Here is a 72,089-nt window from a genome sequence, read left to right on the forward strand (position 1 = left end):
AAAAGGCGATTCGCTCGCCCCCAACTCTCCCACCAACCTGTCTCTAGGCCAACACGGAGGAGGTAAATCACGGGTGGCTACTAGCCATTAGTGCAAATGGCCAAGACATGGGGGAGGTTATGCTCGGTCACGCCGAGTTTCGACCCCAAGACCTCATGTGACAACACCTCATGTCTTAACCATCGCACCGCCCCGAAGAGACGCTAAATATACCGGCATGCCTGTTATGATGGTTGGTGCTCTTCTTTCTCCAATCTGCAATTTCATCATTGTCTACCACCAATGATCCTCAGAGTGGTGCATCCCTCCACCCAGCGTCTTCAACCTATGAAGGATATCAGATAGTTCCTTTTTCAATGAGCCCAACGAATCTGAACTTATTGATGCAATTCGTTCTTCGAACAAACCAACTTCGACCTTGACATCCTGAACTTGTGCATAACTGCATGATAAGGATTCCCTCTAGCATCCTTGCCTATAATGCTAGTTAACCAGTAGGGGTCTGTGTCCTTCCTAATATCATAAACATCTGAATTAAATTCATAAGAACCCTTGTTCCCAACTACTCGATGGATGATCCGAGCATTTCCATCAAGTGGACCAGGTTCATGTCTAGTACGAATTGGATATAGCAGTGCCTTCCTCCTGGTACACAAAAGTTTTGTCTTTATCATTGCAGTTCATGATGGGATATCCGGAATCCACAGCCACATCACTTTGACTGGTATGGTTCCCTTTTCAAACCCCTAGCTTTCTTAGCGGAAGCAGTTGTTGATGATGGTTCTCCTGCTCGACGGCAGGCATAGTCTTCACCTCTACCGTGAATGACTTGCACCTTATATATTTCTAGTGGATGCAAAGAACTACCTCGTACTTAGCTTCAAGCTTTTGGAGACATTACTGTACATCCTTTTCAAGCACTTGAAATGATTTAGTGTATTCAAAACATCGCCTTTTGGACCGTGTCAAGCTGCTGCCTCCAGGAGATGTCAGTGAAGAAGATGAAGATGAAGATCACCGGACAGGAGGATACACAAACTCGGATGCATGATTGATTCTGGGATTCCATAGAACCTAGCACCAACAGTCCAAGACTGTTTTATCCTCTCTACAATCGATCCTTCAGAACCAGGTGCCACAAATAGGTCAGGGTCAGCATGTGCAGTAGTGACGATGGACGGCAAGGGATACGAAGAAGTGACTTTTCTTCTTCTCCCCGTTAATGATGTTGGCTTTTTCTTATTTGTTTGTGAGCGTTGTAATTACCCCCGTCATGTCGACGGTCGGCAATCAATTTTACTTTTACACGAGAATCTTCACCACTTGCTTAAATCATTTAACGAATTCCTCACTCTCTAATGTATTAGAAAATTCAGAAAAATCAATTTAAAATCTGATATTTTTATACCGGTCCTGTCAACCACGACCTTCACGGTTAATGAGTTTTTAGAAGTGAAGAATAATTACGATAAGGAAACTTTTAAGTGTCGCCCCACTAGCAAAAGGGCCCTGCGCAAGCAGACATAATTGCAAAGTTACGAAGGAGAGAGCGAGAGGAGAGAGAGAGGGAGGAGGAGTAAAAAAAGCGAGACACTGTCATCCAAACCTTAGAGAGTTGGTAAGCTCATGTAAACAATGGATTAATCGATTTCCAAAAAAGCAGAAGATCTATGCCCGCCGGCTCCTTCATAAACTATGTATTCATAGAAATGGATGTACGACACTGTAGCATGGAAGTAGCTCTTCAAGCATAAATGAAATCGGAGAAGCATCATGGTACAAAATCTCTCAAGTTCATTGAATGACTTGAATTAAATCAATCAAACACATATTAACTTCTCCTAATAAAGACGTCGCTACGTGTTCACACAGTGACACATACCAGCCTTATGTGGCTTATATGGAGAACTGAGCCCCGGTCAACCACGAGCCTTTTTAACGGATAAGATCGGAGATATTTAGATTCACGCCACCTCATCAGTTATGCATGTACTGACTTCATTGGCCGACGCGTAATCTTCACGTTCTCCGAAGAGAAACAATTCACAAAAACTGCGACAAGCTGATGTGAATTCTAAGAAACATTGTCGTAGATTTGTCTGATTTTGGATACGATCCACGTTAAATACTTGTTTAAAGTCTAAACATGTGTTTGCCCATTCTCCAGCGGTCGCCCCTCACGAAGAAGGTCACGTTCCACTTCCCAACGCAGCCTCTAATTTAAAAAAAAATAGTTTTTTTTTTAAAGAAAGGAGGAGTTGCGATCTGATACATCCAAGCTTTATATATTAGAGTTTCACTGATACTGTTTGCTCCCAGCTCCTTTTTTGTTCCCCAGTCCTGGTCCCTGTCTCTTTCTCGCCATGGCTAATACAAACATGGTTTGCTCCATGTGCGGCGATGTCGGCTTCGCCGATAAGCTCTTCCTCTGCATACGCTGCAACTACCGGTTCCAGCACTCGTACTGCACCAACTACTACGAGGAGGCGGCTCTGGCCTCCCCCGCCGTCTGCGACTGGTGCATATGCGAAAGCAGGAGCGCAAGTGAAGCCAAGCGCGTCTCCTCCCTTCTCTACTCGAAGAAGCCAACGGCGGCCGGCAGAGATCACTCTACTGGTAGCAGCGGCTCCGGCGCCGGCGACAGCAAGCTCAAGCAAAGCAGTGAGCAGGAACAAATCCGCGGCCGCAGCAAGTCCGGCGCCACCGCTGCTTCTTCCAAACCTACTGCCCGCCGGTACAAACTACTCAAGGATGTTTTGTGCTGATCATACAAGTAATAGGGCTTTGCTTAATTATGATATATGTATATATAAATGTAGTCTCTGTCTGTAATTAATGATATAGACGATGTGCTAATTTGCTACATCTTTCAAGTGATCGCACAACATGATCGTTGATTTTTTTTAAAAAAATTAATGATGAGGAAAAGGGAAGAAATAAATGGTTTGCCAATTTTGGTGGGCATAGATTTGGGAGTTGAAATCAGGATGGAGAGAGTTATGAGAAGGGAACAAGGGAGTATAGTGGCAGTGTCCTTGGTGTTTGACCTATGCGAAGGGCAGGTGTGGTCTTCTATGTGTCATGTAGCAAAAAGACTGTGATCCTATATACGGATACATATCTAATTAATAACTAGGATACTAGATTCTATCATTCATTATTAGTGGATGAGGGTCCTTCAATGCTAGCTGACGCAAACACAAACTAAGTTTTATTAATTAATAACTAAGATACTTCCTTCCTTGCTTGCTTACTATTATTGAAGCTATCGATTATAATAATCAAATCAGTGAAGATGCAAGAGCATTAATATAAAGAACTATATAGCTTGGCTTGATGCATGCTCTAGGGTGATGAGGAGACATGAGAATGGAGTGGGAAACACGTGCAAGAATTGTGGTTGATCTCGTGCATTCAGCTCATTTGGTCCTCTCATGTAGGACATTGTACGTGGCTGTGCTTGTAGGGTACGTTGCACAGAAGGGTGGACAGATGGAACCACAAAACACTGCACCATCTGCTTCTGAATCTGCCTCTTGATGATCTTTATATAAAGTGGCTGGATCGGTCTGCATTCTCCAAAAAGCTTGTCCCAACAGGCTGCCTCTGCGACACTACCTTTGTATATTTTTCTCATAAGAATTAACTGCTAGTTAATTTGGCTATCTTGTACTGTATTACCATACAATATTCAACTTCGATCGAGGAGATTAGTGTCGACTTCTTCCTCTGATCATATGGAAATGCCGAAATGGATTAAGAATTTAAGTATATTTCAACTTTCTTCCTCCAATTTAATTAGATGGACGCAAAGTAACCATATGGAAATATTTAATCAGCAAACACAATGAATAATTAATAATAACTATACGTACGACCGCCAGAAGAAAAATCATATATTTTAATTATGTTTTTTTTTTAAAAATAAAGTCTACCATTTTTATAAAAAGATTGGATAGAATTTCAAAATTAATAAATATTGAATTTTAGTTTTAGGATTTAATTATCAACAATGTAATTATAAAGTTAAGGGTTTAAAGCTAAAACTGACAGTATTCAAAGAGATTGCGAATTGAGGAGGTGCTTGATAGGTGGATTTAGAAGGCTTAATAGGAATGAAATTTATTTTATTTTCATTCTTGGTGCTTGGTAGATGAGAATCATAATCAAAATAAAATTTTGATATCCCTAATTTTATAGTCCCCTCCTCCTAGATTATCACTAAATATATTCTTCTCAATTCCTTCCTTTCTTTTTTTCGGATAGCCCAACCCCCAGCTGTCCAAGCCTCTTCTCCACTTGAGCCTCATCTTCGCACGAGTCTCTTCTCCACACGAGCGTCTTCTCCGCTCCTCTTCTTCCCCACCCGCCTAAGCCTCCTCCATTCTTCTCCTCCTCTCGGTCGCGCCCCTTTCTTCTCGCCCCTTTTTCTCGATGCCTATTTCTCCTCATCCTCCCTTCTCAGTCATCCAAGCTGTTGCCATCGAAATTGTTCTCCCCTTCCTCCTCCCTTTCTTCTCCCCCCTTCCCCTTCTCTTCCTCCTTCCAATCGAAGCTGCTCCCAACCAAAGCTACTGTCATCGAAGCTTCCTCCTCCCAACTGAAGCTGCTGCCATCGAAGTTGCTTCTCCCGCTTCCTCCTCCTCCTCCTCCTCCTGCCTTTCTTCTTCTCCCTTGTCTTCCTCTCTCTATCGAAGCTTCCTCCTCCTAACCAAAGTTGCTGCCATCAAAAGAAACTACAATCTGTAAGTAAATCATTTATCTGCCTTCTAATTATGGAATTGTGTTTAATTTTTCATCAGTTGTTATGTGATGTAGATAAATATGACATGATTACCGTTTAACCAAAGAAGATGTAGATTAATTAATGTGCACTTTGTGGAATATGTATGGAATGATCATGGTTTATTTGTTATACTTTATCAAATTGTAATACTTACATATCGTCGAAGTAGGATTCATCAAATAAAAAGTAGGGAGGACAAACGGATTGCGCGTGTGGAATGAATGTTCAACCTTACAAAAGAGAGCGATGAAATAAGTATTAGTGAACTTCAAATGGATAGGAGAACATTCCAGATATTGTGTAATATGGTACAAGACGTTGGGGGGCTAAAAGCCACAAAAATACCACAATTGATGAAATTATGACCTTATTTGTCTACATATTGACACATCATCAAAAAATCGAACGATGAGTCTCGTTTTTAAACAAAGTCATGAGACAGTGAGTCGTCATTTCAATCTATGTCTTCAAGCATTTTACAACTACACAACATATTGCTCAAAAAACCTGAACTCGTACGTGATGACTGCGAAAAAGATAGATGGAAACCGTTTAAGGTAAAATGAAAATTTTGGTTGATTCTCATTTCATAATTTAAGACAAGCCAATAACAGTAATGGGAATAATATCAATTCTAAAAAAAATTAATTAACCATGCTAGATAACGTCGAGCCTGAAGTGACCGATCCGACCCCACAGAAGTTTTCCATCGGGGCTCGAACCATGGACGCCTGAATGACAACTTGAATGCCCTACCGCTGCATCATAACCTCGAGAGCAGAATAATACCAATTCTAATGTCTATATCAAACACCATCAATCTAACATTCATTCCTATTATCATTAATCCCTCAATCAAAATTCATTACAATTTCTATTGCCCAATGTATACCCAGCGCCTCCTGAGCATGCTCCTCTCACTTAATAGTTTGGTGATTATATTTTATATATATATAACACTTTAACAAAGTAAATTAGGGCTCAAGTCTACCAATCTACGAATATTTATTTTTTCAACTTTTTTCCATTAAATACTATTATATGCATATCTAATAAGATTAATTATCTATGATTTTTAATTTATAATTGATAAGAATAATTTGTATTAATGATGATATTATATATAATAGATTTAATTAAATAAAAATTATAATTTTTTTAATAATTTATAGTTTATCAGAATATGTTATACATGCAAGTTTTAATCTATTTTCAAGATAGAATATTTACATAATTTATCAATAATTAAAATGTTTTATATCTACTAATATTTATTTTCCTTACACGTTTTATTTTTATATAAAAAGGAATAATATATATTTACAACAAGATTAATCATGTAAGGAATTTTAATAATTTAAAGTAAAGATTTTTTTTAATCATGGCTATCTCTAGAAAGGTTATCATTGAGGGCATCCACAATGCATCACTATTATAACATCCATCACTTTATCAAAAAACATGGGTCAACTATCACATACTCATTATAACAACATATTTCTTTCACACACACTTCTTTTAATATTAGCACTCATTATTTATGGGTCTCATAATCTACTCAATAATCTTAAAATTATACTATATTAAATAAATACATTTTAAATATATTTTAAAATATTTAAATTATTATTATTTTTTAATAATAATTTTACTTTTAAAAAAATAATATTAAAATTTAAAAAATATATTTATTAAATAAAATAGATGTTTGTGAGAAAATGAAATTACAAAGTTGAAAAAAATGAAATTATACTAAGCGTAAGCGGCTAAACTTACAAAGTTGGGAAAACGAAATTTATTTAAAATTACCATGTAATTATGAAATTCAAATGCAACAATAACTTAAATAAATTATACTCTTATGAAATTAAAAATAAATATGAAATATTAATTCACTAACTATTAGAATGAAGATATATATACACATTGGTGGGTATTTATAGATAGAATTTTGAACTACCCATTAACTAGCCGTTAAAAATAGTCGTTAAAAAACTAACCATTTTATTCAATTATTAATTTTAAAATTTTATTTTTTTAATAAATAAAATTAAAAAAAACACCCACGTGGGGTGGGCCAACTCATTGCTTGAACGCATTCAAGTGGAGGGGTGTTATAACACCCCTTCACAATGGGTGTTAACACCAAGAGGTGTCATAATACCCCTATTAATGGAGCATTGCAGATGCTCTGATAACTCTGTTTAATTTAGGTAATGATTGATTCCAAGTAATAAAGGATGCCACATCAGCGAAAAAAAAGGAGAATTCGATTACCTTAGAAATAGATGGTTTTTGACAATTTCAGGGTTAACAAAAATATGCTCCAAAAATTATCCTCAAGGAATCTGTCGCTCCTTTGATCACAAACTCGATAACCATGCTTCGCCATTGTGAGAAGCTCCTTCCGGCGGCCGAAGAGGTCGATCTCATCGACAAAATCATAGCGAAGATAGTGAACAATGCTTGCCAAGAGCAAGTCATCGCTGGCCTTTTGGATCTCGAGCATAGTTTGGCTCTAGATCTGACGAACTAGTGGGGAAACGCTTTGGCAGCGCTGAACTCGGATCTCTTCTAGAGAGTCATTAGGCGATGAAAGCCAAGGGTTTGAGGACGGAGACGATCATTAGGATCTTGATGAACTACTCACATATCTCAGTTCAAGGCGGCCTATCGTCGGAGGAACACATTCTCACGAATCAGAAGATTGTCATTGAAATGATTACTGATTTACTTATGACATAGAGGAGGAAGTGCGATGTGCCAATGAAGGATGTTTATGACGCCATTTTGTAGGAGCTTATTCAGCGATCTTCTCTCTCAAAGAGCTATTTTGTAGGAGGTGATGCCCAAGGATCTTCTCTTTGGCAATCATTGGTAGAAGAGGGCATATGCTTCGGGTGAAAATCAGAATAAGAGGAGGAAGCAAGAGTAAATTAGTAAAATATCAAATTATGTTTTTGCATTACTTAAGTTGAATCAAACAATATTATGTTATATTCTATTCCCCATAACCTTAGTTATAAAATTATCATGTAATCACATAATCAAGATTATGTATAATAACTTGAATCAAACACACCCTTATATTATACTTTTAATGACTAAGTTTTAGTGACATCATCAATAACCATCTTATAAACTGATGTTGTTTTAGACCTTCTTGACAATCTTAACATTTTGTAATGTTGTTATAAAATATCAATGTCAACTTTTGAGGCGTCTCAATTAAAAATACAACGACAATCTAAAATATATAAAAATAATAATGTTTCAGGAAAATTATATATTGCTCATTATTATTATAATAACAAAAAATTTTGTTAGTGCAATCAACCTGAGGTCAAGGTTGACCAGGTTAACCAAGTTTGAGTTTCGATAATATGTTAGTAAGATGTCAAGTAGGTTAAGGTTTACTGGGCACTCGGTTATCGAAATTCTAATGGAAAGTTGACAAGAGAAAAGTCCAAATGGGTCAAAGTTGATTGGATACTTGGTGATCGAAACTCCAAGGGCAATTAGTACGAGCAAAGTCCAAGTGGTTCATTATTGACCAAACACTTGGTAGTCGGAAGTCCAATGGAAAGTTGGCAAGAGGAAAGTTCAAGTGAGTCAAGGTTGCTCGGACACTTGGTGATCAGAAGTCCAACGAGAAGTTGGCACGAGAAAAGTCCAAGTGGGTTAAGGTTGATTAGACACTTGGTGATTGAAAGTCTAATGGAAAATTGTTAAGATGAAAGTTCAAGTAGATCAAGGTTGACTGCATAATTAGTATTTGGATGCCCAATAGGTAGTTGACAAGAGAAAAGTCCAAGTGAGGCACAATTTACTAGACGCTTGGTGGTTGAAAGTCCAATAGGGAGTTGGTATGAGGCATGAAGTCCCGACAGGTCAAAATTAATCTGATGTAGTCAGTGAAGAAATTCGGATAGAGCAAACTGTTGGTCTAGGTAGGCCAACTAAAGGGAGAGTGAATAGCCCTGAAAAGAAAGTTAGAAAAATCTTTTGCTTTTCAAACTTCGCAAGGACACAATATTAATTAAACACAATTAAACACATAAACAAATAAGTAAGAGACTCAGAGTTTACTTGCTTATAACCTAGGTGGTTATTAATCCAAGGCAATTGAAAAGCTCCACTAAAATGACTCCTTCATGAAGGCGGAGTAGCCTTTTACAATCTTTGAAAGTTTATAAATTACTATATATACAATTGTCGTTATATAATTCCTAACTTTAGGGGGCCTTTTATAGCTTCCTGAGATAAGTTACCATTACTTGGAGGTGTCTCCAATGCCATCCAGAGCGCTTCTAAGTGGGTAAAGTTTTATCCACTTTTCAACGGTCAACCAACGACTCTGATTGGTTGATGGCGCCTTTGTGCCTTGTCTTAAGGCACCTTCGCCTAATGTTCCTTCGCGCTTGCTCTAGGCGCCTTTGTGCTTGCTCGAGGCGTGTTCACGCCTGGTGTTTGAGGTGCCTCCGCGCCTGGTCTTGGTCAACTTCAGAGTTGACTTCCTTGCATGGGTGATACTCTGGTCATCCGCCCGGAGTTGAGCTCACCCGAATCTAACTCTGATCTTCTCCACGAGCAAGCTTTCTCTCGACTTCTCATCCCTCTAACGCTTCACGCGCATTCTTCTTGTCCACCGATGTGTACTCTTCCATAGCTTCTCATCCCTCAGATATATCGAGTCCGTCGACTCATTTCCCATGTCATCCTTCTCGCTCGTCACATCTTTCACTCAACTTCCTATTTTCCTAAGTTCCTGCACACTTAGACACAAGGCATCAAAAGACACATGACCTAACTTAACTCGGTGGATCACATCAAAATCAACCTAAGGTACTTACACAAACTTCCTAAGGCTATAACTTTTAACTTGGATATCAGAATGAGACAATTTTTAGTGAGAAACGAAACCTGTTCAGAGATCTATATTTTTACCTGGCCAATCTATTACACCAATTGATTGAGAGCTTCTAATTGATTGGATTAATTGATTGATAGCTTATTTTTAGTAAATAGAATATGTTGGTCCCCGGTTGGCCGGCTAGAAGGAGGGTTGAATAACCCTACACAAATTACAAAATAAACCATTCTCGGACAATTAACTTAAATAATGAACACTTGCAAAAAATAACTAAATAAACAGAAAAGATAGAGACTCAGAAATTTTTACTTGGTTACAACCGGAGAGGTTGTTAATCCAAAGAAATGAATCGCACTACTTTCTCCTTCAGGCGGAGAAGCCTCTTTACAGCAATTTACGCACAAAAATGAAGAAGCTAAACAAAGTGGAAAGCATATACAAGTGTTGCTCAGTAATTCTTGTTCTTGTTTAGCTTCTGGACCAAGGCTGTATTTATAGCCTTGGTCGGGGAGCTTGGCAGGAGATAAAACTTTATCTCATTCACAACGGTTAACATCCACGTCTATCGTGGATAAAAAGAGGTTCCGGGCGCCCGGACCCTTAAAGTCAACAAGGTTGTGTAGGTGCAGCGGAGGCCGGCAAGAGGGGGTTGAATTGCTTCTGGTTACAATCAAGAGGGTTGTTAATGCAGGGCAGTAAGAAAAGCGCAGTAAGAAAACTCCTTTGCTGAAGGCGGAGAAGCCTTTTACACACTTAAAATGCTCACTAGTTGCTAGAAAGGACTACAGAATTGATTGCTTGAGTTGTTATCTCTTTCCTAGCTCCAGAGACCTTTATATAGCTCCTGGAAAGTCTATCCCGAGGGTTGAAGGCGCCTCTATAAGCCTTGAAGGCGCCTCCATGACTTTTGACCGGATAGAACTCTATCCGTCCTCGAACGACTCTTTTGACCAGGCTTGAGGGGCCTTAAACAAACTTGGAGGCGCCTCAAATGTTTGAGGCACCTCCAAGCTTGATTGAGGCACCTCAAAGGTTTAAGGCGCCTCAAATACTGCTTGAGGCGCCTTGAGCTGTATTTCCAGCACATCTTCTCCTTTGCTTTGACTTTAGAAGCTTCACTTGATTGGGTGATTGCGACCAACCGAAATAGGGCTCACCCGAATCCAATTTCCGACCTTCTCCTTGAGCAGTCTTCCGTCTGGCTTCTCGTCCCTCGAACGCTGTGCACGTTCTTCTCGTCCACCGGAGTACTCTTCCACAGCTCTCTCGTCCTTCGGGCGCACCGAGCCCGTCGGCTCCCTTCCCGTGCCGCCCTTCTCACTAGCTGCGTCTTCCGCTCGACTTACTGCGCTCCTAAGCTCCTGCACACTCAAACACAGGGATCAAACATAAAGCAGGACCTAACCAACTTGGTTGATCACATCAAAACACCCACGGGGACCAACAATCTTCCCCTTTTTGATGTGCATCAACCCAAGTTCAAGTAAGGGTAAAAATAGATACAAAATAGTAATTTTAAAGGAAATTACTAAACTAGCATGTTAAGCATTAGTTTGCAATAAATAAAATTGCAACTACTAAATTAAGAGTTAACCAAAAAAATTTTAATTTAAAAAAAAATCTCTCATCTCTAAACTTGTACCTATCTCTCCCCCTTTGATCACAACAAAAAGCGGGATAACAGAAAAAAAAAATTTAGCAAATTTTTAAGTTAGAAAAATTTGTGTAAAAGACGAATTTTCCAAAAAAAATTTCTAAGTAAACATAATTTTTAGAATTTTTCAAAAATAATTTCTAAGTCAAAAATTAATTTTTAATTTTTAAAAATGGAAAAAAAAACTTTCAAAACATTATTTAATTCTAGTTTAATGCTTTTTTAGAAAGTTTAATTAAATATTTTATTTCAATATTTCAGCTTCCAGGTTGTGGCGAGGTATTAGGCCTTCTTGGTTATTGGAGCAACAACCACTTCCTTAGACAAAGCTTCATAAAGAAATTTTAACATTTAATTTTGCTTCTGAAAGCCTTAATTAAATAGATTAATTTAGTACAGAATTCGGAACCCAATAGAGGTTCCTTCCTACAGGGTTATTCAAAAATTTAGGGGGTACATAGTTCTTGGGTACTTTTTTAAGTTGACCCTGATGGTTTCTAATGTACCAATTCAATTTTCCATAAATTTTTAATTTTGAGTTTGGAAATTTATTTATTTTTAAATATGCATCATATTTCAAATTTTCAATTTCTAATTTTAATTTATCATTTTCTGATTTTAGATGATCATACATTTCTAACGGGCATGCTTTTGCTAGGTTCAATTTTAATTCAGCATTTTTTTTCTAATTTGAATAAGTCTTTAGAAAGAGACTTAATAAAGCGAAAAGACTGAGTCGGGGTTAGATTGCGTACCTGACTTACCTGACTCGGTGAGGCTCCCCCTTCACTGCAGCTTTCCTCTTCTAATGTTCCTCCCCCTTCATCGATGCTCATTTCTGAGCTTGATTCTTCTTCCAGCTGATGGTTAGCTAGTAGAGCTAACCTCGAAAAGGCTTCAACGTATGATTCGGAAGACAACGAATCTGACCAAGTGGCCTTCAGGTTCTTGTGCTTAGAGGATTCTGGCTTCTTGTACTTGACCTTTTCTTTCTGCTTGCTCTTTAATTTCGGGCAATCATCCTTGATGTGCCATTCTTCGTTGCAGTTGTAGAAACGAATGGTTCTCCTTTTTCGCTCATGCTTCTGCGATCTAAATTTGTTAGATTTAAAAAACTTATTAAATCGTCTTACCATTAATGCAGCCTCGTTTTCATCGATCGAGGCTTCAGAGTCAGAACTGTTTGCTCTTACCTTCAAAGCAATGTTCTGACTTGTCTTTTCTACTCCAATGGACTCTGCAATTCGAGATTCGTGAAGTTCAAAAGTTGAAAATAGATTTTCTAGAGTACTTACCTCGAAGTCCTTAGAGATGTAGTACGCATCTACTAAGGACGCCCATTCTTGAGTTCTTGGGAAGGCGTTGAGTGCGTATCGGATCGAGTCCCGGTTCGTTACTTCTTCTCCAAGGTTGCTTAATTGCATTATCAGTTCTTTAATCCTCGCTTGGAGTTGCACTACCTTCTCACCTTAGTTCATCCGGAGGTTCGTCAACTGGGTCCGGAGGATGTCGCGCCTCGCTAGCTTTGCTTCAGAGGCACCTTCATGAAGCTCCAGGAATTTTTCCCAGAGATCTTTCACGGAGTCGTAGCTTCCGATCCGATTTACCTCCTGAGGTGGCAGAACGCTGAGCAGGTGGAACTCAACCTTTTCGTTGACGACAAAATCGACTTCTGGTGCGAAGCTCCAATGGCGAGAAAGAAATCCGACTGAAGAAAACCCAGATCCAAAGCTTCCAAGGCTTCCTGCGCACAAGAGATCAACCAAGACTATCGTCAGTAACCTAAGACCGGGGTGGGAATCCCTGGCTAGGCCCTCCAACGCTTAAGTCAGTGATCTCTCTTTGTGTGGAAGAAGGAAGAAGGAAGGAGAACAGTAGTGGAAAAATAGGCTTATGAATGCGAGCAGTGATGTGAGCTTACCTCGCCAACGGAGAGGATTCCCCCTTTTATACTACTTCATATAACCTCCGTAGTCATAAAGTGGATCCTGATTTATTAGAGTTTGTTATGAGGTGACGTAAGCTGCGTACTTGTGGTAAATGATTTTTAAGGAATCTTTTTTATACCCCAGATGTACCTTCTCTGTCGTCTAGTACCTGCAAAAAAGTCTAGAAGCACACTTCCCGCCAAATAGGTAAACTTGTTATACAATCATACATAGATATCTTTATTAAATTAAGTATGAGTCTTCCTGTTCGTCCTGTCTTTATTATGTTTTAGACAGCTTGGTATTATACTAGGTTTCATATTGACCTAATATTAAACCCCAGACCTTGTTCGGTCGGTTTATTATTATCATTCAACTAAGCGTTCAGTAATATACTACGGACTCTATAAAGCTCTAGATCTTTCCATTCTCGGACGATCATGTATACTTAACTAATTCTAGATATGCTATCTTAAATAATCCTGACTTTTTGTCTTAAATGTGAAACTCGGCCGGTATTGATTTATTCTTCCCAAGATGTATCCTGGCCGATATTTGCCTACTCTGCTCAAGGTGTTTCTCGCTTGGTATTAGCTTGCTGTCCTCAAGGTATATATCGGTCGATATTAACCTATCTTCCCCTAAGGTATATCTCGACTGATGTCGGCCTACTTTCCTGGAGGTATATCTCGGTCGATATTAGCCTGTCTCCCTGAAGGTATATCCTGGTCGGTATTGGCCTGCCTCCCTAGTGGTATATCCCGATCGATATTGGCCTACCTCCTTTGAGGTATATCTCGGCCGATATTGGTCTGCCTCCCTGGGGGTATATCCCGATCGATATTGGCTTACTTGCATTAAGATATATATCGGTCGATATTGACCTGCCTCTTCTAAGGTATCTATCGATTGATATCGGTCTACCTCCCTTGAGATATATATCGGTCGACATTGGCCTTTCCTTCTCAGGGTATATCCCGATCGATATTGATCTTCCTTCATCAAGGTATTATCTGGCCGAGATTGGCCTTCCTCTCTCAAGATATATCTCGGTCAATATTGATTTATCTTCTTAACTCGTCTATCTCCTTTCCCTTCCTCACCGGGGATCCATGAAACCTAACTCATATCAGTAGACATGAACACTTTACTTTCTTGCTGAGTCAATCGTAGATTTACCATTTCAACCTAAAAAATATATTAGTATGCAAAATAATGGATTAATGAATTTAATTTTTATAAATAAATACATCAACAATATGTAAAAAAATATAAACAAATTAATCACCAAATATACATATAAATATCTAAATGTTATTTCATTTTACATTAATTCAATGAAGCAGAAAGAATTATGTGAAGTTCGTATCAACTATATATGCAGACAACACAATTAAAATACAATCAGATCAACTAGCAAGTATTATGTATAGATATTCATTAATCAAAATTCTTAAAATAAAACATTAAGAAACAGTGCCGGCAATAGAAACATTCGAACACCTATTACATAATTAGATACATAGAGTCTTAGCCAATTCTATGTTAACAACAGAAAACCTTTTAGAAGTCACCTTAGGCTTTGAAGGTATTTTAAAATAAGCATTTAGTATCTTGAATTTAGAAATGTATCATAATAAATACAATTCAAAGTGCACATACATCTAATTCACAATAAGCTTCTCACTTTAGTGAAGAGACTCTCAAGGTGTATAAATACATATTACAAGACATACATACATACATACATAAGGGCATTGACAAAGAATATAACTGAATAGCATATACAATAGTAATTAATGGTGTACAAAAGTAAAATTGATAGTTAATGGACTTAGAAGTGGCGACTGTTTATACATTATAAAAAATGATAATTTTTATCTTCCTATTTATGTAAAAAATAATAAAGTGTTTATATATGAAATAATAAATAGGAAGTGTTGGGAAAAAAATGGAACAATATATATTAGTATTTGCCAATAGCCAACAGAGGAGGAATAGCTTGAAATGTATTATAAGAAATAGAAGGGTAGAAAAGATACTTACATATTTTCAATGCTCACCCTTAATAAAATAGTAAAAGATACTTACATGTTTTTATGCAGCCCAATCATTCTTCCATTGTCCTCCTTTGTGAAAGAATTTCTCAAAGGTGTCGATCACACTCTAAAGCTCTCTCGTCATAGGATCAGCCTTAAAAAATGAAACAATTTATTATCAAATAAATTGCGATAGGAAATGTTATTTTCAAATGAAACTTGCATCTTTGTGATAATATTGAATCACAGTTTCAATCCATCGGCATCTTCAAGTGGCCTATTAAACTGATTATTAGTATTCTTTTCAGATATTTCTTATAAAAAGAGAATAATATTAGTGCAAGTAACGATAAAAAAATATTTATCAACTAATTTAATTACTATTAACAATTTATTTTTTGTGCCAAAATAATTACAAAGAAAATCTCAATCATCTTGGCTTACTCCCTTGTATGGCTTCCTCTTTGGTGCATCTTTATTTCCCAATCCCCCGAGTTGCTTCCAGTGCCTCCTTATCTTACACCTTCCTTCTCGAATAGCTCTCATGGTCGCTACGATTTGGTTGTGCACTACCAAAAAGGCCACTGGTCTAGCATCGCCAAAGAGGTCACTCATCGCATGATGTGCGTAGATTATATACACTTTTATACATGTTTTGATGCACATATACTTGTATTTCATCAGTATAATTTATGTTTATTGTATCCTATTTTATTATAATATCATATTTCCATTTCTTTTGCTTGGAAACCTACTCTTTACTTGTTTTGATTTATAGATGTCATTTAGAGCGAAAGTGGAACAAATATGCACATTGAAGCTAACATAAAGAAGATCAAGTTCAGGTCGTGTGAAACCACACAGCTGTGTGGTCTTGCCCGTAGCAAATCAAGCTTCAGCTGTTTGAACTCACACGGCTATGCCACACTCCAGAAAGAAGAAGACCAATCCACATGGTCGTGTGAATCCACACAACTGTGTCGACTTTCCAAAGCAGAAGCAGACCACAACCATGTGAATTCACACGGTCATGTGGAGTTCCAGATAGCAAGAAAAGCATGGCCGTGTGGATTCCACATGGTCGTGCCACTGTACCAAACCGTGGCAGTGTGGCTCCACACGGTCGTGGCACGGGCCATACCAGGCCCGTGCCCAGTACTATATAATGTAGTTACAACGGGGACCGGTAAGAGGGGGGTGAATTGCCTGCAAGTAAAAATAACCCTCCTCAAAGCTTTTCAACTCTTAAAGTAAAGCAACACTTAACAACAAAACAAAATGACAGAAAAGAAATAGAACTCAGAGTTTTAACTTGGTTACAACCAAGAGGGTTGTTAATCCAGGGCGATGAAAGGCGCAGTAAGAAAAACTCCTTCTCTGAAGGCGGAGAAGCCTTTTACACTTTGAAAGCTCACTAGTTGCTTAAACAGAAATTACAGAGTTATTTTTTCGTATCAAATCGTTGTTTTCTAAAGCTGCCCGAGAGCCACCTTTATATAGGGGTTATAGAGCTTATCGGATGACCTGATCTTCGGGATCAGGTTTTGACTCGAGAGGGATCGGTCGACCGATCCCCAAGTTCGGTCGACCGAACTTGCTGTACCTGCCCAGCTTTCCGTCCAGGTGCAGTCTCTGTGGATCGAGCTCAGGTTCGGTCGACCGATCCTTGTGTTCGGTCGACCGATCCTTGTGTTCGGTCGACCGATCGACCAACGATCTTCCTCTGCGCTGGCCCGATGAAAACGCTCGACTCAGTCTCTGGATAAACTTGGGTTCGGTCGACCGATCACTTCACCGCTGGCACATGTGTTGCTGAAGTGTCACCAACGGCTGGCTTCGGTTAATGAAGGGTTCGGTCGACCGATCAATAGGTTCGATCGACCGAACCGTTGACAAGTCAACTCCCGGTTGACTTGCTCCGGTTCAGCTCCTTGGGTGATTGCGGCTATCCGGAATAGGGCTCACCCGAACCTAGTTCCTGGCCTTCTCCTCGAGCAGGCTTCCGTCCGGCTTCTCGTCCCTCGAACGCCGTGCACGTTCTTCTCGCTCCACCGGAGTACTCTTCCGCAGCTCTCTCGTCCTTCGGACGCACCGAGCCCGTCGGCTCCCTTCCCGTGCCATCCTTCTCGCTAGCTGCGTCTTCCGCTCGACTTCCTGCGCTCCTAAGTTCCTGCACACTCAGACACAGGGTTCAGACAAAACGCAGGACCTAGCTAACTTGGTTGATCACGTCAAAACTACCACGGGGTCCAACAATCTCCCCCTTTTTGATGTGCATCAACCCAAGTTCAAGTTAGGGTTAAACAGACACAACAAGTAATTTTAAAGAAAAATTACTAAACTGACAAGTATAACATAAATTTGCAATAAATAAAATTGCAACATTGTTTTGAAAAAAAACAGATTAAAATTTTCAAATTTTAATTTTCCTAACTCCCCCTAAACTTGTACTTTTCTCTCCCCCTTTGATCACAGCAAAAACGGGGAAACAAGTTTTTAAGATAGAGGAAAAAAATTTCTAAGCAAAATAATTTCTTAGAATTTTCAAAAGGAATTTCTAAGTAAAAAATCTATTTTCTAAGTTAAAAATTTCCAAAAATCCAAAACTTAAAAAAGCCAAAAAATGTTTGTACACTTTCAAAGTATTTTAATTCTACTTTTAATGTTTTTTCAGAAAGTTAATTAAACATTTTTGTTTCGATATTTCAGATTCTAGGTCGTGGCGAGGCACTAGGCCTTCTTGGTTATTGGAGCAACAACCACTTCCTTAGACAAAGCCTTCATAAAGAAAATGTTTAATTTTCTCTCTATAAAGCTTTTAATTTTAAGAGATTAGTTTAGCACAGATTTTGGAACCCAATAAAGGTTCCTTCCTACAGGATTAGTCAAAAACTTAGGGGGTATATAATTCTTAAGAATTTTCCTAAGTTGACCCTGATGCTTCCTTATATACTAGTTTAATTTTCCATAAATTTTAAGTTTTGATTTTGGAAAAACATTTATCTTTAAGCATGCATCAGATTTCAATTTTTTAATTTCCAATTTTAAATTTTCATTTTCTGATTTCAAATTTTCATTTTCTTTTTCTAATTTATCTAATTCTTTAGAAAGAGCTTTAATAAAACGAAAGGACTGTTTAGGGTTTAGGGCACGTACCTTACTTACCTCATCTTGCGATGCTCCCCCTTCATCACAGCTTTCTTCTTCTTCTGTTGTTCCTCCCCCTTCATCTATGCTCATTTCTGAGCTAGACGTTTCTTCTAGCTGATGGTTGGCCATCAGTGCTAGTCCCGAGAATTCTTCGACTTTGGATTCAGAGGACGATGAATCATCCCACGTGGCCTTTAGGTTGTGTTTGGGTCGAGTTGGCTTCTTACTCTTTTCTTTATTTTTGCTCTTCAGTTTTGGGCAGTCATCTTTTATATGTCCTTCTTCGTTGCAATTGTAGCAACGAACCACCCTTTTCTTTTGCTGATGCCTCTTTGTCTGCGATCTAAATTTATTAGACTTAAAAAATTTATTGAAGCGTCTTACCAATAGTGCCGCTTCCGATCCGTCGATCGAGGCTTCGGAGTCAGAATCATTTGTTCTTGCCTTCAAAGCGATGCTCTGACTAATCTTTTCTACTCCATTGGGCTCTGCAACTCGAGATTCGTGAAGTTCAAAAGTAGAAAACAAATGTTCTAGAGTACTTACCTCGAAATCCTTAGAGATATAGTACGCATCTACTAAGGAGGCCCACTCGGGAGTTCTCGGGAAAGCGTTGAGCGCGTACTGGATCGAGTCCTGGTTCGTTACTTCTTCTCCAAGATTGGTTAGTTGTGTGATCAGCTCTTTGATCCTTGCTTGGAGTTGCGCTACCTTTTCGCCTTGGTTCATCCGGAGGTTCGTCAACTGGGTCCGGAGGATGTCGCGCCTTGCTAGCTTCGCTTCGAAAGTACCTTCGTGAAGCTCCAGGAATTTTTCCCAGAGATCTTTCGTGGAGTAGTAGCTTCCGATCCGATTTACCTCCTGAGATGGCAGAATGCTGAGCAGGTGGAACTCAGCCTTTCCGTTGGCGAAAAAGTCGGCTTGTTCGTTCTTGCTCCACGTGTTTTCTTCTTTATCTTTCGGCGCTGCATATCCATATTTCATTATTAAAAGTATATCAAATTCAGTTTTAAAGAATACCTCCATTTTTCGCTTCCATGTAGCGAAATCTCCGTCGAACTTTGAGGGATGAATGTTCGCGCCGGCCATTGTTCTGATCTTTGTGCTTCAGATGGCGGTTAGTCCTTCTAAGGCTGTTGGGTTCTGATACCACTTGTAGTTACAGCGGGGACCGGCAAGAGGGGGGTGAATTGCCTGCAAGTAAAAATAACCCTCCTTAAAGCTTTTCAACTCTTAAAGTAAAGCAACACTTAACAACAAAACAAAATGACAAAAAAGAAATAGAACTCAGAGTTTTAACTTGGTTACAACCAAAAGGGTTGTTAATCCAGGGCGATGAAAGGCGCAGTAAGAAAAACTCCTTCTCTGAAGGCGGAGAAGCCTTTTACACTTTGAAAGCTCACTAGTTGCTTAAACAGAAATTACAGAGTTATTTTTTCGTATCAAATCGTTGTTTTTTAAAGTTGCCCGAGAGCCACCTTTGTATAGGGGTTCTAGAGCTTATCGGATGACCTGATTTTCGGGATCAGGTTTTGACTCGAGAGGGATCGACCGATCGATCCCTAGGTTCGGTCGACCGAACCTACTGTACCTGCCCAGCTTTCCGTCCAGGTGCAGTCTTTGTGGATCGAGCTCAGGTTCGGTCGACTGATCCTTGTGTTCGGTCGACCGATCGGCCAACGGTCTTCCTCTGCGCTAGCTCGATGAAAACGCTCGACTCAGTCTCTAGATAAACTTGGGTTAGGTCGACTGATCATGAGGTTCGGTCGACTGATCACTTCACCGTTGGCACATGTGTTGCTGACGTGTCACCAACGGCTGGCTTTGGTTAGTGAAGGGTTCGGTTGACCGATCAATAGGTTCGGTCGACCGAACCATTGACAAGTCAACTCCCAGTTGACTTGCTTCGGCTCGGCTCCTTGGGTGATTGCAGTCATCCGGAATAGGGCTCACCCGAACCCAGTTCCCGGCCTTCTCCTCGAGCAGGCTTCCATCCGGCTTCTCGTCCCTCGAACGCCGCGCACGTTCTTCTCGCTCCACCGGAGTACTCTTCCGCAGCTCTCTCGTCCTTCGGACGCACCGAGCCCATCGGCTCCCTTCCCGTGCCGTCCTTCTTGCTAGCTGCGTCTTCCGCTCAACTTCCTGCGCTCCTAAGTTCCTGCACACTCAGACACAGGGTTCAGACAAAACGCAGGACCTAACTAACTTGGTTGATCACATCAAAACTACCACGGAGTCCAACATATAAAGGAATTTTCTCCCCTTTTCAAGGAATCTTGGGCTTGGGGGTTCTTCCCCATTCATTAGGGAAGGGTTCTTCCCCTTGGGGGAACCCGAGATCGTCCATCTTCGTCAATCTGTCCACCTTTGGAGTAAGAGAACACCTCCAAAAAGAATCCAAGCTTCAAGAATAAGCACTCTCCTCTCTCTATTTCTATGTATTGGGTTGTAGTTTGTTATTTTCATTGTCTTTTGATTGTATTTTTTTTTTTATGATAGAGTAGATATCTAGATCTAGGATGTAGGAAGTAGTTATGATGTGTTGTAATGTACGAACTATGTATTTGAATATTTTCTTGTACTATGAAGTATTTATATCAGGTTTTATTTGTGTTGTGCCTTGTATGTGTTTGACGAAATATGTGTGAGGTCAATTCATGTAGATGTGAAGGATTCGTCTCTATGTTAAGGTTGCTACTAGACTAGATAACCAGGGGATCCTTAGTGATAGAGGATACTCATTCAATCGGACATATTATGCCCTTAGTAACAGAGGATATCGATATTTACCCACTTTCTAGAGTCAAAAGATCTTAGCATAGAGACTAATTCTTGTTAGGGCATTCTAATTGAAGTGGATACTCTAGTGCTACCGTTAGGAAGTGACTGCACACTCTAGGAATGTATGACTGGAGGGTCCTAGTGACAAGGATTCCCTCTTAACCGGACTTCCTAGGTTTCTTGTCTACTTAATGGCGTTAGAACTTGGGCAGACTCTTCTATGCAATCTACGTGGGGTTGTGCTAGGTTTTAGTTAGAATCCCTACACGAGTATAAGCATAGAATTAGGTAGATGAACAATGCATAGGAACATTAACTGGCATCATAACGAAATTGAAATCCTAGCATCTATCCATCCCCAAATCCAACTTCACCTTCTTCTTTCTTCTCTCTCTTTCTCTCAACCTTCTCTCCCTCTCTTCAATCACTCTCGTTACTTCGCAAGCGCCAAAGCCAACTTTTGACTGTCTAGATAATTACTTTGTAACATCAATCTCTAGAGTTTAATCAACAATTCCTGTGGATTCTACGATCTTTTATATTACTGATTACATAACCATACACTTAGGTCTTCGTAACAAGTTTTGGCACCGTTCTCGGGGACTATTTCCAATTAACATTAGTTGATTAGCATATGAGTTACTCTAGATATTTTTCTTTTCCTTTTTGCATTCTTTTTCTTATTTCCATTATGCATCTTATTTCTTGTCTTTAAATTTTATATTTATTTTTTAAAAAAATAATAATAAAATAAAAAAATTAAAACAAAAATTGTTGAGTGCTTTGGTTATTTTATATCTCTTATATCCATGTGCTATATGATGATTACTCACCGTATATTGTGAGTTTCGTGCTATTATTTTAGGTGAGACTAGAAATTTTCTTTAGCCATGGATTGGTATTCTTGCCAACCTGGAGGGTTCAATGTAACATATAATTCAAATGACGAGCAAAATGTGAACATCTGCACAACATGTGGTAGTCTAACCCATCTATCTACCATATGCCACCTCTTCCAATATGAAGCTAGCTCATCCACAGAACCAATTAATGATATCTACACGGTTTGTGGTAGTTCATCCTTTCCAACTACTATATATCACTTCTTCCAAAATGTTATTACCTCCTCTATAGAACTTTAGAATCTATTCCAACCTGTGCATTAAGACATGTCTGATTTGGCTCCTAGTATTTCTAGCTACGACTGGGAAGGTCAATAAATTTAGAACTTTCAACCCCAGCACACTTCTGAGAAGGATGGGCAATTACTATTATAGCAGCATATCCCTGACTCACCTCAACACCATAATTAAAATGGAATGGATTATCACATTTATTTTAGTACAACAATATCCAAAGTGTTGAGTAGTGTTCACAAGTAAATCTGAGTCCGTCAGAGTTTCAGGATGATTCATCATGAAACAAACCACATCATTCGCAACCTAATGAGTCAACTGACTAGGAGAACTCCCAAGACCCAACTACTCTTGCTCTTAGTTAGATGAAGACCACAACACAAGATTCTGAAAAGCTAATGGTGCAATGGGGGATCCTAGTTCTGCGAATATTACAATAAATTTCTGATAATGTTATTGTTCCTTCTATTGAGAATATTAATGTTAGTGGACTCTTCACCACCTATGACGACGAAGTGGTGGATAAATGTGTAGGGGCATGTGTTATGGAAGCAATGCCCAAGAATCACCTCCTTTGATTATACAACCAATTGAAATTATAGAATCTGTAAGAATGAAATTGGTTAATGATAAATGTGTAGGGACTTGTGTAATGGAAGCAAAGCCCCGAGAATCACTACTTTTAGAGGCACTACCGCTTGAGCCAGAGTTAGAACTACTATAAAATTCTGAAGATGCCACATCCACTTGTTTAGAACTTTTAGGTACTTCTCAGCATTGCAAGGTTAGTATTCTTAGTAATCTTTTAGAAAATTTTATGGAGGTACCTGTAATTGATTTTGTTGGATGTGATTTAATTTTTGATACATACTCAGTTCATTCTAATATGATTTTAGTTCTTTTTTATATTACATGCTCGTGGGAGGTGTGCCTTTCTTTTAGGTGTGTAGGTTTTCATGAGGTCAATAATTGGAAGCTCAATCTAAACCGTCTCTGACCATTGGAAAGAACTTTCAAGGAGATGAAGATGAAGAGCGGTGATACACTACATTGCTCTTATGATGATAGCTCTCTTCATAATAATATGGGTCATTGGAAGAAAAGTCCAGAAATTTCTCACTTCGACAAGATCACGATTTTGATGAGCCTAATAAGGGGTCAAGATAATAACCTTAAACAAGCGCTTCTTGGGAGGCAACCCAAGTTTCAAAGTTATGGAGGAATGTGAGCATTAGATAGAGGAGTATTTCCAAGCATATGGCGTAGCCTTGGAGCTAATCACTTGGTAACTTCTCTTACTTCAAAATCTTCTCCATATTATATTTCTAGTTTTCAATTGGACAATGAAAAGTTCAAGTCTGGGGAGATGTATTGGGTTTAATTTAGTTTTTGCTTATTTCTTTTAATAAAATTTTCTAGTTGCATCACTCATCATGTTATTATTGTTTGTTCCTCATAATAAAATGCTAGCACATTTCATCTAGATATTTATATTATGTGATTTGGTATGCTAGTATGTCTATTGATCTATATTTTTCTATTCATAGTAGCAAGAAGTGAGCATTGTTATTACTAGAAGAATTTGAATGTTGGCCTAATTTTAGAATCTCTTCATATTATGCTTCACTTTAATGGTAGATATTTTTTTAAAATAATCATGATTCATAGAACTGGATTGGTACTCTTGCTTCTATGATGACCTCTCAACTATATTTTAGTTACTGGATAAACTCAAATCATGCAAGATTATTTGAAAAAATCAATCCAAAAAAATAAAGGCTTGTTCAAGTTTGACACTTTACAAACATTCAACAAAAGAAAAAAAATTAAGGGATAAAAAAATAGTTATCGTGAGTGGAAACTAGTAATCCACCCCTTTGAAACCAAGTTAGGTTACTAGGGAAATAAATGTTATGTTTCTCTTGATACTAAGTATTCCTTTGAGACCTTATGTAGATGATGTATATCATTTTTATGGGAGATGAACATTGCGTGTGGCAGGTAAGTGTCTATCGCTAGAAGTATGAGGAACGCGATTAAATGAAAAATTGACTAGGCTTAGAGATTGACACTTGAGAAAGTTAAGCCACGCATCACAATAAGCATGGAGAACTTCTACCTAGGCCACATTCAAACAATTTTTGTATCATACTCATCAATAAAACTATATAATAGATTTATATTGATTTATTAGGGATTATTACATGTCATCTACATACATAAATTTAGATTGCGGGTTTTGCTTGAGGACAAACAAAGGTTTAAGTCTATGGGTGTGATATGTGTAGATTATATATACTTTTATGCATGTTTTGACGCATATCTATATATATTTCATGAGTATAATTTATGTTTATTGCACCCTATTTTTGTTGGGATCTTAAATGGCTAGAGGGGGGGTGAATAGCCTCTTTGAAAACTTAAACACAATCTTTCTTAAAGAAAAACTTGTTAGCACAGAGGAAGTAGAAAACTAAAACGAAGGAAGAAAAACACACACAGCAGACACAAGGATATACGAGGTTCAGGGATAACTTGCCCCTACTCCTCGGCGTGTCCGTAAGGAGGACGACTCCTTGATCTTTCGGTAGATCACACCCCGGACAAAATTCGGCTAAAGATGTCTCCTTCTCGGTGGAGCAACCTCTCAACAGAGTCTCAGTTGATTATAGAATTAAGCACAAGACTTACAGTGGCTGAGAAGAATAATCAGATGAGCTTACAGCCACGCAGAGAAAAAAACAGAGCAGAGAGCGCACAACGACCTTCTTAGCAAGGAGCTCACAGCTTCACCAACTTGCTTTATCAAAGGATTGATCGAAAAGAAAACAGAGAATACAGTTACTTTTCAGAACCTCTCTTCTTCCTTCTTATGTCTCTCTGCTTTACTGGCTCGAATCACCGCCGCCTGCAGAATCGCTGCTGTCAACAAGGCGTATCCAATCACCTCTCCTCCTCATCTGGTTCTCTGAACCCATGCCAATGGAAATCACTGGCGTCTCTGGATACGAACCAATAAGTAGAGGTCAAACTGAGCGCAACCCAATCGCAATCAGATTCGCCAGTGAACGTTGATGCCTCAAATGCATCTGTTGCAGCAAATCACAGTGAAAAGAGCACTTGTCTTCTTCTCTTAATGAAGCTTAATTTGAATTCAACCATGAGAGTGTGACCTGCAACCTGCAAGCTAAAAAGACTCACAGCAGATGGTTAAAAACAGATGGGTGAAAACAAATACAGCAATCAGAAAAAGTGCATGCAAAACAAACAATACCGTGGGTCGGTCTGCAAACCGATCCACGCTTTCTGGATCATCGCTGATCGGTCTGGCAGACCGATCAGGAACTAATCTGATCGGTCCCCAGACCGATCAGATGTCGCTCTTTCCAAATGTGCACAGCTTCTGATCGGTCTGCGGACCGATCAGGCACTAATCTGATCGGTCCCGAGACCGATCGATGTCGCCTTTCCAAGCGCTTACGCCTCCCGACGGTCTCCGCATCGATCGGTAAATCACTGAGATCATCGATCGATTTGATCGGTCGCAGATCGACAAGAATCGCCGCAGCCATCGATCGATTCCCGATCGGCCGCCGACCGATCAGGTGTCCATGGTTTCACCGGATCGGTCCGCCGACCGACCCAGCTCGATGACGAGCTCCGAGCCCTCTCGACCTAGTCCGGAGAAACGAGCTCCTAGCCCTCTCCGACTTCATCCGGTCCTAGAGAACGAGCCACCGAGCCCTCTCGACTTCGCATGCCAAGCTTCCTTCTTGGACTTTTCAACACCGGATGTCCGATCACCCTTGATCCATCTGGATTTTCCTTGCCCGGCTTCACTCACCGTGACTTGCACCTAGCTTCACTCACTAGGTTTTCACCGGCTTCACTCACCGGATTTCCAATCGCCCGGCTTCACTCACCGGACTTTCCAACCGCCTAACATCCCGTTAGGACTTTCTCAATCAGGTCAACCAGTCAACCTAGATTAGTAATTAATCTGAGTTAAATATCTGATACAAACTTAAATCGTTGTCAACAAAGAAAACAACATCCACCTGGAGATCAACAATCTCCCCTTTTGTTGTTTGACAACACGATTTAAGTTTAGATCAGAAATGCTCATATACCCATAATTTTTAGGGAAATCAGGATCCTCCCCCTAAGACGGATATACCTTAGTTATCTTCTCCCCCTTTTTCATATTGACTCGATGAAGTCAATTCATCACTAAACTTAACTTAGTCGAATATGTGCGAATTAGGTAAGAGGATTCAAAAAGACTCAAAGTCATCCTCTCCCCTAAAATCAACCTTTCATTCATTTCTAAACTTAGTTATCTTCTTCCCCTTTGTCAAACACCGAAAAGGAGCGAACAAGGTAAGATAACTTAAAGAGCTCCCCCTTAATCCATACTGTCTTCTGCTTAATCCCCCTAGAATTCCTTCTAAGTGTATTATGAGACAGTGATAAATGAATAAGAGACATACAAAACAAGGCATATCAGTAGCATATTAAAAACCAATAAGGAGCAAGACATAAAGAAAGGAAATAAATAGCATACATAGATGAAATGAACAAGCATCCAGGTCAGACATAAAATATCCAACAAGCAGCATCCAAAAACATACACAGTCAAAATGAATGTATCAATCAATGTCCTCAACATGAGGAACATCATCATCATCTGCGGGAGGCACGTAATCCTGAGGCGGCATGCCGGAGCTCGAAGATGGATGGCCCGAGAATCGCTGCGGAGGTGGGTAGTTGGCCATCCAGCCCAGAAGTAGCTGCTGCGTCACCAGCTGCTGACTGCGCAAGGCATCGTAGCGCTGGTCGATCCGAACACGCAGTCCATGGAGCTCAGCAGCCAGTAGCTCATCAGATCAGGATCGGCCTCTCCATCGTCGGCAGCAGGAGGAGCAGCAGCAGGAGCAACTGTCGTGGAGGTCCCGTGGTAACTCACCTAGTGCCCTCCCATCCTTCCACCGGACGTCCCCATTTTGTCCTATGATTCCAGACTTGGAAAATGCCCGCTTCCCAAGCCTGCAATCCTGTCTGACCATCTTGATTATTCTACCCTTAGAGACATCAACTTGAAGGGTCTCGAGCCAGTCTGTAATTATATGCCCATAAGGCATATAAACAGTGTAGCCGCTCGGCTCACTATAGGAGACGATCGAAGAGTAGATGCTAGATACGATGTCAAAGTCGAGACGCCGACGCAATCCATAAAGCATCAGGCAATGATATGGTCGGATCTCAGACAATGGTTTAGATGTGATAGGCAGAAGGCAGTTTGTGACAATTTTAAACAGAATGTAGTCTTGAGGAGATAATCTCAAGGCTGCAAAAGTAGGAAAGTCAACATCTAGCTCATCAAGGCCACCCGGTCTAGGTTGCCTGAAGAAATACTCATAGACGGAGTCAGGTGTGACATCAAAAGGTGAGGGTAGGGGGTCTGGTAGATCAGGAAATATCGAGAAGACATTACCGGAACACCTCCGACAATCGAGATACTCAAAGAAGGATACGAAATTGAAATCAAGAGTCCGCTTAGCAACTCTTGTTTTATAACCTGCTTCATTAGGAATCTTATGAAGGTTGTTATAAAACTCAGAGACCAAGTCATAGTTGATATCCCGTTCTAAGTAGACAAGTGAGTCAAGATTGTAGTAGGAAATAGTTTTAGACACAGTTGGGCAAAACTCGTCCATGAATTTACGATCTACAGATCTACACGTGAGTAATTTGAAGGTTCTTAGTCTAAAGGCTTCCTCAAAATTTTGGTTCGGGAATCTCCCCGAACTGGACGGTTGAGGTCGGGAGGTTTCTTTGGACTTGGATTTATCTTTGGACTTGGAAGTACCCTCACCTACTGGTTTCTTCCTAAGGGGTTAGGAACATGACACAGATGAAGCAAAGGAGCACAACCCGAGCACCACCCCAAATCACTGAAGCAGTGAGAAATGAAACAAATGAAGTACTAACGAGAAATAGAGCTGATTAAGTTACCTTGGAGCCATTTCTCTGGTTTTCGGAGAAAGAAAGAAGTGCTGAGGCAGGAGGGAGTCGTCTAGGGTTCGGCGATCAAGGGGAAGAAGAAACGGGAAAAGAGAGTCGGCTAGGGCTTCGTATGTAATGGGAAAGGAGGGAGTCGGGAGGAGTTAAAACCAGGGATCGATCTATTCCCTGATCGGACGGCTGTTCGATCAGGAGAAATCCTGATCGATCAGATCCACCCGAGTGAATCGGCGACACCTGATCGGTCAGTGGACCGATCAGGGATCATCCTGATCGGTGCCCGGACCGATCAGGGGGCTTCCTTCGTGCGCTGATCGGTCACTGGACCGATCAGATACCAAACAGAGAGTTTGGCTTCGTTCTGGATCGGTCGACAGACCGATCCAGACTTTCCTGATCGGTCTGTGGACCGATCAGTGTCTGATAACCCGATTTCAGTAATTTCAGTAACTGAAATACTGAGCCATGAAGTCTGAAGAATCCGGAACTCAAGAATTCAGAACTTCCCTAAGACATACCCTAGAACTTAGGAATCACCAAACACTAATATATTCGAAATATGATTTCTTATGGCCTGAACTTGTTCATAATCCAAAAGTTTCAGACTCTTATCAAACAAAACCTCACACTAACTCCAACCATATGGAGTTCTGTCTTCTTGGTCCTTAAGAGTTCAAAACATATTTTTGCTAAACTCATCTCTATGATCAGGTTCAAATTTGTCAAAATATAAACAACTTGTCCTAATTTTCAATCAAGGCATGTTAAGTATCAATCAAAAATATCAATCAACAAATCACCCATAGTTAGACACTTTTTAGACAAAGGTCCAATCAAGATTTCTTGATTGGAATATATGAGTAAGATCAAGGAACCAATTACACATGAATTATGTAATGGTGTTCCCCATACTCAATTAATGTCTCTTCAACCTAATTATTCAAGGGATGCATGATACATTTTGAATAATTTGGTTGTTCCTAGCATCTCACCCCATTTCTAGCAAACAAAAATATTTTGTTAAACCTTATAGTTTGTGTGAGATGTTCCCAAGTTGCCCAAATTATTGTCCCAATTACTCTTGTCATTTTACTAGTCCTTATTGATCATGGTGAAGTTCTAATGACCTAAGGAGCCAAACACATTCCCAACTCCCTCCTTAAATGACTAAATTCATTCTCCGGAAGGGGTTTGGTGAAAATATCAGCTAGGTTTGACTTTGACTCAACATATGTGAGTGCAATGTCTCCCCTAGCTACGTGATCTCTTATGAAGTGATGACGCACTTCAATGTGTTTGGTCCTCGAATGATGGACTGGATTTTTAGTTAGGTTGATCGTGCTAATGTTGTCACATAGCACTTGTACACCCTTATAAGAAAGTCCATAATCCTCTAGGGTGTGTGTCATCCACAACAACTGTGATACACTCTCTCCCATGGCAATATATTCGGCCTCGGTCGTGGAGAGAGCAACACAATGTTGCTTCCGACTTGACCAACTAACTAAAGATGAACCTAAAAATTGGCAGCCCCCACTAGTACTTTTCCGATCCAATTTGCACCCAGCATAATCGGAGTCGGTATAACCTATCAAGTCAAAAGACTCAGTACGTGGGTACCAAAGACCTACTCTAATTGTGCCTTTAAGGTATCTCAGAATTCTCTTAACTGCAATTAAGTGAGATTCCTTGGCACAGACTTGATACCTAGCGCACATGCCCAAAAAGTATGTCCATCGACTAGGTGTGAGATATAGAAGACTACCAATCATGCTTCTATATTGCGTTAGATCAATTGATTTTCCACTCTCATCATTGTCAAGGCGAGTGTTTGTCGCCATTGGAGTGGACACTTCCTTAGAGTCACTCATATTGAATTTTCTAAGCATCTCTTGAGTGTATTTTGTCTGATGGACATAAATTCCATCTCGAGTTTGTTTGATTTCAAGTCCGAGGAAGAATGTCAACTCTCCTACTAGACTCATCTCAAACTCACTTTCCATGTGAGAAATAAATTCATTCAAATAGCCCTTGTTATTTGAGCCACAAATTATGTCATCGACATATACTTGGGCTACAAAAATGTTTTCACCATCTCTACGTAGAAATAGTGTTGGGTCTATTTGACCTCTTACAAATCCCTTCTCTAGTAAATAAGTTGACAGCCTTTCGTACCAAGCTCGAGGTGCTTGTTGAAGCCCATAAAGAGCTTTCTTGAGCTTGTATACGTGGTTTGGAGCTTCGGTACTGACAAACCCCGGTGGTTGCTCAACATAGACCTCTTCTTTGATGAGATCGTTTAAGAAAGCCGATTTAACGTCCATTTGATAGAGCTTGAAACCTCTATGTGCAGCAAAAGCTAGCATCAAACGAATGGACTCTAATCGGGCCACGGGAGCATAAGTCTCATCATAATCGAGACCTTCGACTTGACTATAGCCCTTGGCTACAAGTCTTGCCTTGTTTCTTACAACTTCTCCCTTTTGATTTAACTTATTTTTGAAGACCCATTTAGTTCCAATAATGGTGGTCTTCTTAGGTCTAGGAACTAAGTCCCACACTTGGCTCCTTTCAAATTGACCTAACTCATCTTGCATAGCTAAGATCCAATCAGGATCGTGCAATGCCTCATCAACTATTTTTGGTTCAATCTCTGAAATCAATGTGACTTCATTAGACTCATTTCTAAAGAATGACCTAGTCCTAACCCCTTGTTGGATGTCTCCCACAATCTGGTCTTGGGGATGACTAGAGGCTAACCTAGACTGCCTTGGTGTTGGCGGTGCCTCATGAGTGGTCTCACTCGGCACAGGCGAGGACTCAGTATCAGGCAACGGGTCTGCCTGAGTTCTTTGTTGCCCTTGCTCATCATCATCAGAGTCAATTTCGACTCTTTCCATGTTTGGATCATTCAAACCTAGCCTTCTAAGTTCGAATTGAATTTCTTCTACATTCCTTGATTGATTATCAGGGATTTCTTCGAAAGCTACATCCGAGGACTCTTCAATCAATTTAGTCCTCTCATTGTAGACTCGATAGACTTTGCTGGTAAGAGAGTACTCGACCAGTATCCCTTGATCAGCCTTAGCCGTGAACTTCCCAAGATGATCCTTGGTGTTCAAGATAAACACCTTACAACCAAACACCCTAAGATGTTTAATTGTAGGCGGTTTCCCAAACCAAAGTTCATGGGGAGTCTTTCCTAAAAACCTATGTATTAAAACTCGATTTTGCACATAGCAAGCTGTATTCACAGCCCATAAGTAGCTCGGTAGTGAGTACTCATTGAGCATGCTTCATGCAGCCTCTTGTAGGACTCGGTTCTTTCTCTCCACAACCCCATTTTGCTGTGGGGTCCTTGGAGTAGAGAACTCATGCCTATATCCCTTTTCTTGACAAAACTCTAAAAACCTATGATTTTGAAATTCCCCACCATGATCACTTCTAATGGTTTTAATTGTTGTCGATTTTCATTTTCAGTTCTTCTAAAAAAGAAATAAAAATATCTATAGTTTGGTCCTTATGTTTCAAGAAGAAAGTCCATGTGTATCTAGTAAAATCATCAACGATTACCAAGCAATATCTACTTCCATTCAATGATATTACACTACTGCAATCAAATAGGTCCATGTGCAATAAATCTAAAGCAGTAGATGTACTTACGGTGCTTTTACCTTTATGAACAACTTTTGTTTGCTTACCCTTTTGACATGCATCACATAGTTTGGTCTTGTGGTACTTGATGCTGGGTAAGTCTCGCACTAATCCTTGGTTGGCCAACTTCCGGATGTTCTTCATGTTTACATGTGCCAACCTTCTATGCCATAGCCAAGACTCTTCTTCTTTCGACATGAAACACTTAATCAAAGCATTAGTAGCACTTTTAAACGATACTTGATAAATATTATCAACCCTTGTGCCTACTAGTACCGTGTCAAGTGTGTCAATGTGTTTAACCAAATATTGACTTGAATGAAATTCAATTGTGTAACCCGTATCACACAATTGACTGACACTTAGGAGATTAAAAGTCATCCCCTTGACTAGAAGGACATTCTTGATATGGAGACATTCGGATATATGAATGTCTCCAACTCCTACAACCTTAAGGCTACCATTATTACCAAAATACACATTACCTCTACTTTTGTTTTGAATGGTTGTAAACAGTGATTTGTCCCCGGTCATGTGCTTGGAGCATCCACTATCAACAAACCAAGTTGATAGATGCTCCCCCTCGACCAATGCCTACAAGACACGGAAGATAGAGGTTTTAGGTACCCAAATCTTGGGACCTAATGCTTCTATAACGAAAGACCTAGGAACCCATGCCTTGGTCATACCTTTCCTAGTTCCATGAGCCCTAGAAACATGTGATCTACTATTTTGAGTTCTAGACATTAGAGAAATGAAACTCGACTCCTTGGGTTGATACCCTAGCCCGGCCTTGTTTTAGACTGCCCTTTGGCCATTTAGAATCATGTCTAGAGTCTTAGAGCTAGTTGAGAACTTCTCAAGTATTTTCTTGAGTTTCTCAACCTCACCCTTTAAAGCCTTGTTCTCATCCTCAAGGACTTCTAGATGTAGGTCATCGACCTCATCTTCCCTAAGGGTCCTTAAGGTTTTTACTTCTTCTTTTAACAATTTATTTTCTGTTTTTGACTTTTTAAGCAATGTAGATAAGTGAGTGATAGTCTTATAACACTTTTCTATATGAGAAGAGGTTACCTCTTCATCATCCGACGATGATGAAGCCGCGGTTGAAGCGTCGCTCGAATCTCCCTCACTTCCGGAGTCCGAAACCTCCCTTGCCATGAGTGCTAATTGTCGTGTGCTCTTTTCCATCTTCTCTTCTTCCTCCGATGAGCTTGATGAGGACTCATCCCAAGTGGCCTTGAGAGCCTTCTTCTTCTTGACTCTTTCCTCCTTCTTTTTGGCTCGTTCCTCCTTCCTCTTTAATTTCGGACACTCGCTCCGAATGTGTCCTTTCTTGCTACACTCATAACATATAACATTAGATTTATCAAAATTTTGATCATTAGTTTTACCTTTTCCTTTGTATCTTCGGCTTCTTCTCATAATCCTTCTTACGAAGTTCGCCATCTCACTTGATGATGATCCACTTTCATCATCGGATTCGGAGGAAGAGGTGGATGAGGAAATCTCCTTTTCCTTCTTCTTTTCCTTCTTCCTTCTTCCATCCTTGCTCTTTGGTCCTGCAAATAAAGCAATACCCTTCTCTTTTTGACCTTTGTTAGCAAGCTCATGAAGTTCCATCTCACAGAAAAATTCATCTAGTTTAACAATGGAAAGATCCTTGGATACCTTGTAGGCATCTACCATAGATGACCACAAGGCATTCCTAGGAAAAGATTTAAGAGCGTACCTTACTAGATCGCGATTCTCCACTCGTTCGTCCACAGAGTGTAGACCGTTGATGATCTCCTTGAATCTCCCATGAAGTTCACTTACCGTTTCATTGTCCTTCATGGTTAGATTTTGGAGCTGATTCAAGAATAGGTCCCTCTTGGCAATCCGAGAATCTCGAGTTCCTTCTTGGAGCTCGATGAGTTTGTTCCATTGGTCTCTTGCACTCGAGAACGGACCTACCTTGACGAGTTGGTCCTTGGCGATTCCACATTGCAAGGTGACCATAGCCTTGGCATCGGATTGTGCTTTGCGGAGTTGTTCGGTAGACCACCTTGACAAATCGAGTTCCTTACCTTCTTCATCCTTTGGTGGTGTGAAACCTTCCTTGACTGAGAACCACATGGCAATGTCGGTCTTGAGGTAATACTCCATGCGGCCCTTCCAATATTGAAAATCTGCTCCTTCGAAGTAGGGTGGTCGATTTGTGCTAAAGCCTTCTTTCATAGCCATCCTTGTTTGCTCTTTTGGGTGTTAATCCGAATCAAAGAGTCCCTTGCTCTGATACCACTTGTTGGGATCTTAGATGGCTAGAGGGGGATGAATAGCCTCTTTGAAAACTTAAACACAATCTTTCTTAAAGAAAAACTTGTTAGCACAGCGGAAGTAGAAAACTAAAACGAAGGAAGAAAAACACACACAGCAGACACAAGGATATACGAGGTTCGGGGATAACTTGCCCCTACTCCTCGGCGTGTCCGTAAGGAGGATGACTCCTTGATCTTTCGGTAGATCACACCCCGGACAAAATCCGGCTAAAGATGTCTCCTTCTCGGTGGAGCAACCTCTCAACAGAGTCTCAGTTGATTATAGAATTAAGCACAAGACTTACAGTGGCTGAGAAGATTAATCATATGAGCTTACAGCCACGCGGAGAAAAAACAGAGCAGAGAGCGCACAACGACCTTCTTAGCAAGGAGCTCACAGCTTCACCAACTTGCTTTCTCAAAGGATTGATCGAAAAGAAACAGAGAATACAGTTCTTTTCTGAACCTCTCTTCTTCCTTCTTATGTCTCTCTGCTTTACTGTCTCGAATCACCGCCGCCTGTAGAATCGCTGCTGCCAACAAGGCGTAGCCAATCACCTCTCCTCCTCATCTGGTTCTCTGAACCCATGCCAATGGAAATCACTGGCGTCTCTGGATACGAACCAATAAGTAGAGGTCAAACTGAGCGCAGCCTAATCGTAATCAGATTCGCCAGTGAACGTTGATGCCTCAAATGCATCTGTTGCAGCAAATCACAGTGAAAAGAGGACTTGTCTTCTTCTCTTAATGAAGCTTAATTTGAATTCAACCATGAGAGTGTGACCTGCAACCTGCAAGCTAAAAAGACTCACAGCAGATGGTTAAAAACAGATGGGTGAAAACAAATACAAGAATCGAAAAGTGCATGCAAACAAACAATACCGTGAGTTTGCGCAAACCGATCCACGCTTCGATCATCGCTGATCGGTCCGGCACTATCAGAACTAATCTGATCGGTCCCGCATCGATCGGATGTCGCTCTTTCCAATGCGCAAGACACGGTCATGCGGACCGATCAGACTAATCTGATCGGTCCCGAGACCGATCGATGTCGCCCTTCCAAGCGCTATACCCTCGATCGGTCTGGGCACGATCAGAAAATCACAAGAGACTATCGATCGAGATCGATCGACGCCGCCAAGCCATCGACGATTCCCGATCACGCCGCACCGATCAGTGTCCAGTTTCACTGATCGGCCGCCGACCGACCCAGCCTTCTTGACTTAGTCCGGTCGAGCCCTCTCGACCTAGTCCGGAGAACGAGCTCCCAGCCCTCTCCGACTTCATCCGGTCCTAGAGAACGAGCCACCGACCCTCTGACTTCGCATGCCAAGCTTCCTTCTTGGACTTTTCAACACCAGATGTCCGATCACCCTTGATTCATCTGGATTTTCCCTTGCCTGGCTTCACTCACCAGGACTTGCACCTAGCTTCACTCACTAGGGTTTTCACCTGGCTTCACTCACCAGGACTTGCACCTAGCTTCACTCACTAGGGTTTTCACCTGGCTTCACTCACCAGGATTTCCAATCTGCCTGGCTTCACTCACCAGGACTTTCCAACTGCCTAACATCCCCGTTAGGACTTTCTCAATCAGGTCAACCAAGTCAACCTAGATTAGTAATTAATCTGAGTTAAATATCTGATACAAACTTAAATCAGTGTCAACAGCAAAACAACATCCAGGTCAGACTGTATCAACAATTTTATTATACTATTATATTTCTACTTCTTTTATTTGGAGATCTGCTATTTGCTTGTTTTGATTGACAGAATGTCATTTGGAGTGAAAGTGGAACAAAAATGCACATTGGAGCGAACATAGAGAAGATCAAGCTCAGGCTGTGTGAAAGTACATGGATGTGTGGTCTTGCTCGTAGCAAATCAAGCTTCAGCCGTGTGAACTCACATGACCATGTTACACTCCAGAAAAGAAGAAGACCACGGTCGTGTGGGCTTTCTAGAGCAGAAGAAGACCATAGCCGTATGAATCCACATAGTTGTGTGGAATTCTAGAGAGAAAGAAGACCATGGCCATGTGGATTCCACACGGCCTTGTTACCAGATTAAACTGTGGCCATGTGGTTCCACACGGTCATGGCACAGGCCGTACTAGGCCCGTGCCTAACACTATATAAAGGATTTTTCTTCCCTTATCAAGGAATCTTGGGCTTGGGGGTTCGTCCCCATTCCTTGGGGAAGGGTTCCCCCCTTGAAGGAACCCAAGATCATTCATCTTTGCCGATCTGTCCACCTTCGGAGTAAGGGAATACCTCCAAAGAAACCATGCTTCAAGGATAAGCACTCTCCTCTCTCTATTTCTATGTATTGAGTTGTAGTTTGCTATTTTCATTATCTTTTGATTGTATTCTCTTGCGATGGAGTAGTTCTCTAGATTTAGGATGTAGGAAATAGTTGTGATGTATTGTGGTGTAAGAACTATGTATTTGAACATTTTCTTGTGCTATGAAATGTTTATATCAAGTTCTATGTATGTTGTGCCTTATATGTGTTTGACAAAATGTGTGTGAGGACAATTCATGTAGATGTGAAGGATTCATCTCTATGTTAAGGTTACTACTAGACTAGATAACCGGGGGATCCTTAGTGACAGAGGATACATATTTAACCGGACATATCATGCTCTTAGTGACAGAGCGTATCGATATTTACCCACTTTCTAGAGTTAAAAGATCTTAGCATAGAGACTAATTCTTGTTAGGGCATTCTAATTGAAGTGGATGCTCCTGTACTACCATTAGGAAGTGACTGTACAATCTAAGAACGTATGATCGGAGGTCCTAGTGACAAGGATTCCCTCTTAACTGGACTTCCTAGGTTTCCTGTCTACTTAATGGTGTTAGAACTTGAATATACAACATTCGAATTCTATCTCCTTTTGGATTAGGATGCTTCGATCAATGGAAGATAAGAGTTGAAAGTTTCTTCATGATGAAAATTAAAGATTGATTTATCCTAATAGAGGGATTTGAAGCTCCAATTAATAGCCGAGGAAGACTGTTCAAGACAAAGGAATGGACCGAGGAGCAACATAAAAAATCTGAGATAAACGACAAGGTATCCAAAATTCTAGTTAATTTGGTGCTTAACAATATTTTTTGTAATTAGGAAAATTTAGAGATGCCAAGATTCATGAAGGTCCATCACCGACACAAGACAAAAATGATAATGTCCTCAAAGGAAGACTCATTGGATCAAGAATCAAAAAACTTGGAAATTGAGAGATACTTAATTTTTGAGATAGAGGATGAACTTGAAGAGACATCTACCTCAAGGGTTGAGGAGAAGTGTAGTCCATTAGCATCAGAACAAGAAGAAGCCTTGATACTTGAAGCCAACGAGGAAGAAGAGTGTGTCTGATAACCATGATTTTGGCTATATTATCTTGATTCATAATACAAGTTTTTAATGATTTTCTCATGGATTGAACTCATATCTACATCACATTTCATAATCGTATTTGATCTCGGACTTAATTGCAAATTAGCCTATAATCATGATATTTGATGCTAATATTTAATTATTATTTTGTAGACATCAAAAGGATCATGGACCCGATCAAATCAGACCACATTTACGATCAAATCTAGGGCGAAATGAGGCGATCAAGCTCCAGAATAATTGTAGCCGTCCATTGAAGATCGGATAGATCTGAGCCATCGGTCAAGGATCTGGTCCATCCAATCCAAGAGGAAGCTCATCTCAGCCGTAGATGAAGATCCAAAGGTTTTGATTCAGATCTGAGTTCATACAGCCATTGATCAAGCCCGAAACATTCCGAACCGTCCGATCAGAGAGGGAGTTGTTTAAAATCTGAGAAGCTACAATGTCTTTGGGGGAGCTCAGCGTTTGCTCGCGATTTTCACACTGTTCACCCTTCTTCTTCATCCCCGTCGCAGCTTCCCATTCCACTTCAGATCTTAGTTTCACTTCTCTTCATCTCCGGCGAGCTTGCGAAGATCCGGCGACCGACAATCAAGGGGCAGAGCCGCGATTTGAGGGCGTTCCCCGTTCATGTTCTAGCTGTCCGCGAGCGTGATTCTGGAAAAGATATGAGGGCATTCCCCGATCTGATGCTTTCAACCTCCAACTTAAAAGCATGTGGGCGTTCCCCGGTCCTTCAGAGACCAAACCATCTTCATCTTCACCTCCCGTTTCCAGATTGGCAAGATTTGCTCTGTTTTGCGGTGGTTGGAGAATTCAGATGATTCCGAGCTTGAGAGGCGTTCCCAGTAGCTTTGGACTTCACCTAGATGAGCTATGGATTTAGTGGATTGCTGTGATTGCTCAAGAGGCGTTCCTAGAAGCAAGAACAGTGGCATGACAGTAAGGAGAGGTTTAGTCTCGGGTTTGGTTGCTGAATGCCATTTAGGTTTAGTTTTCTTTATTTTTTTGTCTTTGAATTGTGTTTGAACTTGCTCAGATATGAAGATCTGATAGATAGATTATGTTTTATTCTTCGTTTCGCATTTCTTACTTCAGATCTTGTTTGAGTTTTGCTTGTCTCCGTAATTCTATATCTGAAATTCTACTTGCTAATCTGATCTTGATGAACTCCTGTAATCTGAATTTTGTGCAGTTTCTTAATTCTTGCAATCTGATTTTGATTTGAATCTTTATATTCTTGTTTGCATTTAATCCATTCCTATATTAAAAATTCCTTGATCTTAATATGTGGTTGTTGAACTGTGTACATGCTAGTATGATGAATGCTCAACTTAAGATTTAAATTGCTACTGTGAAATTGAGTGTTGAATGCTTGAATGCTTTGTTACTGTGAATTTAAATGGAAGGTATATTAATTGACTCATTTGATGAGATGATACTTTAAAATCCGAGAGAAATTGTTGTTAACTTAACCACCAAGAGTTTAATCATGTTTAGATGAGAATGGACCTTCTTTGATCTATTTATGATTGTGGAAGAATTTAATTTGAAGTGTGAATCGAATGGAAAGGTTTAATTAATCTTGTTGAGATAATAACTTGATTGGAACCAATTCTAGAGCACTCACACACTTATTAGTTATCCTTGGAAAAAAAAAATGACTTGGGACTCCTTACTACACGTGTTGTCCATATTTTAGTTGAGTTTCAATCTTAATTAATTTGATGTGCCACGTGACATGCAAAAAGACTAATACCAAATTTTGGCGCCGTTGCTGGGGAACAATAACTAGTAGAGTGTGTTAATTTTTGATTGATTGATTTTATTGTTAGCATCTTGATTGATTTGATTGCTATTCTTTTTGTATTTTCATGTTGGCTTGTTCTTGAATTGTTAAGTGCTTAAATGTTCATGTTTTCATGTGTTTGAAACTTTATGCTCTTGAGTCTTCTAATTTTGATTGATAGTGTTGTGTTGTAAGAACAGGAGATTTCTTTAGCATTGATCCATATTTTCAGAATTTTGGAAGTGGAATGAAGAGTCAGAATTTTTAGCTTGAGTATCAATTTTACCCAACAATGGAACAACAAAATATGTATGAGTCATTTTCTAATGCTTTTAATGTTAATTGGGTGGATAATTCATGTTTCAGGTATGAAAGTGCACAAGGATAATTTATTGATCCATATCCATCTTACCAGAATTCATATGGGTTTCAAGAGGTTTCAACATCTTCTTTGTCACATCCTTTTCAACAGAACGAACCTCAGATGGATGAGTTAACATGGAAACTCAGGGAGATTATGCAACAAATGAGTGAGCATCAAGAGCAACAATTTTCAAGAATACAGAATATACAAAGTCAATTGGATCAAATTGCATCATCCATCAACCAGTTACAAACACAAAGCGTCAGTGAAGAGATGGATTGTGGAGATCTTGTCAGGCCTGACACTACATCTACTTCTTCACTAGATTCTTTAAGTACTTTTTATTGTTGTGATGATGTAGTTGATCATACTTTTTATTCTACTGATATGGTTGCTTTAGATGTTGGAAATGATGCAGGTATTGTTGTTGAAGATGATTTAAGTGTAGGGGATATGCTTACTGGAAGCATTACCTCAAGAATCACCAAGAATTGAGGATATAAGTGTAAGAACTTGTGCTATGGAGCCAAGCACCCAAGAATCACTACACGAAGTTTAACATTCATTAGAATGAGAGCTTGAGCATTTACTTGATGAGGAAGAGGTAACAATCACCACTACAGGTACCTTTCAACAGAACAAGGTCAGTATTTCTTGTGATACATCAGAAAATTTAATAGAGGTACCAATTATTGACTTTATTAGATGTGATTCATTACTTGATAAATTTTCTACCCACATTAATATTCTCCTATTTTCTTCTTATTCCATACGCATATGGGAGGTGTTTTGCTTTGTTGATTTTGTAGGAGAACATAAGCTCCCAGAGTGGATGCTTGAACTGAACCGCCTCCGTCCTCCAGAAAGACTTTTGAAAGGAAAAATGAACAATAAAATAATTTTAGTGGAACCACAATGACACCTCTACTGGTGTGGATTTTGTTGCTAAATCTTCTTCGACCACCGGAATTAAAGGGGAGTTGGTTCCAATTTCGTTTTCTTATGCATTTTAATTCGTGCTTTGTTAATAAATTCTTTGTGGGCAATTTTTTTTATTTTTATATTTACATTTGCACTTTGTCTTCATACTTTGCATTTTGTTTAGTATATAACATTTCAATTTGAATAAAATTCTCCATGGGAATTTTCTAAGTAATATTTTTAAGATGGTAAAAGTTTCTTAAATTTGACCATCAATTTTAGGTCATTTGACATGATTGGATGCTCTACTTACATGATGTTGGTTAGTGTGGTGGTGGATTCCAATTTAATTAATTGAGCTTGATTGCATGAAAATTACCTAGAGAGGACCACTTTAAGCTTAAACACTATTATATTTTTGTGTGACATGCACTCATAGCAATTGAAACTCTAGAACTTGCTTAGTTTCTTTTCAAAGTCACAATAGCATATGTATGCATGGAGATGAAGAATATTTTTCATTCTTGTTCCCTCATTATTTTCCATTTTTCTTCTCACAAAATTTTCTTGAAACATTTTCATCTAGCATTCTTATTCTTGATCTTCTTTGCTTGTCATTTTTCTTTTATTGAGAGTTTTAGGGTGATTATCTTGATGAGTGAATTGACTAGATGGACAAAGATTCAAGTGTGGGGGGAAGAATTGTGTATACTTGAGATTGATAAGGTTTCCTACTTCAAATTGTTTGGAAGTTATGAAGTTGTGAATTCAAGTTGATAGTTGCATTGCTTGAAAGAGTAGCAAATTCTGTAGCTTAGAGTTTGGAGCAGAATTTGAGGTTGGTTTGCTGAAGGATGTATTAATATAGCAATAGTGATATATTGAGGTTGGTTTGCTGAAGGAAGAAATTTATAGCAGTACTAATATCAAAGTGCTAAACTTAATCATTTCTTGGGCTTAGTCATGTATGAAGTAAATTCAAACAACCTTGAATTCTGGAAATGGATTAAGGTTTGGAAAATGTTTGAGCAAGGGCTGATTTTAGGAGGTATTTAAGGTCAAGAGCAAGCTACAATTGCTTTGGATTTAGAGACTTGATACTATGTTGATACATTTAAAGCTCTAGGAGAAATATGTGGGAAGAAGATGTTGATGTGCTAAATTCTGCAGAGATGAGAATGTAGCTGAAAATTGCATGTGGTGCCAAATAATGGTTAAGTGTAGGCAGAAATTGTAGAAAAAAAAAATCTGGAATTCAGTGTATACCCGGTCTTTATTCCTGATCAGCTCAGTAACTTGAAGGATCGTATCAATAAGGTGTTACAACATCTACTTTCCTGTCTCTTGAAGCAATTGTCAAAGATTCAATCCCTAGAACTGTTGGGAACTAATTAATTTCTGTATTCTGAATTTTGGAGATTTGAAACTAGTACTTCGGATATGTTAATTGGAAGGGATTAATTCTATTTTGGATTGTTGCAAGGTCTAGTTGTGTCTTCATCAAAACAACATGAACACAATCTGGTACTGGGTTTCAAGAATTAGCTGAGTCTAAGTCCTTTAATTTTTGAAGATGTTGCTGTATTATCAGAGGATGGTTTCTGAAATTCAGTCCAAGGAATTTTAAGTTGTTACTACTATGAAGTCTGGATTCCAATAGATTTAGTGCCACGTGAAATCCTTTCTTGAACTTAATTTTGTATGGTTGACAAGAATTCTTTCAAGTCCTAATTTCTGAAATTGACAGATTCATTTTAGTGCTGGAATCATTCTAGATGATGTTAATCAGTGTGTGTTGAAGAAAAAAATGGAGGAGTGGAGTTGCAGAATTTGATATGGTTACTGAATTACTGTAAGTGGTAAATTGCAGAGAAGATTCTGAATTAAATATTTCAATTGCGTGTCAAGTTCCTTTTGCTGTTCTCAAATTAGTTTCACTCCTTTTGGCATCTTCATGGTTCAACATACTGGACTTCCTTATAATCTGAATTCTTAAAAAGATGATTTCTCTTAGCCGATCTGTAATTACAATCCAGAGGGCTAACATCTACTACTACTGAGAAGAAACACTTGTTCAAAGTTCATGCTTCAAGTTAATTGTGTAGATTTCAAATTAGAGAAGAGAAGAAAAAAAAAGACTCAATGTGTATCACTGGTACATGATCAGAATTGATGAAAGGATTCTTCGCAGATTTTCAGAATCAACATTCAAGACATCAGAAATTTAGAATCATAAGGGCTTCTTCTTCAATGTTTTAGCTATGGGAAAATCTGAAGAAAGAAAGCAAAGAAATGAGTATTGTTAATCTGAACAAAAGTGAACTCTTGATGGTTAAATGGTGAAGGGATTCAATCATTCCACTCATTCAATTTGGAATCTGATTAGATTTTTCTGGTACAAGATTGACTCCATCTTAAAGACTTCATAGAAGATAAGGATTTAGAAGCCGCAACAACCATCTTACAAGAGATTGTGAGTTATGAGAAATATAATGGCACAAAGGAAGTGTATCAAGTTGAGAACCAAGTACACGTGGCAAATTCAATCTGCAATTTCTGATCATTGCCCATTTGGCATTCTATTTTGTCAAGGACTCTTATGATTTGAGTTTGAACTCCTTGGAATTTAGAATCAGATTACTATTGTTGATTCTCTGAAATGCTGAAACTGGAGGAGTTAGAAGCAAGGATTTTAGAAATGAACCTCAAATCCTGAAAATTCTGGAAGATAATTTCTGAAATTGAAGGAAGTTAGCATATGAAATTTTACCCGTTGGGGAATCTGAACTCTCATCATTAATGGGCTTTATGCAAGTATGAGATGTTGCTGAACTTTATTCTACTTCTGGATTGTTGCAAACAAGTGAGAGCTGTAGAAAATGCAAGGAATCAGTAAAAGAGAGTTGGTCTTATAATTCTGAAAATGAATTCTGTAGAGAATAGCTTGAATCTGATTATGAACATGCTCAATTGCTAAATTTGAATCCTTAGATCTTTGAATTTGTTCAAGAAATTAGTAGAATGAGTTTGGCAATGTGAAGGAATTGTTAGTTGATGTGTGAATTGTAAGAGCAGGACTTCTATTTGTCAAAATATGTGTTGGACCCCGTGGTAGTTTTGATGTGATCAACCAAGTTGGTTAGGTCCTGCTATATTTGATCCCTGTGTCTGAGTGTGCAGGAGCTTAGGAACACAGGAAGTCGAGCGGAAGACACAGCTAGCGAGAAGGACGACACGGGAAGGGAGCCGACGGGCTCGGTGCGTCCGAAGGACGAGAGAGCTGCGGAAGAGTACTCCGGTGGACGTGAAGAGCGTGTATGGCATTCGAGGGACGTTAAGCTGGGACGGAAGGTTGCTCGAGGAGAAGGCCGGGAATTGGGTTCGGGTGAGCCCTATTCCGGTTGGCCGCAATCACCCAAAAGAACGGAGCGTCGGAAGCTGAAGAAACCAAGCTGGAAATTAGGCTACCAGCTTGGAGGCGCCCTTGAAGGCGCCCTGGAAGGCGCCCTTGAAGGCGCCTTCAACCATGTTGAAGGCGCCCTCAACAGGTCAGTTTTGACCGTTTGCGTGCGGATAAAGTTTTATCCGCTGACCGAGCTGGAGGCGCCTTGAACCTTGTTGGAGGTGCCTTAGACCCTCGGGATAAACTTTCCAGGAGCTATAAAAAGGCCCCTGGAGCTAGGAATTCAACAACAACTCAAGCAATCAATCCATAAGCAATTCCTAGCAGTAGTTCTGAGCAATTATAGTGTAAAAGGCTTCTTCGCCTTCAGAGAAGGAGAATTTTCTTAGTGCGCTTTTCACTGCCCTGGATTAACAACCCTCTTGGTTGTAACCAGGTTAAACTTTTGTTTCTGCTTTTATTTTTTGTCTTTATTATTTTACTACTGCATTTATTCTGAGTTGAAATCCGAGGAGGGTAGTTTCATTTTTGTTTACAGCAATTCACCCCCCTCTTGCCGGTCTCCGCTGCACCAACAACATGTGTCAGATTTATGTAAACTCAATGAAACTAAATTCTTAAATGTGTAGCTGCACATCTAATTGATTGAAGTTTGGGTAAATTCTAAGAAATATATGGAGCTAATCTATTGCATGTTGAGTTTTCGCATAGTTTGGCTCACAACTGTGAAGCTTTGATGTTGGAACCTTTAAAAGCAGTTTATAGAAACCAGGACAGAAAATTTATTTCGGTTTTCTAAATTTGATGCTAGGAATTTGATTTCTGAAATTGGTTAGTTGGTTTGAGAGCTAAGTGATGGTATTAGTTTACTTTTGGGAACAGAACAAAAGCAGAAATTGAAGAGTTCTGAATTGCAGGATAGTATTGAAGAGTTCTGAAATTGGGTATCTAACTCCACACAAACCAATTCCATTGTTAAACTGATTGTGATACAAGTCTAATTCAAGAAGATTTTTAAAAGGATAGATCTGAGTAGCATTTCTGAAACTTAAGCCAGAAAGTTGTTACATGTTTTTGATTTCTACAATTGACAACGAAGATACAGAAAATTTGCAAGTATGTGAAGTTGTTTGTGCCAAGATTTCTTTTGCAAACCTCAAGACCACAATTTCTGAAATTTTAAGAAACTGAACATCAATTCTTATTGCAATTCTCAAGTGCAGTGAAATGTAGTGTAAACAGCTTGTTGGTTTGCTGGAATTCGTGGTCATTAGTGAAGATCAGTGAAGCTGAATCTAATTTCCTGGATTTTGAAGTGCGGGTATTCTTTTAAAGAATCTGAAGTTGAAACCATGAACTTTTGGAATTCTGCAACCCAATATTTTAGATATGTAAGAGCAGAAACAGAGAAAGAATGAAGAATGGAGATTGCTGCTGCGCAGGATTGGAAAGATAATGAAGTTCATCAAATTTGGAAATACCAAATTTCATCAAGAATTGCTGGAAATGACAAGTGAGTTGTTATTCTTTTCAAGCTTTCTTGTAACCATAATCTAGAATCTGGATTCTGAAAATCTGATCTGTGGAGTTGAGTTCAGTAGCATAAATGTTGAATATCATATGAAGCTTTAGAATGACAAGTTTCAGTTGATAGCTGCAAAGGATTGAGGTGAAATTTGATGTTGGTTGTTGAGTTTTAGCTAATAAATTGATATAGATGATGGTTGCTGTTGGACAGGAAACAAAAGTCTGAGTTGAATCTGTAAAACAGATATAGAGAAAGATTGCAGAATGAAGAAGAGGAATAACAACTAGAAGAGTATCAAGTCATTTTATACATGTTGTGTTTCATTGCCCAAGACGGAAAATATTTTAAGTGTGGAGGAGGGGAATTCTTCTTCACAAATTGATGAGAGATTGTTTTAGTTCCTAGTGCTGAAATTGAAGTGGAAAAAATAGTGAAGAAAAAAAAATGGCAAATCAAGAGAGTATCAAGTGTGGAGACAATGTATCAAGAATTGTGGATGACTATTAAATTGAAGGAGAGGCTAGGTTGATCTTTTGAATTTGTAATGACAAATGGTATTCTTCACTTTACACATCAAAATGGTCAACTCATCAAGTATATTCCTCCAATACTCTCATCTTCTCATTTCCTTCATTGAATTCTTTTCTTTTGCCTATTTTCATTCACTTTCATCGTTCTTTTTTATTTCAATTCAATTCTTGATGATAAAATCCTTTTGATTCATGTATGCTATGTTTATAGTGGTGGAGAATTAGAAAATAAGCAAGCTTATGGTAGTGAAATGTTGTGAGTTGCATTGAGTGAGCTCCACATATATGCATTTTTGAGTGTGAGAGTTAGAATAGGTAAAATACCTTGTGAGATTGCAACTTGCTTAATTTTTCAATTGGATTGAAACTACCATATCTACTGATTATTGTTTGTATTGTATTCATGATTGTTAGTGGTCTTGTAGATGACCTTAGTTAATTACCTTTTACCATCTTCTAAGTATTGCTAGGGAATTTTTTTGTGGAGATGATTTTTAGTCTTCCTTACTTGAACGGGGCGTTCAAGACTAAGTGTGGGGGATTTGATAACCATGATTTTGGCTATATTATTTGGATTCATAATGCAAGTTTTTAATGATTTTCTCATGGATTGAACTCATATCTACATCACATTTCATAATCGTATTTAATCTTGGACTTAATTGCAAATTAACCTATAATCATGATATTTGATGCTAATATTTGATTATTATTTTGTAGGCATCAAAAGGATCATGGACCCGATCAAATCAGACCACATTTACGATCAAATCTAGGGCGAAACGAGGCGATCAAGCTCCAGAATAATTGTAGCCGTCCATTGAAAATCGGATAGATCTGAGCTATCCGTCAAGGATCTAGTCCATCCAATCCAAGAGGATGCTCATCTTAGCCGTAGATGAAGATCCGAAGGTTTTGATTCAGGTCTAAGTTCATACAGCCGTTGATCAAGCCCGAAACATTCTGAACCGTCCGATCAGAGAGGGAGTTGTTTAAAATCTGAGAAGCTACAATGTCTTCGGCGGAGCTCAGCGTTTGCTCGTGATTTTCACACTATTCACCCTTTTTCTTCGTCCCCGTCGCAGCTTCCCATTCCACTTCAGATCTTAGTTTCACTTCTCTTCATCTCCGGCGAGCTTGCAAAGATCCGACGACCAGCAATCAAGGGACAGAGCCGCGATTTGAGGGCGTTCCCCGTTCGTGTTCTAGCTGTCCGCAAGCGTGATCCGGCAAAGATATGAGGGTGTTCCCCGATCTGATGCTTCCATCCTCCAACTGAAAGGCATGAGGGCGTTCCCCGGTCCTTCAGAGACCAAACCATCTCATCTTCACCTCCTGTTTCCAGATTGGCAAGATTTGTTCTGTTTTGCGGCGGATGGAGAATTCAGATGATTCCGAGCTTGAGAGGCGTTCCCAGTAGCTTTGGACTTCACCTGGATGAGCTATGGATTCAATGGATTGCTGTGATTACTCAAGAGGCGTTCCTAGAAGCAAGAATAGTGGCACGACAGTAAAGAGAGGTTTAGTCTCGAGTTTGGTTGTGGAATGCCATTTAGGTTTAGTTTTCTTTATTTTTTGTCTTTGAATTGTGTTTGAACTTGCTCAGATCTGAAGATCTGATAGATAGATTATGTTTTATTCTTCATTTCGTATTTCTTACTTCAGATCTTGTTTGAGTTTTGCTTGTCTCCGTAATTCTATTTCTGCAATTCTACTTGCTAATCTGATCTTGATGAACTCCTATAATCCGAATTTTGTGCAGTTTCTTAATTCTTGCAATCTAATTTTGATTTGAATCTTTATATTCTTGTTTGCATTTAATCCATTCCTATATCAAAAATTCCTTGATCTTAATATGTGGTTGTTGAACTGTGTACATGCTAGTATGATGAATGCTCAACTTGAGATTTAAATTGCTACTGTGAAATTGAGTGTTGAATGCTTTGTTACTGTGAATTTGAATGGAAGGTATATTAATTGACTCATTTGATGAGATGATACTTTAAAATATGAGAGAAATTGTTGTTAACTTAACCACCAAGAGTTTAATCATGTTTAGATGAGAATGAACCTTCTTTGATATATTTATGATTGTGGAAGAATTTAATTTGAAGTGTGAATCGAATGGAAAGGTTTAATTAATCTTGTTGAGGTAATAACTTGATTGGAACCAATTCTAGAGCACTCACACACTTATTAGTTATCCTTGAAAAAAATACGAGTTGGGACTCCTTATTACACGTGTTGTCTTTATTTTAGTTGAGTTTCAATCTTAATTAATTTGATGTGCCACGTGACATGCAAAAAGGCCAACACCAGTGTCACCTCTCTAAGCGTAAATAACTCAACTCTTGATGGTATAGCAATTTCGATTGTTACAAACAAAGATCATATTATTTGCTTTGAGTGTAGAAAAAATAGACACTACAAGAGCAAGTGCCCCAAATTAATAAAGAGGAAGGTTCATGTGACACCCAAGACGAATGAGAGACCAAGAGAAGTTAGCTCCATGATACGAAAGGGCAAGGAGCATATAGTGTACTTCTTGTACAATCAAAAAAGACATTATGAAAATCAATGTCCAAAGATGAGGCTTTCAAGTAAAATCAAAGAAGGGAGCTCAAGTTTAGGGGGAGTACCTAAGGCAAGATCCGAGGTACTATTAGTTAATGATATTTTTTTATTTCATGATAAAATACATGTTGTAAATAAGTTTTATGAATTTAGAGTTTGTTATCATGAAAATAAGAAGCATGCTAATTCTAAGAAAAAGTTTAGGTCATATCATGCTAGAGTGACCCTCCTTAAGGGATGGGAAGGTAGAAAATATTCTAGGCAAGAATTCTAAACAATTTAGACATATAGTAGAAAGAAAAATTCCCAAGGCAATCATGAAAAATCTAAATTTGAGAATTTAAGGATTGAAAATCAAGTCTTGAGATCAAGGCTTAATAAGCTAGAGAAGACCCTTGGCAAGATGAAAAGTATGTTTAAAGGCTCAAAGAAACAAGATCTAGTCTTAAATAAGCAAGAATCATCTAAGGTCAAGAAAGGTTTGGGATACAAATCCAAAATCAAGGAGAATGTGTCATCATATAACAGAGTTTCATACAACTATGAAACTAACTCAAAGTCTAAGAGTCAAGTCAAGGTTACAAGGGAGGTTATCCCTAGTGTTAACCTTGAGGAGACTAACATGACTAAGGATTCTAAGAATCCTAGGAAGTCATTAGGAAAATATTTAGGAAAGTTATCCCTAGTGAGTACATAGTACATCCAAGGAGCTCAAATAGATATTGAGTTTCTAAGAGTGTGATCTCTTCACATATATGGGTAAATGGTGTATCAATCTTAATTGGAAGGATAGTTACCCAATCATAGTAAAGTTGACATTTTAGGGCATTTAAGATTTTGTGATATTTTGAGAATGAGAATTCAAATTTTATTTGGAACATTTCTATAGTGTGCCAATAAGAAATGAGTTCTTAAGTTGATTAAATTGGCACCATAGAATAAAATCATTGTGTACCAAGTGCGGGATTTTGGCACATTCGAGGGAGATAGGGTTACCTATGTCAAATCATATATTTGACATAGAGATTATTTGATGAACTTAGATGGAAAATCTAGGGAGGATTTGAATATTATTTTTTTATATAATATTTATCTTTTTTTGTATTTTTGAATTTTGAATCTGTTTAGAAATTTTAGGATTATGAGTCTTTTTTCCTTTCCATAAGAATTTCTTTCCTTTTTTTACAAGATAAGAATTGAGATCTATATATAAGGATTTCTTTCCCTTTTTTGTCTTTTAGGGTATAAGTCTATATAAATATGTGTTTAGCTATCTAAGGAATTATCCTCGGTTATTAGATAAAATTTCCTTTTTCGAAAAAATCTAGAGGACAACAAGTTTCTCTTCTTGTCTTCTCCTCAAATCTCCCTCCTTATTAGTTCATATGATAATCATTATCCAACTTGGCATGAGTTGGTACCAGAGCTGGCAAGTTTCAATTGAGGAAGTCGAGTGTCAGATCCAATGGATGATCATCATGGTCGTGATCGTAATCGTGTTAGGTAGGTTTCGACTGAGGAAGCCTCGTACCGTGGTCATAGTACCTAGGAAGAGATTGAGGATTTAAAGAAACAAGTTGTAGATTTAACCTAGCATCTAGTGCACGAGATCTTAAAGATCGTGAGGTATGTGGTCGAGGTAGTGAGAGGTAGGTTTTGGCTGAAAAAGCATCACACTGTGATCATAGTGCTAGAGATCTTAAAGATTATAAGTTCTTTGATCCTAATTTTGATTCCACTTTCAAAAACCTATATCACAATTGATCCTATCCGAAAACCCCCTTTATCACCGCATCAACAGTCATGCTTAGTTCTAGTAAAATTGTGGTAGAGAGGAATGATATGGAGATATTGATTTCCTAATTCATTTTCCCGAGTTTTCTAGTACGTCATAGACCAAGGGATTTACTGATTAACTTAACAAAGTGGAGAGAATTTTTTATGTCAGATGAGATAGCGATTATCTTGTAGGCTGACAAGATGGGGGGTTTGAGGAGAAGGCAAAAAGAGATAGCCATTGTCCTCCAAATTTTTTCAAATCCAAATAGTCAAATACATATTTATATAGACTCTAGACCTTAAGTCCCAAATAAAGAAAATAAATCATAATATATAGACTATAATTCCTATCTTGTAAAGAAAGAAAAAAAAAATCTAAAAGAATGAAAAGTTATTAACAGATATATAATCTTAAGATTTCTAAATAAACTCAAAATATAAAAAGATAAAAATTACTCAAAATAATAATAAAAATTTTGAGATCCTCCTATATTAGTCTCTCTGAGCTGAAAGAATTTGTTCTCAAGTTTAGAATAATTTTAGGTGGTAGCCTAGGAAGAAGATGATTTAATACTAAATCGATAAAATTTACTATCAATTGTTGAACTTTAGGACTCCTCATTGATCCACCGATAAGCATGACATTGCAGACACTGCTCTTGTCAAAGTTATCACCACCAAGATGTGTGTCCCCTAATGTCGAGAGCACCACAAAAATACCAACTCAAACTTTAAGAACTGAAACATCAAAGATATCTTCCCATCCACAAAGCAGCATCCTCCCAAAAACATCCAGATGCACCTCCACGATAATGTGCTCCACGAGCCCGTACCTTGGATTCACTTCGTCGACAAATCCCACTCCTAAACCAACATTGAGTAGTCTCCCTCAGTCACCACCACCGCCACCGCCTCAGATGACCCTCGCATGCACCTCCATCAGTGGCCTCTCCCAAGCCATCTTCACCGCCTTTCCTTATGATTGAGCCTCATCATCAAGCTGCATAGTTTCACCTCCTAGGTTGCTGCATCTATCTAAAGCATCATTTCTTTCATTAAAGACAACATCACCAACTTGGCTTTCAGTTTCCATAACTCGTTCAATATCAGTAGGATCTCCATCTAGAGCCACAGCCATGTCGACTCCATCAATATCTAAACCAAATCCGCTAACCAGCCTATCAGCGCTAGTACATTCCAAGTCTTGAGTGCTACCATGGTTTACCAGGCTGCAATCATGCTTTTGGGTTGTGTTGACATCATCATCATCCTCAGAACATGATGCATCATTTGTACCTTGGATGTTCTTTGGGGTAAAAGAACCAGAAGCTCCTATACAGAGCTCATATCTTTCACCGACATTAATTTTTCGAGTCACAAGTTCCAAAAGGATCAGTTTCTATAAACGAATTCTCATAGTGCTCTTCATCCACCAAAGTCTTTTACGTTGCATTAAGCTGTTCATGTTGTTTTGCAAACAATGCAAAAATTTCTTCCATCGTAGAGTAAAATGCGCGGAGTTGAGTCTCCCGAAGAATTATGCATTCTCTGGCTCCTTGAAACCTCTATTTTTCGATTGAAAGGTCATGGATTACAGCAGCAATCTCAAGTTCACGAGCAGAGACTTTTGCCCAAGCCTCTTCCCGTGAAGAAAGTTCTCTTGCCTCTTCTTCAAGCAACCTTCTTCTTTCCTCATTTTCTCAAGCCAACCTCTCCTTCTCTTGCTTTTATGCATCATCAAGCAATTTGGTTTTGTAATTGTTGAATATTGGGGCCTTAAATGGACCAAAACGATTTTGAGGAAGGAAGCCATCAATTATTAAAAGTCATAATTGACTTCAAAATTGAAATATACGATTCGCGTAGATAGATTTAGACTATTAATTTGCTCAAAACCTATTAAGGGTGAATGAGAAATTAATGTTTAAAGTCGGCCCAAAATAACATTTATTATTCATTAATAAAGTACATGGGAGAATAGTCCCACATCGGAAATTCTCGATGTGTATTCTCTACTTATTAATGAAGATGTGTTAATAGAGTTAACACAAAAAATAAAAGGACAGGTGCTCCCTTAGCCCAGGGCGAGCAGGTGCTCGCACCTGTGAGCCCGCCACGTGCGCAATGGGCGCTTTGTAGGCGCACTTTGCACTTTGCACTTTGCACTTTGCACTTTGTCGCGAGGAGCATTGAGGAGCTTAAATTTATGCTCCAGGTGACATTGCAGTGCCTATGTGGCACTCGGGTGACGTGTCAGGCTCGTACCTGACGTGGCAGTACCTATGCGGCATCCTCATGGGCAAAGGGAGATGACTGGACAGTTGACTTAGGGAATGGATGGTTACCGTTGATCAAATAGGTATGATGGATCGCTTGTGATGCGATCTAGAGCATTGGATCGCAAAGAGTAACGATCTGACGGCTTGGGATGAGACTTGATCTGAAGCATCGAATCAATGGATCCAGATCCGATGGTCGATGACAATAGGCGGGATCTGAGGGTCACAACTCCTCAGATCTGATGGATGAGATTGAAGTGGGCTTGGAGAAGGGTTACAACCCTTCAGAATGGATGATCTAGATCGATCCAGCCCAAAGAACACATCCACTCACCCAAAGGACACTCAACCTCTTCTTTCAGTATAAATAGAACCCTCCAGATGATGGAATATTCACTAAATCCTCTCTTCTCTTCCTCAAGCATTCATCTCATCTTGTGCATTCAAGAGTCCAAGAAGTCTACTAGAAGGTTCGCTGGTCTCGGAAGTCGGAGTGCTACGATTCTGAGACGTTCGTCGTCGTTGTATCTTGGGAACGAATTGCAACAATCCGTTAAGAACCGTAGCGGAGCAATATCGTTTACGGTGATAGTGTCGAACACTAGCCTCGACGATCAGTTTGCATACTCCAGAAGCTACCCGGGATTAACAGTCGTAAACGATATTTCGTGCACTGATATGGCTACCAACGACATTCCGACGGCCGTTCCGACCGTCATTCCGACCGCCATTCCGACAACCATTCCGCACGGAGAAAAGCCGGAGAAATTCACCGGAACCGACTTCAAAAGATGGCAGCAGAAGATGCTATTTTATCTAACAACGCTAAACCTTGTACGATTTTTGCACGAAGACACGCCAGCCGCTACGGAAGGTAGTAAGGCTGCTAGCGATACGTGGTCTCACGGAGATTTTCTGTGCCGCAATTATATACTCAACGCCTTGGACAACACGTTATATAACGTATATTGTTCTCTGGAGACGGCAAAATCTTTGTGGGAATCCCTTGAGAAGAAATACAAGACCGAAAATGCTGGATTGAAGAAATTCATCGTCGGTCGGTTTCTGGATTTCAAGATGGTGGACTCAAAAAGCATCTCATCTCAAGTCCAAGATATGCAATTAATACTGCATGATCTGGACGCCGAAGGCATGAAGCTGAACGAGACATTCGCAGTTGCTGCGGTAATTTAGAAGCTCCCTCCGTCATGGAAGGATTTCAAGAATTACCTAAAACACAAGCAAAAGGAGATAGGGCTGCAAGACCTGATCCTGAGGCTACGAATAGAGGAGGATAATCTAAAGTTATCCGACTCCAGAGGAACCAAGCGGACTATAGACGAAATGTCCAACCTGGTCGAGCCGAACGCTAAAAAGCCGAAGCAGTTCAAAAAGAAGGCTCAAGCAAAGAAGTTCAAAGGCTCCTGCTACAACTGTGGAAAGGCAGGACACCTGTCCAAGGACTGCAGACGCCCAAAGAAGCCAACCAAGGGGCCAAAGGATGCTGCGAATCATGTCGCAACCTCTCTTGAGGACTTGGATCTCACTGCGGTTGTATTTGAAGCTAACTTGGTGGATACCAACCCGAAGCAGTGGTTCATTGATACTGGAGCAACTCGTCATATCTGTTCCGATAAGGCGATGTTCTCCAAGTATACTCCGATAAATGGCAGGAAGCTCTATATGGGTAATTCCATGACGTCGTCAATTGTTAGACTCGGAAAGGTTGTTATGAAGATGACGTCCGGAAAGGAGCTAACACTCATTGATGTACTCCATGTTCCCGACATCAGTAAGAACCTAGTTTCTGGAGCGGCATTGGTCAAGGCCGGATTTAGGCTAGTGTTCCAATTAGACAACTTTGTACTTACGAAGAATGGTGTCTTCGTAGGAAAGGGGTACCTAGAAAATGGTCTATTCAAAATGGTTGTAATGCCTGTACTCCGAAATTTTGATGGTAATAAAATAAATGCTTCCAGCTATGTTGTTGAGTGTTTTAATTTATGGCATGATCGACTCGGACATGTGCATAATAATACTCTCAAACATCTCGTCAAATTAAATTTATTACCAAACGTCAATGTTGACGGAACACACAAATGTGAAGTGTGCGTGGAAGCGAAAATGACAAAACTACCTTTTCATTCGGTGGAAAGGACAACAACTCCTCTAGAGTTAATACATAGTGATCTATGTGACTTGAAATTTGTGCAAACTAGAGGAGGTAAAAAATATTTTATTACTTTTATCGATGACTGCACAAAGTTCTGTTATGTCTTTCTTTTAAGAAGTAAAGATGAAACCCTAGAGGCGTTCAGAACCTATAAAACAGAAGTTGAAAACCAACTTGACAAACGAATTAAAATAATTCGAAGCGATAAAGGTAGAGAATATGGTGCACCGTTTGATGAATTTTGTATAGAATCTGGCATTATCCATCAAACAACGGCGCCTTACTCACCTCAATCAAACGGTGTTGCCGAACGTAAAAATCGGACACTAAAAGAAATGATGAATGCCTTGTTGATAAATTCAGGCTTACCTCAAAACTTGTGGGGGGAAGCAATATTATCGGCAAATCACATTCTCAACAGAATCCCTCATAAGAAAAATAATAAAACTCTATATGAACTATGGAAAGGCCGCGAGCCATCGTACAAATACCTGAAAGTGTGGGGGTGCTTGGCAAAGGTCGAAGTACCTAAACCAAAGCAAGTAAAGATCGGACCTAAAACGTTCGATGCGGTATTTGTCGGATATGCCCATAATAGTAGTGCATATCGTTTCCTAGTTCACAAATCAGACATTCCTGATATACATGTGGGAACAACCATAGAATCTCGGAATGCGATATTCTTTAAAAACGTATTCCCAAATAAAAAGGGAAACGTTGAAAGTGATAACAACGGAAGTTCAAACAAAAATGACGTTACCGAACTTAGCTGTTATAAAAGGACTATTGACGATCAAAGTGAAGAGCCACGTCGTAGCAAACGGGCTAGAGTTGAGAAATCGTTCGAGCCAGATTTTATGACTTTCATGTCAGAAATGGAACCAAGAACATTTAGTGAAGCTCTCTCTAGACCCGATGCTCCAATGTGGAAAGAAGCTGTCAATAGTGAAATTGAGTCTATCATGAATAATCATACTTGGGAAGTAGTAGACCTTCCTTCTGGTAATAAAACATTAGGTTGTAAGTGGATACTAAAATGTAAGTATAAAGCTAATGGATCAATTGACAAGTATAAGGCCAGACTTGTAGCCAAGGGGTACAAACAAGAGGAAGACCTTAATTACTTCGATACATACTCACCGGTGACAAGGATTACGTCCATACGAGTGCTAATAGCCATTGCAGCACTGTATGACCTTGAAATACATCAAACGGATGTTAAGACTGCGTTCTTAAATGGTAAGTTGGAAGAAGAAATTTATATTGAGCAACCCGAAGGGTTCATGACTCCTGGAAATGAGAAAAAGGTGTGTCGACTTGTTAAGTCATTGTACGGACTTAAGCAAGCGCCTAAACAATGGCACGAAAAATTTGACAAAGTAATGTTGTCAAACGAATTCAGAATAAATGAATGTGACAAATACATTTATGTCAAAAACACACCTGAAGACTATGTAATTGTCTGTCTATACGTAGACGACATGCTAATAATGGGCAGTAATCATAATGTAATCATGACTACAAAGAAAATGTTGACCAGAAATTTTGATATGAAAGATATGGGTCAAGCAGATGTTATATTGGGAATTAAAATTTTCAGGACATCAAAAGGGATAGTTTTAACACAATCCCATTATGTAAAATCTGTATTGAAAAAATTCAATGCGTACGATCTCTCTACAGTGAAAATACCTATGGATCTAAGTCAACACTTAGCGAAAAACCATGGTGAGACCATATCGCAGTTGGAATATTCTCGGATAATAGGTAGTTTGATGTATCTCACAAACTGCACACGTCCGGATATTGCCTGTACGGTCAACAAACTGAGTCGTTTTACGAGTAATCCAAACGACACCCATTGGAAAGCATTGATGCGAGTTCTCAGATATTTGAAATATACTATGAACTATGGATTACATTATGGAAAATATCCCGCTGTGTTGGAAGGATATTGTGATGCTAATTGGATATCAGATACAAAAGACTCCAAATCCACTAGTGGATATGTATTCACGATCGGTGGGGGAGCAGTATCTTGGAAATCCACTAAGCAGACTTGCATTACTCGGTCAACTATGGAATTCGAGTTTATAGCACTAGACAAAGCAGCTGAGGAAGCTGAATGGCTACGGAATTTCTTGGAAGATATTCCGAGCTGGATGAAACCTGTGCCTGTCGTACTAATCCACTGTGATAGTCAATCGGCGATTTGAAGGGCACAGAGTAATATGTATAATGGGAAGTCATGACATATACGTCGTAGACATAATACCATTAGGCAGTTGATCTCGAATGGAGTGATTGCAATCGACTATGTTAAGTCCAAAGATAATTTGGCAGATCCTCTAACGAAGGGGTTGAGTCGAGATCAAGTATACTGCTCATCAAGAGGAATGGGATTAAAAATCTACAACTGAAAATGACTGTAGCGGTAACCCAACCTTGTTGACTGGAGATCCCAAGATCTTGGCTCAATGGGACAACGAAGTTACAGAAGTTGTGGTCCAGCACATTAGATAGTTTATCTCTATCCCAATCCTAGGATAAATTTGTGCTGTCCTATCTCATGTAGTGAGGTTAAGCTTATGCTTTTAGTGACTTCTATACCTGATAAGGTGGAGTATGGTAGGATACTCTTGATAGAAGTGTCACCTATGTGAGTGTGAAGATAGGCCGCTTCAATGAAACACTCATGAATCCAAGATGGTATCCATGGCCAAAACGGAACCAACCATGAGAACCTAAAGTAGGTGAGATAGATCTCTGTGTGGGTGTTATTGTCTAAGTATACACCAACAGCTGAGCAGTTCAAGACATCACGTTCACTGCGTAGCCTAGTATACTCGATAGCATTTCACTACAGAAGGTTCAAAGCCACAAGCTACCTCTCCCGATGCAGTGACTTATCGATTGGACTCTTGTAAAGTGTCAGCATGCATACACGCATTGCATTAATTTCCATTCATGTGGGGGATTGTTGGATATTGGGGCCTTAAATGGACCAAAACGATTTTGAGGAAGGAAGCCATCAATTGTTGAAAGTCGTAATTGACTTCAAAATTGAAATCTACGATTCGCGTAGATAGATTTAGACTATTAATTTGCTCAAAACCGATTAAGGGTGAATGAGAAATTAATGTTTAAAGTCGGCCCAAAATAACATTTATTATTCATTAATAAAGTGCATGGGAGAATAGTCCCATATCGGAAATTCTCGATGTGTATTCTCTACTTATTAATGAAGATGTGTTAATGAAGTTAACACAAAAAATAAGAGGACAGGTGCTCCCTTAGCCCAGGGCGAGCAGGTGCTCGCACCTGTGAGCCCGCCACCCGCCACGTGCGCAATGGGCGCTTTGTAGGCGCACTTTGCACTTTGCACTTTGTCGCGAGGAGCATTGAGGAGCTTAAATTTATGCTCCAGGTGACATTGCAGTGCCTACGTGGCACTCGGGTGGCGTGTCAGGCTCGTACCTGACATGGCAGTACCTATGCGACATCCTCGTGGCAAAGGGAGATGACTGGACAATTGACTTAGGGAATGGATGGTTACCGTTAATCAACGTTGATCAAATAGGTATGATGGATCGCTTGTGATGCGATCTAGAGCGTTGGATCGCAAAGAGTAACGATCTGACGGCTTGGGATGAGACTTGATCTGAAGCATCGAATCAATGGATCCAGATCCGATGGCCGATGACAATAGGTGGGATCTGAGGGTCACAACTCCTCAGATCTGATGGATGAGATTGAAGTGGGCTTGGAGAAGGGTTACAACCCTTCAGAATGGATGATCTAGATCGATCCAGCCCAAAGAACACATCCACTCACCCAAAGGACACTCAACCTCTTCTTTCAGTATAAATAGAACCCTCCAGATGATGGAATATTCACTAAATCCTCTCTTCTCTTCCTCAAGCATTCATCTCATCTTGTGCATTCAAGAGTCCAAGAAGTCTACTAGAAGGTTCGCTGGTCTCGGAAGTCGGAGTGCTATGATTCCGAGACGTTCGTCGTCGTTGTATCTTGGGAACGAATTGCAACAATCCGTTAAGAACCGTAGCGGAGCAATATCGTTTACGGAGATAGTGTCGAACACTAGCCTCGACAATCAGTTTGCATACTCCAGAAGCTACCCGGGATTAATAGTAATGAACATCGTAATTCACTTTGCCATCTGATTGTTTAGCACATGATAAGTTCGAGCTTGAAACAAAGTCTTTTATAGGACAGTTAATATTATGAGCTCCTCTAATAGATTTATCTGAATCCTTAGAAATCAATAAACTCTTACAAACAATTAAAGTCTAGTCTCAGGGTCATTACCATAAAATACTTCGTCAACTTCTTCTAAATCATCTTCGAATATGTTAAGATCATCTTGGACGTTGAAGTTATTGTCCTCCATGGCAGAACTTAATTGTCCTTCGAACGAAGTTTGAATGTACCCAAAAGAAAGAAAAAAAAATCTTTTATCTTTTTCTTCTTCTCCCAATCCTTTATCTTAATTTTGCCCTATTTGTATCGTAAGCATCGTAAGTATTCCCACCACGTCGACTATGTACCTTATGATTTTTAAGATTTCATGATGCTGCTGCAGGGTGTAGCGCAGATGGTGGGCGCATGACATCTCTGACGTAATAGTCAGGAGTCGATTCTCAGGAACTGACGACCTAGGGTTTATCCCACCATATGCCTATGACCTGTGTACCTACATTTACCTCCCTCCATATCCGTGGGGTCGACACTAGGGAGTCGCTAAGGTAATAGATCTACCTTATTTTTTAAGATTTCACGTTGTCATCGCTGCACACTAGGTTAAATCTGTGACTTACCTCTGTAAATTCTCAATCTTCACATATTGGGTTAAATATACAATTTACTTTTGTAAATCCTCAATCATGTCTTTGGATGCTACGACCACGATGTGAGGCTTCATCAACTCGAACCTGCATATCACGGCCACAAGCATAACCATAATGACCTTCCATTAGATCTGATGCTTATCTTGCTAAAATCGATATCTTCCATCTTTGATACCAACTGACGTTGGGTGGGATAATGATTATTTTACGGGCTGACGAGAAAGGGGTTTGAGGAGAAGGCAAGAAGAGATAACCGTTGTCCTCCAAACCTTTTTTAAAAATAAAATTTTATTTAATATTTGAGGATTAAATCTCAAATAGCTAGATACATATTTATATATGTAAGTACCCCGGGTGAGTTTTGATATAATCAATCGAGTTAAGTTAGGTTATGCAGTTTGATCCCTTGTGTCTAAGTGTGTAGGGACTTAGGAACACAAGAAGTCGAGTGGAAGACACAGCTAGCGAGAAGGATGATACAAAAAGTGAGTTGACGGGCTCGGTGTATCCGAGATACGAAGAGATGCGGAAGAGTACATTGGCATACGAGAAGGGCGCGCGCGGCGCTTCCAAGGGATGAGACGCCAGAAGGAAGACTGCTTGAGGAGAATGTCGGAGTTGGGTTTCGGTGAACTCAATTCAGGACGGTTGGAATATCACCCAAGCGACCAGACAAAAAATTGGTCAACCTGGAAGTTGATCGAGTCCAAGCACCGAGATTAGGTCCAGGTGTCGAGACTCCAAGTGTTTGGACCAGGTCTAAGCTCCCAGACCAGTCTTGGCCAAATCAGCGAGTCGTTATAGTAAGGATCAACACAGAAGTCTGATTTAGCCTACTCCAGGCGTCCAGACTGGGTACATGCACCCAGGAAGCCAATAATCTTTAAAGAAGAGATGTTGTGAAGTGGTTCGAGCCAACCACGTCCAGGCATCTAACTACAAAAGAAAGCAGGATTACCGACGGAATTTTAATTCTGTCGGTAACCTTTAATTTTACCGACAGAATCATTCATTTTGTCGGTAAACTCTATTGGCACCGACGGAAGAAAAAATTTAGTCGGCAAATCAATGATTTTACCGACAGAATAATTCAATCCGTCGGTAAAATTAAAGGTTACCGATAGAATTTTAATTCCGTCGGTAACGCTACCTAAAAAACCCTAACCCCTTCACTCGTTCCCTCATGCACGCAGTCGACTCCTTCGTTCTCCCCGATCCCAATCGCAGGTTAGCCTTTCTTTTTTTCTTTATTTTCTCGCGATCGGCAGTTGCCTGCGCCCTCTAGCAGCCGGTGGCGGCCGCCTTCTATGATTGCCAGCGGCTGGCGTCGGCCACCTGCGCCCGCCAGTGCCTGCCTGCGGCCGCCAGCGGCTGTGCCAGCTGGCCGGCAGGTTGTGCTTGTTGTCACGAGCAACTTGTCAATTATTTTTGTCATAATTTTTAAGCTAAATTATTTTTATTTTGTAAACAGATAGCATTAGCTGCTCTTCTCCGGTTGACCTACACATCTTCAGGTAAAATTTACTAAAATTATATTGTATGTCATTTAACATGGTTAAATTTAGAAATATGTTATGTTAGTATGTTAATTTATGACATAATATAGTTCGTTTGTTTGTTTTGTGTTAGTATGTTAATCTATGCTAATTTCTAGTTCTCAATATATTATTTTAGGTAAAAATGTCTATGAACAAAGCTTGGATGTACAATCGATTAGAAAAAGGATTTATCAGAGATGATTTTATTACTGAAGTTGAACAGTTTGTGAACTTTGCTAAAAATCGCCCTGAATGTATGAATGGTGTTGAGTTACGGTATCCATTTGAACGGTTTTTGAGGAAATTAAAAAATAATGTTTGTAACAAAGCAAGAGTTGAAGGGTCAATATGCAATGCTTATCTAGTTGAAGAAGCATCTTCTTTCTTCTCCTATTATTTTGTTGATAGTGTGCAAACAAGACATCGTAAGTGTCCTAGAAATTCTGATGATGCTTATCAGCCGATAGATCCATTGATGCTTTGTATTTTTAAGTTTCCTGGTAAGTTAATGGGTGCATCGCTTTCTAGATGGCTACTAAGGAAGAATATCATGCTGCAAGAATATATATACTCTTAAATTGTGAAGAGGTCAAACCATACATAAAGTAAGTAAACTTCTTAAATTAAACATTTATCCTCCGTTTAATGAAGATCTCATGGCCCAAATGCGGGCAATCGTGGCTTCTTTCACCCAGACATCACAGGGTTCTGAGTCACATGAGACTCAAGATCCATCAGACGGTGATCATTAGCTTTTTTGAAGTTTGTTCAACTACACTTTAGTTTTTTATTTATTATATAGAATGTGAGCCTGTTTTGATATTATAACATGTTTATTTCTAAAGGTTTTCTTACTATATGTTTCAAGAGTCACATTTAGTCCTATTTACATATTGGCTCTTCACTATATCATTTGCTCATTTTTGTTCAGGTATTATCATTTCATATAAAATTCGTTATACATAGATATGCAAACTGTTTATTTATACATCATTTTGTATTTGCCTTTCTACATGATTTTCTTTATGATTTCGCGTTCTTGTATTATTTGGACTACATTCTAGTTCGGTATGTATTATGTAAACTTGACTTTAGATATGGATATATGTGGAATATATATTCTGTAGATTTGGTTAGCTATGGATTGTATGGAAAATATTTTTTTTTGTGGATTTTATTAGTGTGTGATTGTCATATGATATATGTGTGTGTGTAGATTATATTTGATGTAAATTATATTTGTTGTGGATTGTATTTGTTGTGTGGATTATATGATATCATCGATTGTGATGGTTTGTTTATATATTTGGAAAATATATATGGGAACAGCGTGTAAACGAAATGAATCTGTGAATTTTTTTTCATTTCCCGTCGAAATACTGACGGAATGGGTTCCGTCCAAAATTATAGAAACCACAGATTTTGATAGGTTACCGACGGAACTAGCTAGTTTTGTCGGTGATTACCGACGGAAATGTTGATTCCGTCGGTATATTTATAGTTTCTCGACGGAACAGTAGGTTTCGTCGAGAGATTTCTGCCATTTTGCAAACTGTTATTTCCCAACAATACCGGCGGATATTTAATTCCATCGGTATATATTGTCGACGGAATTATGTTTTCAGTCGGGAATCTTGGGTCGTCGGATATTTTACCAACGGAATTTATTCCGTCGGAAGTCTGTCGGTACGGGCATGTACCGACGGAATACCGACGGATATTTTCCATCTATAAAACTGCTTTTTTTTTGTAGTGTATGGATCGGATCCAAGCTCCCAAACCATGTCCAGGCACTCAGACTAGATCCAGGCACCCGGGAGGTGTCACGTCAACCAGCGACTAACTTTGATAGTGGGTTATAAATAGAGTTCTAGTGCTCAAAGAACAAAATAACACACTCTATACTTTTATTTACAAATCTTGTTTTTACTATTTTGCGCTTAATTACTTTAAAAGGCTACTCCTCCTTCCATGAAGGAGATCTTCTACTGAGCTTTACATCATCTTGAATTAGTAACCTCCCCAGTTGCAAACCAAGAAGAACCAAATGATGGGAAAAAATTATAATGTATAGACTACAATTGTTGGGGTTGCAAATATAGTCCCACGTTGAAAACACATGGGAATAATCATGGATTTATAAGAAAAAAATATGTCCATTGGTATGAGACCTTTTAGGTGGAGCTTAAGAGCAAAAATCATGAGGGCTTAGGCCTAAAGTGGACAATATTATACCATTGTGGAGATATCTAAATTCCTTTTAATCTAACAATTGATATCAAAGCAAGGTCACTCTCCACCGGACTAATCCCAAAAGAAGCATGTGCCAGAGCCATGATCCAAGATTGAACCATATGGGTGAAACCTTGAACAAAGTAGAGGAGACCCTGAGTAGATCAAGAGTGACTCAATATTTGAGGGGACCCTGTGGTCCTTTGTTTGAGGGAGGGATTGTTGAGATTGCAAATATAGTACCACATTGAAAACATATGAGAAAGATCATGAGTTTATAAGAAAAAGATATCTCCATTGGTATGAGATCTTTTGGGTAGAGCTCAAGAGTAAAAATCATGAGGACTTAGACTTAAAATGGATAATATTATACCATTATAAAGATATTTAAATTCCTTTTGGACCTAATAACAATTTCTATCTTATAAAGAAAGGAAAGAAATTCTAAAAGAAAAGAAAAATTATAAGATTTTTAAACCGACTTAAAATACAAAAAGATAATAATTATTAAAAATAGTAATAATAATCTTCATATACGTTAATGAAATTGGTTGCCTTCAAACTCGGAAGTTTAGCATCGACGTGGTGTGGGCACTGTGATGTTTATGAGATTGACAGGGCAAAATCAAGATCAAAGATTGAGAGAAGATGAAAAATTACTTTCTTCCTTTTGAGTACACTCAAACTTTGTTCTAGGGATGATTATTTTCGCCATGGAGGATGATAGTTTCGACGCCTGAGATGACTTGGACGGATTCAAAGATAATTTAGAGGAGAAATTTGACCTAAAGGACCAAGATGAATAAGAGTTGGATGAAGAGGACAAGTATGAAGAGGTTGAGTTCAATTTGCTAAATCAGAAGGATCATATGACTCATGGAAAACCAGCTTCAACAAGGTGATCGATCTGGGTCTATTGTGGATGTAAAAGTGCTTCATGAAGTATTAAAGAGCCCAAATTCTGAGACATCCTTCTTGGTTAACCAATAAAAGGAAGCAGAGATAGAGAATGATGCAAAATATTCTACTTTGGATGAGAATGCTGCAGTGGAACCTGCAAGAGCAGAAGCAGTGATGCAAAATGGTGGAATACCTTTGCTTTTGGAGCTTGCTCGATCTTGTTGGGAGGGTGTATAGCAGAAGCAGTGAGGCAAAAGGATCAAGTCATGATAGAAGAACTTTTAGCGGTGAAGGGGTTGCATGGTATTTGCACCAGTGATTTCAAATACTTTTACCACTTAAATTTGTCTGGAAAGGTGAATATTAATAACAATAATGGATACAAAATTTCAATCAATTAGAATTTATTATATTTGGCACATAATCAAGATAATTAAATAGGGAAAATCATATTTCCAAATCTATTATATTACTATATTTATAATTATTACGATTGTATGCCTTATTTAATCTTTCCATTATTGTTTTGGACAATTTGTATAAATAAATTTATTAGCTTTAATAATAAAATTATCAAAAAACTTTATATTATTTCTTTCCTCTATACATTGATTCCAACATGGTATCAGAGTCATCTTCTCTTCCTCTTAATTTTCTTCTTCCAAATTTTTGTTACAGTAGTTACAGGAATTTCTACATCGAAGTTTGATATCATCGTCTACAGTGCGACAACCTCAGCAATTTTGACAATAACAACTTTTCTTCTTCTTTCATCAACAACTCTTTTTTATCGACGATAGCAATTTCGATAATATTAATCATAGCAAGGTAAAATTATTATTGGTTCATTTTATTTACCTTTATATTTTTTTCTCTCTGTCTGTTTTTTTTTTCTCTTCCGTTTCTTTTAGAAAAAAAAAGAAAACAAAAAGAAAACTGAGCAAAAAAAAAGGAAAAAAACGTGCCGGAAAAAAAGCAAAATAAAAAAACAGCGAGAAAAAAAAGCAAAAAAAACAAAGAGGGAAAAAAGAAAAAAAAACAGAGAGATAAAAAGAGTTAAAAAATAGAGAGAAAAACAAAAAAAAAAATAGAGAAAAAAGTAAAAAAAATAGAGAGAAAAAAGTCTTTTCTCTAGTTATAATTTTTTTCTTTATCTTTTCTTCTTGTATTATTCTCCTATTAATTAATTTTTTTATTCTTTATTATTGTTGTTCCTCTCCATCATAGTAAATGCTTCTATTCACCACCGATAGCTGCCTAAGTCAACGCAGAAAATCCTCTGCTTTCTATCGCCGTCGAAAAGTTACTTTGTCGCCCACAACAAGTGGCCATCACCATCCACCAAGCTTTTGATTTGTCGTTTCCGTTGGATAGCAAGGTTCTAGTGTCAAGTATTATTTCCAGCCACCAAAAATTCTTCCAGCAAGGTCTATTACTATCAAGTGACGAGTTATTTATTTTCGATGTCTGATACTTAATGTCATCAAAGTGGCCAAAAACAAAGGTTAGACCGATGTCACATTTGTCACATCGTTCGTCATACTGATATTCATTACTCTAGAATATTTAATTGGTCTCATAGTCGGAGAAGATGTCAAATTTGTCTCAAAGTTGGACATATTGGTATTCAATGTCTTAAAAGATTTGACTCAAATTTTGCTGGTGGTCCTGCAGCATTGGGACAAAAAACTATTTCACAAGGAGAGCATGCCTCTTCAAATCGACCACCACCTTCTTGGCATTCTACAGCCCAGTCATCTCATACTGGAGCATTCTCACATTCTATCTCTTCTAATATAGTTTCATCGATTCTTGAGAACCCAAATGACATCCGGATTCTGGAGCAACTCATCATGTTACACCGAAATATAATATTCTCACACAAGCTTTGCCTTACGATGGACCCGACATGGTACAAACAGGTAATGACTCAGGTTTGCAAATTACTCACATTGGAAACACATCTTTTCATTCATGTGGTCGTACTTTTCGCATCACAACACTCTTCATGTTCCTTCTATTACTAAAAATTTACTTTCCGTCTGTCAGTTTGCTCTTGATAATAATGTGTTCTTTGAATTTCATCCTTATCATTATCTTGTGAAGGATCCCACAACAGGAAATATTCTACTTCGAGGAAATATTAAAGATGGTCTTTATCATCTTCAGCCCACCTATACTAATGCATTTGTTGGAGAACACACTGATAAATTCTCTTGGCATGCGCGTCTTGGTCATCTGTTGCTACTTGTTATTCAGAATATCATTAACCAGTATGGTTTACCAATTTCTTTAGTCTCCTCTTCTCATTTATGCGAAGCTTGCATAAAAGTAAAATCTCATAAATTACCTTTTATGTCTTCTTCTCGCACTTCTAGTTTTCCTTTAGAAATTATTCACTCTGATGTGTGGGGTCCCGCTCCTATTCTATCTAATCAAGATTTTCTTTATTATGTTATTTTTATTGACAATTTCAGCAAGTTTACTTGGATTTTTCTTATGAAATGAAAGTCTGATCTTTTTGATATTTTTGTCGATTTCGAAAACAAATTGAGCGCTATTTTGATCGTAAAATCCTCTCCCTTCATTCTATTTGGGGTGGAGAGTATCAAGCGCTTCATCGTCATCTTACTTCCTCTGGCATCATCCATCGAGTCTCTTGTCCCCACACTCCTGAACAAAACGGATTCGCCAAGAGAAAACATCGTCATGTGGTTGAAATTGCCTTAGCTCTTCTTAATTATGCCTCGGTTCCACTTAAATTTTGGGATGATGTCGTCCAAACCGCAGTCTACCTTATCCATCATTTACCCACTCCTCTACTTCAAAATAAGTGTCCATTGGAAAGACTTTATAATTGTCTTCCAGATTACTCCTTCTTTCGTATCTTTGGTTGCGCATGTTATCCTTGGCTACGACCTTACTCTAAACACAAGTTAAACCCTCGCGCTTTACAATGTGTTTTCCTTGGTTATAGTAATTTGCATCATGGGTACTGTTGCCTCCATATTTCGATCGGTCGGAAATATATTTCTCGACATGTTATTTTTGATGAATCTCTATTTCCGTTTGCAATTGCTACCTCAAATTCTCCTTCAGATAATGAAGGCAACTATCTAATATTACCAAGCAATATACTAGAAGCCCCACATATTAATTCATCGGGATAAATTGAAAGTACAAGGGGGGATGGTATCTTGGGTCATGCTCTATCTCCACAAGTTCCTGTAAACTTGGCGGCTAATGGTGATCCACTCTCTAGTTTTGATTCTCATCCGTCTGACCACTCATCTCTGAGTATCTCTGATGATGATATTCCTCGGCGGATGCTTTCTCTAAGTGATATTTATGCACGATGTCAACCTGTTTCCACTCGTTATCCTCTTCCACGTGCTCTTATTGCTTCTTCAGATTTTGTTGAACCTTCTAGTTTTACACAGGCAGTCAAAGATCTAAATTGGCGTGTTCCGATGGCTATAGAATTTGATGCTTTTCTTTGTAATGCAACCTGGAGCTTAGTCCCTCGTACCCCATCTATAAATATTGTGGGCTCTAAATGGGTTTACCGAATTAAGTATCACGCAGATGGTTCTATTGAACGTTACAAAGCTCACCTTGTTACTAAAGACTTTAATCAACAGCCAGGTATTGACTTTAATGATACTTTTAGTCCAGTCGTCAAAATTACAACTATAAGATTGCTACTATATATAGTTGTAAGCTCCAATTGGCCAATACGTCAATTAGATGTTTCCAATGCTTTCCTTCATGGACACCTTGAAGTAGAAATTGTTTATATGGAGCAACCTCTTGGATTCATCCACTCACAACTTTCAACACATGTGTGTCAACTTCAGAAGTCTATATATGGTCTTCGACAAGCACCTCATGCATGGTTTCATCGTCTATTTACCTGGCTTCATACTCAGGGATTTTCTGGCTCAAAAATAGACTCTTCCCTATTCTGCAAATGTAATGAGAAATTTTCAATATTTGTTCTGATTTATATGGATGATATATTAATAACTGGTAGTGATCAAAACGGCATTACTACTTTACTACATCTTCTCCGTCAAGAGTTTCCTATTCAGGATCTTGGTAATGCTCATTTTTTCCTTGGCATATATGTCTTCTCTCTCAGAGCAAATACATTACTGGGCTCCTACAACGAGCTAAAATGGATGGTGCACGTCCTATCTCCACACCAATCATTGAGGGTGGTTTCACTACACACCTTCATCCTCCTCTTTGATATATGACCCCCAGATCTACCGTAGTATTGTTGGTGCCCTACAATATGTCACAATTACACGACCTGATATTGCTTTCACTGTGAATCGTGTCTGTCAATTTATGCATGCTCCTACTGAACATCATTGGGAAGGTATTAAGAGAATTCTTCGATATCTCAAAGACACTATTCTATATGATCTTCTTTTATATCGTCAGTCTTCATGAGAGTTGATTGCCTATAGTGATGCAGATTGGGTTGGATCTCCCGAAGATAGATGTTCTACTAATTGATATGCTATATTTCATAGACGAAATCTTGTTTCTTGGCTTTCAAAGAAGCAACCTACAGTCTCTCACTCTAGTACTGAAGCTGAATATAAATCTATCGCTAACGCAATATCAGAAATTATTTGGCTACAATATTTTCTTTTAGAATTATACTTTTTCCCAAGTGCTATGCCTAAAATATGATGTGATAATATTGGAGTAACTTATCTTGTGGCAAATCCTATTTTTCATGCTCGTACCAAGCATGTAGAGATTGATTTTTATTTTGTTCGCGAGCGTGTGGCGACTCGACAACTTTTGGTTTCTTATATCTCTACGGAATATCAAATTACTGATATATTTACTAAACCAGTATCTAGACAATGTTTCATCAAGTTAACACTCAAACTCAACGTTCAGGCACTCCCGTTGAGTTTGTCAGGGGGGGGTAATGACAATAATGGAAATAAACTCTAATTGATTTCAATAAATTGAGATTTATTATATTTGGCACACAATCAAGATCGACATGAATCAAAAAGGGAAAATCATATTTCCAAGTCTATTATATTACTATGTTTATAATTATTATGATTGTATGACTTATTTAATTTTTCCATTATTATTTTAGACAATTTATATAAATAAGCTTATTGGTTTTAATAATAAAATTATCAAAAAGCTTTATATTATTTCTTTCCTCTACCTATTGATTCCAATAAATATATTTTTGGTGATTAAGTTGGGTTGTAAGAACAATTTCAAAAAGAAATTAATGATACGGAACACAAGAAAAAGTAAAGCCAAGCAAATCTCAAGATCATACATTGATCAAATGGATACAGTAAATTTCAAAATTTTAATGTATAAGGTCAACAGATTTTATCATCTAGATCAACGAAGATTTTTAAAATCTAACAACTACTAGTAAATTTTGTCGATTTGATATCAAATGATCTTCCTCCTGAGCTACCATCTGAAACTACTTTAAATTAGAGGATGTATTCTTTCAACCTGAGGCAACTAATGTAGAAGGATCCGACGATTTTTATTATTATTTTTTGATAATTTTCATTTTTTAAGTAATTTTTTATTTTTTTTATATTTGAGGTATTTTTAGTAACTTATATCTTTTATATATATTTTAAAATTTGAGCCGATTTTAGGATTATGAGTTTTTTTTCCTTTCTGTTAGTATTTCTTTCCTTTCTTTACAAGATAGGGATTGAGGTCCATATGTTAAAATTTATTTCCTTTTTTTATGTCTTAGAATATGAGTTTATATAAACATATTTTAGCTGTTTAAAAATTATCCATTGTTATTAAATAAAATTTTCTTTTTATGGAAAAATCTAGAGGACAATGATTTTCTCTTCTTGCCTTCTCCTCAAAACCCCCTTTCTCGTCAATCCAAAGGATAATTGCTATCCTGTCCAGCGTCAGTGTGTCATGTTACATGCCATGAAATTATATCATATATTCATATTGTCATGAAAAATGATTTATGTCATGTCATATCTACATCATTTAAGACATGATAGATTTTTTTTATTGAAGTTATGTATTTGATATATGATATATACATTTACATGCATTATTTCAATTCTTTATAATTAAGAACACTATGACATTGGTTGACATCCTAGGTCCATTAGTCAAATTAGAGTGTTTAAATAGAGATGTGTGATCCCTTAATTTATGGAAAACCTATTTTACATCTCACAAGACTATAGGATGACTTGTGTGTATATTAAGATACATAAGATATAAGTGAGATATTAGAATAATGAACTAAATTTAAGATGCAATTTGATGTATCAAAATGAGCTTCAACTTCATCAAACCAAATGGATTTTATATTAACCAATCATGAAGAAAGCTAATGTGCAAGTGATGTATATTTAGTTCATAGATCATGGTTGGAAATTGTGTTTAAAAACTATTTTAAAATTATTTTTAAAAAATTTGGTAAAATCTATTTGTTGATAGAAATCACCATTGATTAGTAAGATACAAAGTTAAAGTGAAGCATTAAAGTTCTCAATAGTTTCCAACTTTGTACCATTCTTGGAAAATAAGATGTATTTTTATAGGAAATTATTTTTTCTTGATATTATTTGACATAGATAATACTTATATGAAATTTCATGATTTTTTAAAATAGTAGAATTACTTATACATTTTTAAAATTCAATCTAATATATTATAATTTTAGAATTTTAGGCTACTAATCGATTGGTAGCTGTATTTTTGGTTGAAATGAGTTTATTTTAATTGATTAAGCCACCCCTAGGTATGGTAACTATCACTAATTCTCTGTTATGTTTGGATAAATATTCAAAGGTGATTTTCTAGATAAAAATGAGAAAGGGATGTTAAAAAGCGGATGATAAGGATTTAAGGAAAAGGTTTAGATTCAGAGTTAAATTTTTAACCTTATTACTTAAATTTTTAGGATTTTCTAAAGGTTTAAGAACTCTAAATTAGTGTTGGTGCAATGGTAGAAGTTGGAGCATGATTTGAGGGGGAGGTCCACCTTGAAGGCATGAATTGGAAATGATGGGAAGAATTTGAAGGATTGAGAAGAAGGATAATGGGTATATGCTCAAGGTTGAGCATTGAAGACAATGGAAATTAGGGAGCCTTCATTGTGATGTTGGAAGTTTGGGATAAATCTTGAGAAAATATTTTTGATGTGCATTAAAGGGGGAGAATGTAGGGTTTAAATTAGGAAACTCTCATTCATGCTTTGGCATGAGGAGAAGGGTGAAAAAGGAAAGTTGGTCTAATGAGTCAGCTTAACTTAAACATATTGTCAAACATCAAAAATGACAAGATTATTGGTGCAATCAACCTTAGGTCAAGGTTGACCAAGCTTGGGTTGACTCAAGTTTGGGTTTTGATATTTGATCAATACGTTAGTAAGATGTCAAGTAGGTCAATGTTGACTGAATACTTAGTGATTGAAAATCCAATGGGAA

General features: G+C 38.6%; 2 protein-coding genes across 5 annotated transcripts; both read left to right on the forward strand.

Moving 5' to 3' along the window:
* Positions 1-2,182: 2,182 nt before the first annotated feature.
* Positions 2,183-2,865, forward strand: LOC121990625. Its single transcript, XM_042544728.1, has one exon. It carries the CDS (start codon positions 2,364-2,366, stop codon positions 2,763-2,765), a length of 402 nt encoding a protein of 133 aa, XP_042400662.1. The 5' UTR covers positions 2,183-2,363; the 3' UTR covers positions 2,766-2,865.
* Positions 2,866-4,249: 1,384 nt separating this feature from the next.
* Positions 4,250-40,922, forward strand: LOC121989349. 4 transcript variants are annotated; one of them, XR_006114231.1, is made up of 3 exons: positions 4,250-4,745; positions 22,989-23,632; positions 39,886-40,922. XR_006114231.1 is itself a non-coding variant. In XM_042543336.1 (2 exons), the coding sequence occupies exons 1-2, from the start codon at positions 4,435-4,437 to the stop codon at positions 39,905-39,907; spliced, it is 333 nt and encodes a 110-aa protein (XP_042399270.1). In that variant the 5' UTR covers positions 4,250-4,434; the 3' UTR covers positions 39,908-40,922. The 4 variants fall into 4 exon arrangements, 3 of the variants coding, with proteins under 3 accessions (XP_042399270.1, XP_042399268.1, XP_042399269.1); XM_042543336.1 differs by lacking the exon at positions 22,989-23,632; XM_042543334.1 differs by lacking the exons at positions 22,989-23,632; positions 39,886-40,922 and adding an exon at positions 37,881-38,865.
* Positions 40,923-72,089: the final 31,167 nt, after the last annotated feature.

The sequence above is a fragment of the Zingiber officinale genome, chromosome 6B (genome assembly GCF_018446385.1).
Source record: "Zingiber officinale cultivar Zhangliang chromosome 6B, Zo_v1.1, whole genome shotgun sequence".
Classification (NCBI taxonomy): Eukaryota; Viridiplantae; Streptophyta; class Magnoliopsida; order Zingiberales; family Zingiberaceae; genus Zingiber; species Zingiber officinale.

Excerpts from the sequence above, each read along its gene's own strand:
- LOC121990625 (XM_042544728.1), top strand. The coding sequence starts at position 2,364 with ATGGCTAATACAAACATGGTTTGCTCCATGTGCGGCGATGTCGGCTTC.
- LOC121989349 (XM_042543334.1), top strand. The coding sequence starts at position 4,435 with ATGCCTATTTCTCCTCATCCTCCCTTCTCAGTCATCCAAGCTGTTGCC. Across the intron at positions 4,746-37,880 it reads ATCAAAAGAAACTACAATCT|ACATCAAAAGGATCATGGAC; the intron begins GTAAGTAAATCA and ends ATTATTTTGTAG.